Source organism: Artemia sp. Qi Xiang Cuo, chromosome 8 (genome assembly GCF_049724085.1).
Source record: "Artemia sp. Qi Xiang Cuo chromosome 8, ASM4972408v1, whole genome shotgun sequence".
NCBI lineage: Eukaryota > Metazoa > Arthropoda > Branchiopoda > Anostraca > Artemiidae > Artemia > Artemia sp. Qi Xiang Cuo.
In genome coordinates this window covers 26185858-26257946 of record NC_142801.1, presented here as the reverse complement: position 1 = coordinate 26257946, position 72089 = coordinate 26185858, and the positions used below count along the sequence as shown (strand labels likewise).

General features: G+C 34.4%; 1 protein-coding gene across 2 annotated transcripts; it reads right to left on the bottom strand.

Annotated features, from left to right (window-relative positions):
• Window positions 1–13319: 13319 nt before the first annotated feature.
• On the bottom strand, window positions 13320–69564 carry LOC148949282 (PAT complex subunit CCDC47). Of its 2 annotated transcripts, none has more exons than XM_089093317.1 (10): window positions 69527–69564; window positions 42621–42854; window positions 40729–40797; window positions 37525–37699; window positions 34176–34300; window positions 27533–27685; window positions 24662–24852; window positions 23919–24084; window positions 19796–19930; window positions 13320–13623 (listed from the first exon to the last, which is right to left on the bottom strand). In XM_089093317.1, the coding sequence occupies exons 2-10, from the start codon at window positions 42852–42854 to the stop codon at window positions 13522–13524; spliced, it is 1350 nt and encodes a 449-aa protein (XP_088949443.1). In that variant the 5' UTR covers window positions 69527–69564; the 3' UTR covers window positions 13320–13521. The 2 variants fall into 2 exon arrangements, with proteins under 2 accessions (XP_088949443.1, XP_088949444.1); XM_089093318.1 differs by having other exon boundaries at window positions 69523–69546.
• Between the last annotated feature and the right edge of the window lie 2525 nt (window positions 69565–72089).

Below are 72089 nucleotides of genomic sequence, written 5' to 3'. Positions count from 1 at the left end.
CTCGGATCCTGGGCATGGTTGGTAACTTGGGTTCATAGAAATTGGGGACAGTTTGCTTTGATTATTTGATGTTAGCTTATTAACAAAAAGAATTGCAAATAGGTTAGCTTTTTGATTATCATTGTCATAATGGGTATTATTATGTATAAGCTCATACAGGAGTGGGTTGGGGGAAGTCTTTTTCCCACAAATGTGGCTTATGACTTTATGTATAATTGGCTCATGTGTTTCTCTGGAGAGATTATTTGCAAAATTATTCCAGTATTTATATTTAGCATCTATTATAGTCCTTTTTAGATTAGATTCTGCTTGTAATTTTTTTAAATATGTGGTAGGTAATGGTTTTTTTATGAATTCTGTCCTAGCTGCCTTTTTTATTCTCCATTTATTTAGGCACTCATTTGTCCACCATGCTTTAGGAATTTGTTTAGGGAATGTTTTCTTAGGTGTTGTCCTGGGGATAGCATGATTAGCTGTATTTATTAGTAAAGATGTCAAGGCTTCAGCATGTGTGTCAACTGTTGTGTTAGAAATGCATGAAATTTGGGTGAAACTTGTAATTTCATCATTTAGCTTATTTTGGAACATAGACCAATTTGCTTTAGTGTTGATATATTTGGAGGTATGAGATAAAGTTTCAGCAGGTTCATTTAGGGAGCAAACTATAGTAAAGTGGTCAGTACATTGACTATCAATTTTATTTATGTAAATTTTATTAAAAAAATTTAATGACACAATTTGTAGGTCAATTGTGGAGAATCTGCCACTTTTGGGGTTGAAATATGTATTCAGGTTTGGAGGGGTAGCAACAGCTAATTCATTATTATTTGAAGTCATATGCGCAATGAATTTACCAGCTTTATTTGCTGGTTTATTCCCCCACAAAAGGTTGTGGGCATTGAAATCTCCACAAATAATGATATTTTTTAACATATTAGAATTATTTATATAATTAAAGAAATCCTTGGCATCTGTAGTTTGGCCATTAGGGTTATAAAAGCTTATTATGTAGGTTTTTAAATTATTCAGCCAAACACTGATACCAATTACATCAACATCATTTGCAAAATCTGGAAAATTGATACCACAAAATTTTATATTGATTTTAACTAATAAAGCTACCCCACCTCCTTTTCTCTCTGAAGATCTATCCTTTCTGAGGATAGCATATCCCAGAGACTTAATTTGTTGATTTTGGGTTAAATGAGTTTTCTGGAGGCAAGCGATATTAATGGAATTATTATTCATAAAAAATATTAGTTCATTTAGCTTATTTTCTGTGAGTGATCTTACTTTCCATTGGAGTATTGATATATGTTGTGTTGTTGATTTATTCTTCATATGACTGTGTATCAATGTTCAGCTTTGTTAAAAGTAAAGCAAGATCTTTTTTTGTTTGAATGAGCATATCATCTGGGATGTAGATTTTTGCCAATTCTGCAATGATTTTTGTTTTCTCTAGTTGATGTATGTTCATGGCGTGAACTGCATTACAGTTTAGAATGAATAAGCATATATTTGGGGATTGCATTTTTGGTTGTGCATCCTGTTAGTCGGTTAAGGGATTAATTCCTGGTAGTATTTCTGGTTTGTTTCTTCTTGGGAGGGGGGGGCCAGGCTGACCTCATCTCACTGGACAAGGAGGCTTGTTGATTCCTTCTGATAGGGATTTGAGCTAGGGTGCTTAGAAGATGGTGTTTTATATGGGGTGCTTGATGCATTGGGGGCGTTTGACTTGGGGGTTTTGGTTGGTTTCAGTTTCATTACAGGCTTTATTTGGTATTGTTGGGCAGCATTTGCTTCCATTGCTGCAAAGGGGTATGGGATGGCCTTCTCTGTTGATATTTGGAGTGTTATAGCTCTTTTCTTGTATGCAGGGCATAATGATTTATTTGTAGATTCACGTGGGCCTTTGCAATTGATGCATGTAGGCTGAGTTTTGTTGCAAGTTGTCAACTCTTTAGGATGGAAAGATTTACAATTACTACACTCTCGGAGAATTTCATTGCATTTGTTAGTTGTGTGTCCCAGTTTGAGACACTTCTGGCACTGGATAGGCTTAGGTTTGTATTCCTTGTGTAGTTTTATTTGCCCAAATAGGAATAATTTTTCTGGGATATTAATTTTTTCCTTCAGTGTGAATAAGAAGGATCTACTAGTTTTTAGGCCATTAGAGTTAGGTTTGCCAAGTTGGGTAACATCGTCAACTGGGATTTTGGTACCAGCCCTATCTGAGAGCTCTTCTTTTAACTCCTGAGTGGATATCTCTGGGGGAACATAATAAACTACTATTTTTGTTGGTGATTGTTTTGGGTTCCAATTAGATGCAATAATTGGGGTATTCAGAAGGGATTTTAGGTTAATTGTTGGACCTGCTGATTTCTGATCTTCTACAGCTATTAGCAGAGATCCATCACGGTTAATATTAAGAGAGAACATTGATTTTAGCAATTTAAAAATTGCAACTCTTATTGCAGTGATCATTTTTGTTTCAAAGGGGGTAGTAGGAGTAATTTTAAGGTAAATTCCTAAGTTTTTGGAGGGAGGATCTTGGGCAGAGAGAGTGGAAATGCTTTTGATTGGGGAGATTTTTTTCCTTTTTTTAGAGCTTCTAGAGAGGAACTCTTGAAACCCATTATCATCATTTATGGTTACATTAGCCCCTACACTTATCATTGTCCTATTCTCCGAATTGGAGCTATCATTTGAACTTTGAGATAGCGTGCTTGACCAGCCAAGATGGGTATCTTTCACTATGGCACTTTCACTGGAATTTGATTTGGGATCTGGGGGGCTTTTTTATGGAGGACTTCTAAACATTGCCTATTAGAAAAAGCTTTAAACAAAAGAAAAACAAAACTAAAACAAGAAGGGAAAATAGAATGATATCAAACCGTCTGCACTATACTATGGGGAGGAGAAACACCACAGTATAGCCCTGAGGATGAGTTGAGCAGGATTGGTTTGGTACAACTGCTGATTAGAACCGATAATAATTCACAAGAAAATTTATTTTAATTTTCTTATAGAGTTGCTGTTGCTGTTCTTCAAACTTGTGTGCAGTTCTTCAAACTTCTTGTGCAAGTGTTTTTTTATGCTCACTTTCCAACCATAATTCGAGTCAATTTATGGTTGGAAACTCGATAAATCGAGTCGAAAGTTCAACATTGTTGAAACTACAAACAGAAGACATTCAATGAACTATCGACCAATCAAATTGAAACATTTTAAAATGTGGTCCAAAACCTAGTCCATGTTTTAACCCTGCGTCAATGTTTTCACAAAATGAAATACAATAGCGTTTGAAATTTCGCAATCCTCTTCTTCTTCTTGTGCAAGTGTTTTTTTATGCTCACTTTCAAACCATAATTCGAGTCGATTTATGGTTGGAAACTCGATAAATCGAGTTTCAATCGAGTCGAAAGTTCAACATTGTTGAAACTACAAACAGAAGAGATTCAATGAACTATCGACCAATCAGATTGAAACATTTTAAAATGTGGTCCAAACCTAGTCCATGTTTTAACCCTGCGTCAATGTTTTCACAAAATGAAATACAATAACGTTTGAAATTTCGCGATCCTCTTCTTCTTCTTGTGCAAGTGTCTTTTAATGCTCACTTTCCAACCATATAAGATCGTCTTTCTTGCTGAATTGGCTTACCTAGGCTTTCTCAAGTTTTCTAAAAGAAGAAAATTCAAGCCGGACAAACATAACGTTTTAAAGCCAAAAATGGCCGGACTTAGTCAGTAGTGCTTATCAAAAACCAGCATTGGAGCTGGGAATTTTTCCTGAACCCATGCTTTTTTTAGGCAATTTGTCACCGTCCTAACCAAATTTTATGATAATAGTTGCTTCTCCGGGAGATAGCAAAAAATTGCTAGCGGATTACAGGAGGATTAGTTTCTCTCCTACAAACATTGGTACGGAAAATATAGCTGCTAATATTTCTCAGTTAGCAAATTCTTTTGTTGGTTTCCTGCAAATTTTTTCAATTGATATGCTAGCCTATGCTGAATTTCTTTTCAGTTTTTTTTTTTATTTTCCGCCTAATTCATAATATTCTGAAAACTTATTATTGGCAATGTTTTTAAGCAGTACTTCTGCTTCCATGAGCGAATAGAAGATTGTTTGCTAAAATTGTTAATTATCAACCTGATAGCGGAAAAAGTCCTTTGTGCGTTTTTTACCTTGACTTATTTAATTTTAATGGTTGGACTAAATCCAAACTGAACATTTTTATTGCTGAACTTATGAAAATACTTGCTATACATGTTTAAGTTCCTCCTATACAACATACTATGCTTATTGATGATCGGTCTAACAAATTTTTCTTCTTTAAGCGTCCAGTGTTTTATGAATGTAAAAAAAAAGGAAAAAATTCCCCAGATATTACAGCCTTTTCGTGAACTAGTAATTTATTGTTCGCAAACGTACACTCTTTATACGCTTTAAAAAAAAAAACAAAAAAAAACACTACATATATCTAGTTCTTCACATTGAGGTATAGATAGAACAAACAGTCATTTAAGATTGGAACACCCCTAAATTTTTCATTTCCGTAAAACACGTTTTGTAACCATCCTACATTTTAGAGATAGATGTTTATTTTCGATTTTTTTTTTACTGTAGATTTGAAGAATACGTAAAAATAGATGAATTATACATTACGTATAAGCAATTATGAGAAAAATATTGATATTTCAAAGAACGTATCATCCCAAGACCCCTTCTTTTAAGTTGTGAAGCAACTTCTGTGAAATTCTAAAAACAAGTAACACGAAGTTTCCAGTATCACTTTTCGTTTGTTCTTGTCCTACTTGCCAAACAGCGTGAACAACGCTTAATTGCACCAAAGTAATTTTTTCACTTTTTAATAAATGTAACTTCTTTTATTTTCTTCAAAGATTTCCATCTCTTTCTTCAAGAATTCTTCATCTAAGTTGGTCATCGAAAACGCCGAAATCTGTACAACGAAAGAGAGAAATTTCCAAGGCTTAATAGGCTTACAAAATCATCGTTTTCTCACCCTTTTTTGATTTTATTTTTCATTTATTGTTTCCTTTACTCTTTTAGCTTCATATGTCAAGGCTTAATATATAAATGCCAACAAAAATTTTCTGGGTAGTTGACTGCATAGTGAGCTACAGAGAAAGAAGGCCAAGGCAGTTTTTATGGTTACGGTTTGAGCATCTGAGAAACGAACGGTCAACAGTGTCTTCTGCAAAAGATCAGGCTTGGTATTCACTCACCAAATTGGTCCCAAAGCTTGCGTAATACAAACTCGGATATGGTAACTGAAAAAGCGATATATTACACAACATAGCTTTACAAGAAGAAAAAAATAAAATAAAAAGCACAGTTTCTATTTTTGATTTTTATAAAGCACCATTTCTTTGCACAGTTAATGTTTGTCTTGGGAATTCAGGACAAGACAAAAAGTACTTTGTTACTAAAATCATGCGTCCGAAATATTTGTGGGAGTGAGAAAAGAAATAATCCGAGATTCCCTTTCCTCTCTTAGCTTCATGTCAAGGCTTAAAATATAAATACCAAGACAAATTTTCAGGGTAGTTGAATGCATAGTGAACTACGGGGAAATTTGATATTGATTTGCGTGGAGCTACTTGTTTTGAGAAAGCTAGACCAGATTCTCAAGAACGACATTTCTAGGATGTGGTTTAGGAAGTGTTGTGCAGATACACTGTTTTACACCATAACAATTATAGGAAACTTCGACCTCCCTATTTTCATTAAATGCCTTCAGCTGGTCCTTTTGTCGCTTCCCTTTGTTACTGCCTACTATTCAACAAAATATATTCAGAGAAACTGTTAAATCTAGATATTATTGATTATTTTCTTCTATTAATTATGTTACTAACTTTTTAACTTTATATAGCAAAACCTTATACGAGAAATTATTTGAAAAAAACTACGTTTTCTAAAGAGTTAAAGAGGCTGAGTTACAAGGTCGAACCTTAAAACGTACAGGGATTAGGAGGCACAGTTGGGGGGCTGCCGCCCCCCAAACCCCCGCTTTCGCAGCCTTTAAATAAAAAAAGTTTTTTAAACTGAAAGTAAGGAGCGACATTAAATCTTAAAACGAACAGAAATTATTCCGTATATGAAAGAGGCTGTGCCCTCCTCAACGCCTCGCTCTTTACGCTAAAGTTTGACTTTCTCACAACTCTTTTTTTGAACAATAAAAACTTTAGCGTAAAGAGCGAGGCGTTGAGGAGGCACAGCCTCTTTCATATACGGAATAATTTCTGTTCGTTTTAAGATTTAATGTCGCTCTGTACTTTCAGTTTAAAAAACTTTTTTTATTTAAAGGCTGCGAAAGCGGGGTTTGGGGGCGGCAGCCCCCCAACTGTGCCTCCTAATCCCTGTACGTTTTAAGGTTCGACCTTGTAACTCAGCCTCTTTAACTCTTTAGAAAACATATTTTTTTTCAAATAATTTAAAAAAGAAACTGAGTTTTTTTTTTAAAATTTAAATTCAGTATATAAAAAATTTAATCTAACGGTGAATTGAACTCGGGATTTCCGCCTGACAGCCAAGAATCTCACCGCTACACTAAAGAGACATAATTGAAATTGTTTTTTAGTAAGGTGATGAATCTTTTTGACGCAAGCAAAACTTGATATTTGGTTTTTGGAAAACAGGGAAGGAGTGATCAGATTCATGGGCGCCCATAAGCTGAATTCCAGGGGGGGCAAACTGCGTCTAATTGCTACTTTTAATGCTATATAATAGAAATCTCAGAACAAAAATATAAAAATAAGGCAGCATCATTCAGCCAGGGGGGGGGGGGCAAGTGCCCCCCCCCCAAAAGGGCGCCCAAGATCAGATTGAGCTGAAAATTAGAGGATAAGCTCCCAGGCCCCAGGAAAGCTTATCCTCTAAATTTCCGCCCGATCAGACAACGTTAAAGGGGGGTTGTGGTGGGAAAAATTAACATGGGCTATTATTGGAAAACGAGGTTTTTCGTAAATATAAATTCGGGGGATACTTTTTTCGGTCTGAAAATATCAAAAGGCCCTAACAGGTCAAATTCTGCTTCAAATGAGTCCTCATTCAACCGGATCCGGTGCCAACTGTGGCCTGTAGGCCTGGCTAAGAAAAAAAAAGAAATGATGATGATGAATTTTAAGTGGCTATATTTGGTTTTTTGAAAACAGGGAAGGAGTGATCGGATTGAGCTGAAATTTCGAGGATAAGCTTCCGGGGCCTAGGAAAGCATAACATATAAATTTCAGCCCAATCGGACATCGTTAAAGGGGGGCTGTGGTGGGAGGGTCCAAACTTCCGGCCCAGTTTACCCCATGAAGATAAAGTCGGAGGAGGATGAAATTTTGCAAGTTTCTTAGTTTGAGCTTGGGCTACAAAATGCGATTACCACCGTCTCTCTGCGACCTCTAGGACCTGAAATCGCTTAACATTGTGGTGGGTCGCCTCTTTATATAGGCACAAGTGTGCCTCCTTGATTAATTTGAAGCAACTTGTAAAATACTTATAACACTGTAAATACTATAACATTGTACTCCATTATAACTAGTAAAATTTTTTATTTGTTTTAGCGCTACAGTTGAAACGACAACTTCTAATTTAATAATTTCGACTAGACAAATCTAACTAATTTTAGCAATAATAAAAGGGAATGAGCTAAAACCAAATTTTGTTAAAAAAATGATCAGAGATAATCATAACTCTCCCTCTAATTGATATGAGAGAGCTTGGCAAAAGTAAATTCATTACAGTAAATATCAAAATATTTGAGCAACCAACTGTGTAGTAGATATCTACCAAAATAAGCAGGAAATGGACTTGACAAATCGGTAGAAACTACTTAGCTGGAGGAGGAAGCTCGATAAATCTTTATTTTCCAAAAATATAACATAGCACCTCTAGAGCTTCTTCAGCAAACCTGTTCCTCAGCTCAACTCGCCCAGTTAAGCAAGCTCAACCACGAAACAGTCTTGATTGTACAAAAGCTGTGGCTAAATAATGCCAATTTTTTGTTATATTTTAATCGAGTTCATTTACACTAATTAGTCAAATGGTATTTTTCTTACATTTTCTACGCTGAAGATGAGAATTGCTGGTGAAAATATTCATATTTTTTTTTATTAATGGTAATTGTATCAACTTATTAGTAGGGTAATGATGTCGAATGTCTCAGAAATCTCGCTATTCCAATAATTTTTGGAATTTACACTGAAAATGTATCCGAAATACATCAAAATCTAGGTATTAGGCACTGTCCCCATCTCTCCACCTTTATGCAAGTAGTATATGAATATAATAGTTTATTTTACATTCAAAATATTTTCCCAATAAGGGATGAGCTATTACCACATCAATGCTCCTATAGCATACTCCAAATAAATTATTCTATATGAAGGAAGGTTAGACAGTAAACTCATAAAAAAGAAATCATGATCAAAATTGCTTCGAAAGTGTATTTCCATATTAACAAGAAGGATCTTAAACAAAAATAAGGAGATCTAAAACCTGATTTATTCTCAATTCACACTAAAAACGAAACAGAAGGACTATAAATAAGGGCCGTCAAAAGATAACCACTCATGAAAAGAATAGGATTTATCCAAATTTGGAACAGGATTTGACTTTTTTTAGGGGGAGGGGGTCGAATTTTTTTTTTTGGGGGGGGGGGAAGGGAGGGGGGGGGTTACAAAAAACTTTTAAAAACAAAACCGAAAACCAGGTTACAAAAAAAAACTTTTAAAAAACGAAAAATCTCGGGGGACAAACCGGATATTTCCAAAAAATAAGCGAAGAAAAAATAAACTGAATCAACCGCTAGAACTAGCTTAGTCAAAGGGGCGTCCTTTAAATCTAAACTTAACGGAAAATGTAACATAACACATTTTGAATTACCAGTCGAAATACCCCAATCAACAGAGCTAGTAGAGAGCCTGGTGATTGTTATGAAGAATCTTGTCTCAGAGAAAACTCTGGGACGAATTTCAGCAAAAATCCGAAGTCCACTGGTCCACTAGAGTATATTTTTAGATTAAAATACTAATTTCTCGGATAATAATAAATTAGTTTTTTAAATACATAATAAAACTGATGACTTTAATTTTGAAGTAATTAATTTCCCATTCCTCGAAAGTAATATATATTCAAATATCACTTATTCAGCTTTTTATTCCCTACTATTTAGGTATGTAAGAATTTGCAGAATTAAAAGATACATGTCAAACACTTGGCCAAAAATTGATCTTAAGAGGTTTTTCTACCAATAAAATTAGTAGGCAATTTAAAAAATTTAGTTTTCTGTATAATGAAATTTTAGGTAAATATAAAAAAAAATTATCAAGGAATATTGAAGGATATTTTACTATAATTTTCTCTTTCTTTTGGGGTTGTTTTATATATGCAGGGTTTCCGGGCTTGCTTGAAGGGCTATAAATTTATAATTGGTTCCAGAAGCCAATAAAGCACTTTGTTTTATTTTCCACCTCCGGCCCGTAAAGTGTGTAATTGCTGCAGCCTTGTTTTTAGGCTTCATTGACTTGTGGGACTCTAGCATGGAAAGAGCTAATCTTATTTTGTATGTATTTTTTGAATAATTTTACTAGTATGCAAGTATAATTTCACAAGTTTTACCTAGCATAGGGATACCGTAAAAGAGCCGGGTAACCACCTTGCCGGGTAAGGAATTTAATGCGTCAAAACCCATTTAGGTATGTGGCATTTCTCAGAGGAGCCCTAATGTGAGGTAATCACTTGAGAATATTTAATTAGATTTAAGGTGCTTTTGCTTGTAATTTTACAACGGCTTATATTTATTAATGATAACTTTGCATGGATTTGGACATTTCGATTTTGTTCACGGTTTGGTTATACTGTTTGGTCCTAGGTGATTGGATAGATAAGTAAGGTCAAGATCTAGGTGAAGTGCTTGTTTATTACAATTGTTTGAAAAGGAGGGCAGTTCTTTTCTTCTTAGAAAAGAACTGCCCTTAGAAAAGAATAATTAGCTCTAACACATTATTTGTATACAACGTAATTTTTACAAAGGGATAAATTTAAATAAAATCCAACTAGTTTTCATTCAGTTCCTCCGGATTGTCTGATTTTGCGTTCTAATATTAGAATCTTCTTCTCAAAGCACCGACTAAAATGAAATTCCAGTGACCTAGATCAGATCCACGTCGCTTGTGGATTAGCAAAATCAAAATGAGACGATAGCATTTAATTAAGTGACCTTCTCAGAGAATTGATTTAAAATACCACATTTAAACTGCAATAAATTTTACAATACGATCCCTTACTCAAAATACGAAATTTTCTAGGTATTCTTCACCTATTCACCTTTAATATTTAGGATTTTATTTACTTTTCTTAATTCGGCCACATCGCTCTTTACCATGCTATTTTGTCTTTAATACAGCAGGATTGTTGTTCAATTAAAAGGCAGTCTCTGCCTTATTAGATATTCTTTTAGACATTAGGATAGTATGTATTTAACGGTTTCATATATTATGCAATATTTTTATATTTGATTTAAAATTTGTGTTAGACAGAAAGCTAAAATAGGACAGTATCTATTACGGCCTTACAAAAATTCTGGAGGAACGAAATGGCACTCGTGGCACATATGACGGCCCTAGTTCAACCAGCACACAAAACCACTGACAACTATTGAGCACAAAACATTAAACAATACCAAGGGCACTAAAGAATACAAAAGCACACAACAAAAAAACAAACAAACAAATTTCACATAAATAACTAACCAAATATTTCTTTGTTTGAGATGGCGCAGAACAACCTAAGATTTGAGGAATAAAATATGATCTTTGATTTTTCAATACAGAGCCGCGTTTTCAGGCTCAGCGGGTTCGAACACGGGTTGTCCACGTCTAGTTTCAAGTTTCTAGTTTTGTCTAGTTTCAGCGAGCTCGAAGCTTCAACCCCGTGTTTGATACACTAGATGCACTGATGCACAACGCTTAATGCACTAGACGCGAACAACCCGTGTTTAAAGACGGGTTGTTCACGGATCCGCAGGTTCGAACACGGGTTGTTCTCGTCTAGTGCATTAAGCATTGTGCATCAGTGCATCTAGTATATCAAACGCGGGGTTGAAACTTCGAACTCGCTGAAACTAGACAAAACTAGACAAAAAACTAGAAACTTGAAACTAGACGAGGACAACCCGTGTTCAAACCCGCTGAGCCTGAAAACACGGCTCAGAGAATCAAGGCATTTGTTTAAGATAGACAAAACAGCCAAATATTTCAGTCACAGAACATGATAACTGGTAGACTAGGCGAAATTCAGGAATCTGGTCGTTGTTTCAGATGGCGCAGAACAACGTACCGTTTCAGACGAAGGTCACAGTCTCTGATTCTTAATTCTAAGATGGCGCAAAACAACATTATATTTCCGTCTCAGAGCTTGAAAACTAGACTTTAAAAATTATAAACAATGCCAGTTCTGGATATGACTCTTTTATTAGAACACTAATTAGCTGTAAATCGTCTTGTCTCTAGTCACTGGCCTATTCATAATTTTTATCTTAATCTCCCACGACAAGGATCAGCCTTCCCAGGTTGTCTATGTAAAATTTACTTCTCCCGGGTTCTGTGTGAACTATTCTTTGCTTTGCCACTTGTCTAAAAAAAAGAGCGGGATTGCTCAATTCGTCTAATATGGAGTTGATGACAAAATTCTTAAAAGCTTTTCCCAAACTGCTATTTAGTTTAAGAATAAAGGATGACTCCGCTATAATCAAACATTAAAATTTATGACGAATTGAATGTCCCAAAGAGGTTCAGGAAAATGATCTTTTTATTTTTACTAAATTATTATTGCACTTCCCTTCTAAAAAAAAGGAAAAAATTACTCTAGGGTTCAAATTTCTCTAAAAGCAAATGTGCCCATGTAAATTTTTTTTTGTTGAAAACATATGCGGCAAAAGTTGTCGGGAGGTGTGTAATTTTGTTTCTTCCTCAATAAAAAAGAATTAGTAGAAATAATTTTATTGCTGTTTGCGTTTCCCACAGAAAATTATTAAATTTAACAATTGTAAAATTTAACAAATTTAACAGAAAATTGTTAAATTTCGAGCAAGAGATCCAAATAAAATTAAGTGTAAAAATAAAAATTGCATACTTCTTATTTTAAGAAATAACAGCGGACGACGGTTTCTACATTCTAAAGCTGAGATGCATTCCAATTTCTGTTTTGAAATTACATTTCATGTCCACTTAGAAGTTTTTCGCTAATTATTAGTGACATATTTTTGTCAATAAACAATTCTGTTTCAGTGATCTAAAAGACAATGCTAGTTTTCCAATTCGAAAAAAAAAAATGCTATAGTAAAGTGCCCACACTAGAAATTTAGAAAAATCACATTTCTATATGAACAATATTACTATCTAATCGTTAATGACCCAAAGTAGATATTTTCAGTAACCCACCTACCGATAATCTTTAAAATCCCAAAAACAACCAATGACCGATAATTATTTATCGATAATGATAAAAAAGCCAATAATACAAAGCCGATGAGATGGTAGTTCAACGACGTCAGTTACATCACCTGACATGTGCTTTCACTTTGCAACGGCTGTTTAGTTCCCTCGCCACAAGAATTTTTTCACCTTTCCATTCAATCTCGGATGCCAGAAGTATTTTTGAAAAAAAAAAAAAAAATCCCATCAGTAGAACTGAAAGTGTGATTTAGTTGGTTTTTACTTAATGCTAAAGTTTTCTTATAAATTCTACTCCCATTACATACCCAAAATGCACAAAAAAATAAGAGAAATAAAAATATCAACAAAGAATGTTCATGATATATCTTTTCTTTTTCTATCATCAACAAAAAACTTCAAAAAAAGATAAAAAGGTCCTACTTTTACTTTAAATACACTTGAATAGGACACACGCATACAAAAATAAGGTAAAGAAATGTTTTCTTCTTTACTAGTGCTCTGTAAGTAGAACTAGATAGAAAACTGAAGCTTACAAGAAAAAGAATAAGCTTTATTGCTATGATAATGTTGAGACAAGAAAAGTAAATCATTTAAGAGTTACGGTACCCACCACTGATTGTTGTTGTTTTTCCAGTAGAATTATCAAGAAAAACTTATACAACCACATCGGACACTGGCAAATTTCTATGAGAAATAGAAAAGTCGATATACGGTATGTAGTTTTGATAAAATAAAATACTTGACCAGGTGACGATGTTATACATTGTGCCATGCACACACGGGCTTACACAGAATATTAACGTTAGCTTAAAATAAGAGGCCCATAAATACAAAAGTGATGACGAAAACGTTTCAGCCTTTTATCTTTTCTGAATTTTATAAATTCAAACTAACTTTCAGAAATCTACATAGCTGACTATTATACCAAGAAATCTGCATCCAAAAAAAGAAAGCAGAAAATAAACATCAAAACAAAGCAAATAATTTGGAAGTCACTGGAATCTAAAAGGAAGAAAAAAGGGTAAATATACTAAGGCATCACTGTCACTTAAGCACGAACTTTCATCTGCTTCATTTTTGGTGCTTTTCTTTTCGCTTCCTTCTTTGCTTCTTTCTCCTCCCATTTTCTCTGCTTCTCTGGGTCTTCTTCCTACATTTCAAATAACAGTATTAAAAACACACAGTCATACAATTTGACAACTTCTAAGAGACATGAACACTGGCTTATGTGGATAAATATACTGTTATCCGGCTCTCTCTCCCTCTTTATTCACACATATATATATATATATATATATATATATATATATATATATATATATATATATATATATATATATATATATATATATATATATATAATATATATATATATATATATATATATATATATATATATATATATATATATATATATATATATATATATATATATATATATATATATATATATATATATATATATATATATATATATATAAAGATCTCACAGAGTCTGCCATGGCAAATAACAGGCTCAGTGCTTTGGTTCTCACATTAACTCCCACTTATTGTCACCTCATTCCGCTCGCTCAAGTTAGTAACCCAGGCCTTCGGTTTTTGCAAATGTTAATGGCCAAAACATACAAAAGATTTTAGCATGACGTAAACTTTAAACCTTTTATACTAATTTGATAAAGCATTGGTGCAAGATTCCTTTACTGAACTAAACACTATAATAACACAAGAGTAATAATACCATTAAATTCTCCGCCCACCCTTTCCAAATATAATAGGCACCACAATATAGATTACTCACCAGCCCCCCCCCCCCCCTATAAATACCTGGACGTATGTCTCAGCTATATGCTAAAGTTCGATAGTTTTTTTCGTTTGTAAAATTGTGTGCACTTGTTCTCACCAAGTATATACTGCTAACAGTCGCAAAAAAAAAAACAAAACAAAATAAAAAATAACAAAAAAAACAAACAGAATTAACAACCTTTTATATAGCCTGTGACTACATTCAGGCATTATGAGGGAAAATCGGTACCTGTGACACCATCGTACAGCTAGCGCCAATCATATTGGGAAATGTGGATATGAAGCCAAATGGTATTACTCCCATTTTTTATATATCTCTCTTTTATTTATCAATTTTATTGCTCTCTTATTATGTTTTCTTATTCGTATTTAGTTAAGAAAAGAAATTTTGCATAAAGATTACCACCATTTTTAATACTCAGCCAACCACATAATTGACAATGACTTTATAAGTTGTTTAAGGTTTACCAATTCCTTTTTTCATTGATTAGATTTACTATAACATTTGGTGTAAATTTGGTTTAGAAAAATGACTTAATACAGTATGGAAACTGTCAAAATAAAGTACAATCACCTTGGTAATACTAAATTGAATGCGTAAACGAACAGGATAGCCAAACAGTATAAGTTTATTCAACAATGGGGTAAAACAAAACTATTTTGATTATCAATAATACAACGGTATTCTTTCATATCAGAAACTAAAATCATCTGCTGGAGATGAAATTAAATGGATTCACCAATAAACGAATACCCAAAATCATAAACATTTACTAAGATCTAACCGCAGCCAAGAGCATAAAGTGATAATAAAAAAAAGATAATTTAACATTTCCACACAAATACGACAAAAACATTTATTAAAAATTTTGATAGGAAAAAATTTAAACAATGTTGAGATACCAAGTTTCTCTGTGCTGCAAATGCGACTTTTTAAACTGCTTTCGAATATGGAATTCTTATTTAAAGAACAAAATCGCACAACTTATCATGCAAAATTCAAATATAACCAGGTTTCTTATGCAGTTTGGTAAGCTAAATTAAAGAAAAAAATGTTCTAATTAAAAAAAAAAAAAAAAAATGAGCAAAGAATAAAATGTTCATATTTTTTCTTATTTAAAGAAAAAAATCGTACAACTTATCAAGCGAAATTCAAATATAACCAGGTTTCTTTTGTCATACATGGTTTTCTTTTGCAGTTTGGTAAGCTAAATTAAAGAAAAAAATATTCTTATATAAAAAACAAAATGAGCAAAGAACAAAATGTTCTTATTTTTTCTTATTTAAAGAACAAAATCGCACAACTTGTCATGCGAAATTCAAATATAACCAGATTTCTTTTGTCATCCAAGGTTTTCTTTTGCAGTTTGGTAAGCTAAAATAAAAGAAAAAATATTCTTATATAAAAAACAAAATGAGCAAAGAACAAAATGTTCTTATTTTTTCTTATTTAAAGAACAAAATCGCACAACTTGTCATGCGAAATTCAAATATAACCAGATTTCTTTTGTCATCCAAGGTTTTCTTTTGCAGTTTGGTAAGCTAAAATAAAGGAAAAAATATTCTTATATAAAAAACAAAATGAGCAAAGAACAAAATGTTCTTATTTTTTCTTATTTAAAGAACAAAATCGCACAACTTGTCATGCGAAATTCAAATATAGCCAGATTTCTTTTGTCATCCAAGGTTTTCTTTTGCAGTTTGGTAAGCTAAAATAAAGGAAAAAATATTCTTATATAAAAAACAAAATGAGCAAAGAACAAAATGTTCTTATTTTTTCTTATTTAAAGAACAAAATCGCACAACTTGTCATGCGAAATTCAAATATAACCAGATTTCTTTTGTCATCCAAGGTTTTCTTTTGCAGTTTGGTAAGCTAAAATAAAGGAAAAAATATTCTTATATAAAAAACAAAATGAGCAAAGAACAAAATGTTCTTATTTTTTCTTATTTAAAGAACAAAATCGCACAACTTGTCATGCGAAATTCAAATATAACAAGATTTCTTTTGTCATCCAAGGTTTTCTTTTGCAGTTTGGTAAGCTAAAATAAAGGAAAAAATATTCTTATATAAAAAACAAAATGATCAAAGAACAAAATGTTCTTATTTTTTCTTATTTAAAGAACAAAATCGCACAACTTGTCATGCGAAATTCAAATATAACCAGATTTCTTTTGTCATCCAAGGTTTTCTTTTGCAGTTTGGTAAGCTAAAATAAAGGGAAAAATATTCTTATATAAAAAACAAAATGAGCAAAGAACAAAATGTTCTTATTTTTTCTTATTTAAAGAACAAAATCGCACAACTTGTCATGCGAAATTCAAATATAACCAGATTTCTTTTGTCATCCAAGGTTTTCTTTTGCAGTTTGGTAAGCTAAAATAAAGGAAAAAATATTCTTATATAAAAAACAAAATGAGCAAATAACAAAATGTTCTTATTTTTTCTTATTTAAAGAACAAAATCGCAAAACTTGTCATGCGAAATTCAAATATAACCAGATTTCTTTTGTCATCCAAGGTTTTCTTTTGCAGTTTGGTAAGCTAAAATAAAGGAAAAAATATTCTTATATAAAAAACAAAATGAGCAAAGAACAAAATGTTCTTATTTTTTCTTATTTAAAGAACAAAATCGCACAACTTGTCATGCAAAATTCAAATATAACCAGATTTCTTTTGTCATCCAAGGTTTTCTTTTGCAGTTTGGTAAGCTAAAATAAAGGAAAAAATATTCTTATATAAAAAACAAAATGAGCAAAGAACAAAATGTTCTTATTTTTTCTTATTTAAAGAACAAAATCGCACAACTTGTCATGCGAAATTCAAATATAACCAGATTTCTTTTGTCATCCAAGGTTTTCTTTTGCAGTTTGGTAAGCTAAAATAAAGGAAAAAATATTCTTATATAAAAAACAAAATGAGCAAAGAACAAAATGTTCTTATTTTTTCTTATTTAAAGAACAAAATCGCAAAACTTGTCATGCGAAATTCAAATATAACCAGATTTCTTTTGTCATCCAAGGTTTTCTTTTGCAGTTTGTTAAGCTAAAATAAAGGAAAAAATATTCTTATATAAAAAACAAAATGAGCAAAGAACAAAATGTTCTTATTTTTTCTTATTTAAAGAACAAAATCGCACAACTTGTCATGCGAAATTCAAATATAACCAGATTTCTTTTGTCATCCAAGGTTTTCTTTTGCAGTTTGGTAAGCTAAAATAAAGGAAAAAATATTCTTATATAAAAAACAAAATGAGCAAAGAACAAAATGTTCTTATTTTTTCTTATTTAAAGAACAAAATCTCACAACTTGTCATGCGAAATTCAAATATAACCAGATTTCTTTTGTCATCCAAGGTTTTCTTTTGCAGTTTGGTAAGCTAAAATAAAGGAAAAAATATTCTTATATAAAAAACAAAATGAGCAAAGAACAAAATGTTCTTATTTTTTCTTATTTAAAGAACAAAATCGCACAACTTGTCATGCGAAATTCAAATATAACCAGATTTCTTTTGTCATCCAAGGTTTTCTTTTGCAGTTTGGTAAGCTAAAATAAAGGAAAAAATATTCTTATATAAAAAACAAAATGAGCAAAGAACAAAATGTTCTTATTTTTTCTTATTTAAAGAACAAAATCGCACAACTTATCATGCGAAATTCAAATATAACCAAATTTCTTTTGTCATCCACGGTTTTCTTTTGCAGTTTGGTAAGCTAAATTAAAGGAAAAAATATTCTTATTTAAAAAACAAAACGAGCAAACAACAAAATGTTCTTAATTTTTTCTTATTTAAAGAACAAAATCGCACAACTTATCATGCGAAATTCAAATATAACCAGATTTCTTTTGTCATCCAAGGTTTTCTTTTGCAGTTTGGTAAGCTAAATTAAAGGAAAAAATATTCTTATTTAAAAAACAAAACGAGCAAACAACAAAATGTTCTTAATTTTTTTTATTTAAAGAACATAATTTTTTTTATTTAAAGAACAAAATCTTTTTTTATCTTTATTTTTTTTTTATTTAAAGAACAACTTTTCATGCAAAATTCAAATATAACCGAATTTCTTAGGTCGTCCATAGTTTTCTTACGCAGTTTGGTATGCTAAATTCAAAACTGTGACTGTTATTTTTCAGCACTCAGTTATTTAGTGATTTTTATCAACTTAAAAATTTACATAACGATGTTTATGCATCAACACAAGAACAGGAATTCTAATATATCCTCGTAAATATGATCAAAACATATATTGACTTTCTTATTCAATTTCTTTGGCAATTCCTATTCAAAGAATCAAGTCATGCAACTTTGCACACCGAATTCAAATGCATACAAAGCAGCCGAGCCCTTGCATAAAATCGGCAGAGGTTAGGCTACATAGCCTACATAGTTTGTAGCCTAATTTAAAAGGCTACATAGCCTTTTAATTTAAAAGGCTACATAGCCTACATAGTTTGTAGCCTAATTTAAAAGGCTACATAGCCTACATATTTTGTAGCCTAATTTAAAAGGCTACATAGCCTTTTAATTTAAAAGGCTACATAGCCTACATAGTTTGTAGCCTAATTTAAAAGGCTACATAGCCTTTTAATTTAAAAGGCTACATAGCCTTTTACAAAGGTTTGTAGCCTTTTAATTCAAAAGGCTACATAGCCTTTTTAAAATCATAACTAGCAGCAGAGCATGTCAAACGACAGCCATAAGAAAAAGCTGCAGCCTTACTGCGGATCAGAAACCTACTGATGGTGTAATGAGAAATAGTGACTCGGTAGGATGGCTTCATGCATCCATTGTATGTCATCACATGATTATTTTCAGAGCTGAGTTACCGACATAGCCAATATATAGCTTGATTTTTATATAACCTAATTTTTTGCACGATAATTTACAGCACCCATAGTTACGAAATGATTTTCCGAAATTTTTGTGATGAAACTGTCGGTATCATCTTAAAAAAATAAGGGCGACGAGATATTCAGATTGCATTTTAGAACCTATGGCGTAATTTCGTCAAAATCCTGGGGGGGGGGGGGCGCGGGCAAAGTTGGAGCCAACTTTCTCAAATCAAGTGAAAATTACATTAAAGCTGAAAAATGAGCCATTTGGTACCATGAAAGTACTATTTAGTACTATAAAAGTACTATAAGGATACTTTATAGTACTACAAAGGTAAATATATACTAAAGTAAACTGATCCGTTTCTGTTGATGCTTGAATTATGCAGACTTATGTTAGTTTTGACAAGATTTTTGTAGAAACTAAATTTCAGCTGGGGGGCAAACCCAGGTCTGAGGGGAGGAGCGAGAAGCCAAGGTCTGGGATGGGCAGTTGCCCCCCCCCCCGCCCTGCCCCATAGCAAATTAAGTCCCTGTTTAGAACCCAACGTAATAAACTCTATTGAAATCACATATTTTCAATGGTATACAGTATGGTTCTCGACTCAGTCGGATGAAGCCATCCAAAGAAATCCAAAGAAAAACTGTTCCATTAAAAAGAAAAGAAAAAAGAAGTTTCAACTTACAGCCAAAATTCGTTCTTTTTCTAGCCTCCTCTTCTCTTCACGTTTAGCAGCTGCTGCTTCTGCCCTAAGAGCATGAGTGTTTTTCAAGAAAGCCTCTTCTACTTTCTGACGGTTTTTCTCAGCTTTTACTTTAGCCTAGAAAAATACATTTAAATTTTTGAATATTTCTACACAAGAAGAATGGAGTGAACTTTAATTGTTTCTGGTACCACTTGCACACTTTGATTTTTATTTTTTACAAATAAAACGAAATGGAATATATAACAACGGGTATAATATTTAACAGAAGTTTTTTTTCACAAATAATAATAAAAGTGTGAATATCTCGACTTCACGCCCAGAAGCCTTTAACAACAACAACAAAATAAAAGCAAATTATAGATAACATACAAAGAATAGGAAAAAAACTAAACAGAAACACACACGATAAAAAAAAGATATTTTATTCTCCATTGTCTTATTTGAAATACTATACTTGTTTTTCTATATTTTCATATCCTTATATTTTAAATAGAAAGGCAGTGTGGCCTAAGAGATTATTTACCTTTATTTTGAATTATTGCTTTTCTATAGTCTATATTTTTACTTTTTATTTAAATGGTATCCAACTTGCGACCTGCAAGCAAGCCAAAAATGCTATAAATGCAGACTCAGCAGAAAAGTTTAGAATAGATTGAAACAAAAGTCCAATTCAGGCGCGTGCTTAGCCAGCAACAATGTTTTTCAAAAGCTATCACAGTCTTTTTCGATAATCGTAATCTGCTTGCTCTTTCACAATCAATCTTGACTCGACCAAAGTACTGATGTCTAGAAATTGATGTTTGTCAAAAAATTAAGTAAGTGTTTATTTTCAGACGTTAATTAATCATTATTTTTTGCTCCAGACGACACAGACAGAATAGTGCATAAAGCATCACATTTATTCGCTAAGGAATGGCGACCCTTGAGATAAATATAGCCAATAAACTGACACAGCGCCGCTTATTTGGTCTCAGACGTCTTTGTGCTGCTATGAAACGTTAACAGCAGCAGCAGATACTTGTATTTTCAAGTATGTTTATTTAACTATTTTATGATGGCTGATATGTGGCTATATCCATACCATTTTTTTCAAGTATTTGTTGCTTCACAGGGTCAATGATGAAAAACAAAACTACACAACGTTTCCCACAAACGTTATATTTCTGTTGTTTTTTAGCCACACAAAGCCAGTAACCCACCAAGCCCAAAACGTTTGAAAACTTGAGCAAACTTGTTTGCAAAATCAAAAAAAGGAAGCACTGAATTACTCAAACAAGTTATTTATAAAGAAATATACGGATTACAGGATACAAAGAATTTACAAGGCAACAATTTTAGCTACAGAAAAATGGCACGGATTGCGAAGAATTGCTTTTATTCCTACTGTAATGATTTTCAAGGAAGAACTGAGAAACTAAGAGACTTAAATGATTTATCATAGTTCGAACAGTACGATCGGTATGCAACGAGACGATACTACATGGAACAAGCATGTATTAGGTAAATCTGCTCGCAGGTAATGTATTTAGGCATTACACTTAGGTTATAGGTAATGCTCAAGCAACTCAATAAGATCGCTTAGTTTGACAACTAAAATGCCCAGACAACTCAATATTGCTACGAGTGACCACCAGTGTTAATCTAGAATCACTCTCGGAATCTTAGAAGATCTGACTCTTAAATTTTGTATATAATTGAGGCAAAAATATTGAAAATTCACTCTTAGCGTTATCCTTACTTTGGAGGGAAGTAGGCATATTAACTTGTCCCATGACTTATTAGAAACTTGAGGAGAGGCAATCTCTCAGCATGGTATAGGGTAAAGTATATAAAAAGACTACTTCTGTTGTGAAATAACTCCCTTGTTGGGATCCATTGCAGCCGTATGTCAGGTGTTGAATTTGATTGACTCACTTCCCCATGACCTAAATTTATATTGTATCAGACAGAGTCAGGATTCAAATTATCATTATCTCTATCTATTATGGCCAAATCTAATATCTTTTTTTTTGGTATTTCGACTTCCCTTGACCAGTAAATAAAAGCGATGTACGTCGAAATAACTCAAATATCCTAAAACTGGACAAAGTAATTAAACGGGTTCAGCCAAACAAGAATCGAAAGCGTTAGTACGTTTTCTAAGTTTGAGAACTTTTTAATGTAGAGAAAAGGGCTGAATAAATCACTACCAGAATTGTTGATCAGGGCAATCAACGTAACATTTACCACACAAACACCAGATACTACAAACTCCACTACCTAGATTATGACGAGTTTTATTTTCTGCTGAATTTTGCAAATTTGCCAAATGGCTAACGGATTAAAAATAAGTTTCAATACTGGTATTAAAATTGAGTAATTCTTTACTATGAGACCTTGCATTTCGTGCTTGTGTTAAGTCAGCTATAAACTTGACGGGAAAACCATTGCAAAACAGAATGTCCATTAAGCAAATCAGTTCAGAATCAACATACTCTGAAGGACAAATCCCAAGGATTCTATTTACTACACATACTACAACCCCTTTCAATAGAATAAATTGGAGGGAAACCTGCCCTTTCCCGTGCTCTTTTTTTTTCTGAGACAGGGACGTAGGCATTATGTGGAAAATATGGCTTAAGTCCATAAACAAGATCTCAAACTCTGGCGGTATATATATATATATATATATATATATATATATATATATATATATATATATATATATATATATATATATATATATATATATATATATATATATATATATATATATATATATATATATATATATATATATATATATATATATATATATATATATATATATATATATATATATATATATATATATATATATATATATATATGTACATATATACACAAAGGGCTGAATACATCACAAGCAAAATTGTTGATGAGGGCAACCAATGTAAAATTTACCACGGAAACTCCAGATATTACGAACTCCACTGCCTCGATTACCGCGAGCTATAAGTTCCAAGCGTCTGGGAAGTTTTCCAAGCGTCTAATAGATTAGAAACAAGTTTGAATACTATAGGATCTGGCACTTTTTGTGTGTATTTACTTTGTCTTTTCTTTTTTATTAAATCAGTTGCGAACTTGACGAAAAAACCATTGCAGAACAGAATGCCCATTAAACAAATCAGTTCAGAATCAACATCCTCCGAAGGACAAATCCCAAGGATTCTATTTACATAAGATATTACAACCCTTTTTCAATTGATACTGGATAGAATGAGTGGTATCTTTCATGCTGAATTGGTTTTCTGTTAATTAAGAAGAACAACTGATTTTTTCTTCTCATCAGTAATACTTGTATAGTGCCACATTTGCTTGCTCTTTCGCTATTTTAGCCCCATTGCACGTAGAATGACACTGCAAAAATTAGGATGTGCTTTTACAAGCATGCAAAGTACTTTCTTTGGCTGATCTTTGGGCTACTAACACCATAGTGTCGACTTTATATGGGGTTACTAGCCCCCTTGATGTTGTCTGAAGGAAATATAACAATCTATAATATGTTGGAACTTTCTTCCTGAATACCTTTAGTTAGGCTAATCTTGTCGTTGAAGTGCAGATTTAAGTTTGTATGTTTTCTTTACCTTTATTCTGCTCATTCAATTGCATTTTGTATATCATGATGGATAGTACAGCTAACGAAAAAATAATCATATTATATCTTCACTGATGCCCCCCCGCCTCCTAATGGGACAATTATGGCCTAAAAACGCGCAGTCTGGATTTAAGTTTTTATGTTTTCTTTGCCATTTTCTGCTCAGTCAATTACATTTTGTTCATCATAATGAGTAGTACAGCTGCACATACAATTATATTAAATCTTCATTGATGCCCCTCCCCCATCCTTACGGAAAATTTATGGCCTGAAATAAAAGGGCCTGATTTAAGTTTTTATGTTTTCTTTACCTTCATTCTGCCCAGTCAATTGCATTTTTGTTCATCATGACGGATAGTAAAGCTGCACAAAAAAATCCTATTACATCTTCACTGACCGTCCCCTCCTTAAGGAAAAAATATGGCTTAAAAAGCCACTTTATTGTCTTATCCCTCTGTTAAGGAAAAAGGTATAATTGTATCTTACTTCTCTAGTTAAGTGGAGACGACTGGCTTTATCCACTAAATGCAAGACTAGATTAGTGACCAGTTTAGAAGCTTCAATAGATTCCTCTAAATTTTTACCACATAGACTAAGGGTCACAATGACAACTTTTTCAGTTGAGGGCAATCGAGTGAGAGCTGCTCCTTCCCTAGAAGAAAAAAATGTGTAAGGTTAGGCTCAGATAGGAGCAATATTCCGCTTTTGCCCTCGGATTTAGTAAATACCACCTATATGGAGTTTCTAATGTAGTAAATAACATTAAATGAATTTAAATTAAAATCATGTTAATGATTATTTTTTTTTTGCAAAAAGCTATAAATTTGGCGCTAATTTTTTATCACCATTTTTCTCTATTTCTCTCTTTTATCATAATTTTCTGGAAGTATTTTGCTATTTCTAAATATTTTCTATTTTTATATTTTTCTCTATTTGCATTTCTATATGCATTATATTTTTCTATTTATCTAGTCCTATGGAAACAATGTAGAATAAAAAACCCTTTTTTTTTCATGTTCAGACCCCTCTACTCCCCCCACACCAGAGATAATCATCTGATACGATGCACGGAATGTTGAAGGTATGACAAATAGTTTATTGAAATGATTTTAGAGTTGCTGGAATACATTTAGCTTATAAAATGCATATACAGTATAAATTATTATTTCAGAAAAATCCTTTATAATTTTTAAATCCTGGCTTTTTTTTAAATAAAATGGAAATCTTACTCAGGTACTTTGTTTCCAGAATACTGGTCAGAAATATGGATGGATTCAATCACTTCGGGGTACTTGTTTAAAAACGATACAACTCGTTGGTCAATTAAAGCAGTTGACGCTTCACCAATTTCGCTCATCAATAAATAATTACTGGGTACGTTGAACTTTTCAGCCGATTTTCGCTCCGGACAGTAGGTACTCTAAAACAACAAAAAATAGCTTCTATGAGTACGGGACTAACAAACCTAGAGATCTAACATTAACTTATTAATAATTAATTAGCAAAGAAGCGAAACTTTTCTACAAATTTTGTTCAGGACACCAGATACTCTACTACAATAGCTTCTATGAGTTAAGAGCATGGTTATCACACTCACTGATTTATCACAAGTTTATTAATAATTACAAAAAAGTAAGTACCGAGAAAGTCAAACTTTTCAGTAGTTTTTTGCTGAAGATGATAGGTGCTAAAAGAACAAAGCATAAATTCTACAAGTTAGGAACAGGGTAGCCAGACCAATTGATTGATCACTAACTTGTCATTAAGTAATTACCAGAGATTCTGAAATGTATTGCAAATATTTTTTCCGGACGCCATGTATTCTATCAGAATAGCTTTCTATCAGTTAAGGACACGGTTGCCATACACAGTATTCATCTCTGGCCTATCAATAATTATGAATAAGTGAGTACTGGGAGAGTTAGAATTTTCAGCAGATTTTTGCTCAAGATGATAAGTGCTGAAAGAACAAAGCATACGTTCTATGAGTTAAGGACAGGGTTGCCAGACCTCGGGATAAATCACTAACTTATTAATAAGTAATTACTAGAGAATCTTAACTTTTAATGGATTTGAGTTAAAAGTAGGGTCGCCACATCTAGTGACTTAACTCTAGTTATGATCAAAATTTATTACTAATTAGGTATAAAAGAATTTGAGCTTTTCTATATATTTTGATCACGACTGTAGCTACTCTAAATGAACAAAAAATAGTTTCTGTAAGTTAAGGGCAGAGTTGCGACATTTGTATATTTATCAGTAGTTTATTAAAAATTATGCACAATGAAAGTTAAATTTAATTTTCTTAATTACGTGAATTTTCTGCTTGGGGATTTTCCACGGGGAGAATTTTCCGTGGGGAGGGAAGTTTCGGGGGGGGGGGGGGTTCTAGTGCACATTTTATACTGGGGAAAGTAGCCAGAATTCCTATCCAAAATTCTTTTATTTGTCTTACTTTCTCTTTGCTGATTCAACTTTACACGTGGAGATGTTAAAAGAAATCGTCCGCGGGAAATTTTCAGCAAGTTGGAATTGTTTAGAGGACCTCTCTTGGGGGGGGGGGATTGTTTTCCACAGGAGAGATTCTCCATGGGGGAGTTTTCCGTAGGATAAATTCTACAGGGGAAATATCTGTGGAAGCCACTTTCTATTAGGAGGGGGGATTTGGGGGAAGAATTTTCCACGGAGGAGGGGATATACAGCATTATTTGAAAAACAATCGGAAATTAAAATGAAAGTGTGCTAAGAAAAATTTTCAGGCGGTATAATCTGTAAGAAATTTTTCGGGGGAATTTACCCCTCGAAAATTGTCTGGGGGTTCATGGCGGGGTATTTTACGTGGAAGGAACTTTGCATAGAGATTTTTCGTGGGGGGAGGGGATTTTCTATGGAAGGGGAAGGATGATTTAAAAAAAGATCAGAAATTAAATAAAAAAAGCTTTTTAAACTGAAAGTAAGGAGCAACATCAAAACTTATAAAGAATAGAAATTATTACATGTATGAGGGTTATCCCCTTCTCAATACCTCGCTCTTTACGCCAATGTTTGACTTTTTGTCCCAATCCCTAAAGAACGACTCCTGACAAACAAGGGCTATTTAATTAGAACAATAAGAAGTTTTTTTTCGAAAATACTAAAAAACTTTAGCGAGAAGAGCGAGGTATTGAGGAGGAAGCATCTCCTATCCTATATGTAATAATTTCTGTTCGTTTTAAGTTTTGATTTTGCTCCTTACTTTCAATTGAAAAACTGTTGTTTTTTATTTACTTACTAGGAAGATTGAACTTCTTGATGGATATTAACAAGGAGAAAACTACGGTACCTCGCTTGGTTATTGCCCGGCCCCACCAAATAATGCTAATCCTCCAATGAATGTTTCTGATTTTTCAGTTTAACTATTCCCCAGTCACCTTTTCTTGAATTTCTCATTACTTCAAATCATTTTGAAATCCTACTCTAGTTGGTTCTTAAATTAGTTGTTTAGGAACAGTTTTAGCACTGTTTGTGTCTTCAGTCTTTTTAGTATTTTTGCGACTTATTTTCTTTTTTTTAAAGCAAAAGAAAACGAATAGATAAATATTTCATCACAATGTAATAAATGTTTTCTTTTTTTAAAGCAAAAGAAAACGAATAGATAAATATTTCATCACAATGTAATAAAAAAAGAAATAAAAAAGAGCATGTAGATAAAATACGTCTACTGGCAAACAACTAAATGAGTTAAAACCTATTATTTAAGCGAATACTCGATACTGCAGATAAATATTTCAGTGAAAACCAGAATCTCAAATAAAATAAACGCTTAAAATTATGACCGGTAATACCAGTAGCATCTCTGGTAAACATATTACTTCTGCAACTTCTTTGCTAAACATGTTACAGTTGAATAGCTTAAAGGTATTCAGAGTTGAAGCCCTGGTTGTGTCACACAGCAATTTTCTTACTTTTTAAGCCAAAACAGAAATAATTAAATAAAACCAAGAAATCAAAATCTCAAAATAATATAAATAATAATCTAAGAAAAATTTAATGAAAATAGATTTTTAGTTTAAATCTAAAAAAACTATCCAAAATGGAATAAACGTTTCATTGTAACTCACAATATCAGTCATGTCTTTGGCAAAAAGTGAGGCAACTTTCTTCTTTGCTAAACACATTACAAATGAATCCATGTCATCTAATTTAACAGTCATCTGAATTGTATCCTCTTTTGGCTTCAACATGTATTGAATAATTGATACCAAATCTTGACGCTAGAAAAAAGAAGAAGAAGAATTAATTATCATCTGCCATTTAGAATACAACAACAACCTTATAAGAAAATCGAAATATATTTCTTGTGAATTTATCGCTTCTAATCAGCAGTAGTACCAAACCAATCCTGCCCAACTCATCCTCAGGGCTATACTGTGGTGTTTATCCTCCCCATAGTATAGTGCAGACGGTTTGATACCATTCTATTTTCCCTTCTTGTTTTAGTTTTATTTTTGTGTTTAAAGCTTTTTCCAATAGGCAACGTTTAGAAGTCCTCCAAAAAAAAAGTCCCCCCAAATCCCAAATCAAATTTCAGAGAAAGTGTCATAGTGAAAGATACCCATCCTGGCTGGTCAAGCACATTATCTCAAAGTTCTAATGATAGCTCCAATTCGGAGAATAGGACAATGATAACTGTAGGGGCTAATGCAACCATAAATGATGATAATGGATTTCAAGAGGTCCTCTCTAGAAGCTCTAAAAAAGGAAAAAAATCTCCCCAATTAAAAGCATTTCCCCTCTCCCTGCCCAAGATCCTCCCTCCAAAAACTTAGGAATTTACCTTAAAATTACTCCCACTACCCCCTTTGAAATAAAAATGATCACTGCAATAAGAGTTGCAATTTTTAAATTGCTAAAATCAATGTTCTCTCTTAACATTAACCGTGATGAATCTCTGCTAATAGCTGTAGAAGATCAGAAATCAGCAGATACAATAATTAACCTAAAATGCCTTTTGAATACCCCAATTATTGCATCTAATTGGAACCCAAAACAATCACCAACAAAAATAGTAGTATATAATGTTCCCCCAGAGATATCTACTCAGGAGTTAAAAGAAGGCCTCTCAGATAGGGCTGGAAACATAATCCCAGTTGAGGATGTTACTCAACTTGGAAAACCTAATACTAATGGCCTAAAAACTAGTAGATCCTTCTTATTCACAATGAAGGATAAAATTGATATCCCAGAAAAATTATTCCTATTTGGGCAAATCAAACCACACAAGGAATACAAACCTAAGCCTATTCAGTGTCAGAAGTATTTCAAACTGGGACACACGACAAACAAATGCAATGAAATTCTCCAAGAGTGTAGTAAATGTAAATATTTCCATCCTAAAGAACTGACAACATGCAACAACACTCAGCCTACATGCATCAATTGCAAAGGCCCACATGAATCTACAAATAAATCATTATGCCCTGCATACAAGAAAAGAGCTCTAACACTCCAAATATCAACAGAGAAGGCCTTCCCATACTACTTTGCAGCAATGGAAGCAAATGCTGCCCAACAATACCAAATAAAGCCTGTAACGAAACCAACCGAAACCCCCAAGTCAAACACCTCCAATGCATCAAGCACCCCATATAAAACACCATCTTCTAAGCCCCCTAGCTCAAATCCCTATCAGAAGGAATCACCAAGCCAACAAGCCTCCTTGTCCGATGAGATGAGGTCAGCCTGCCCCCCCCCTCCTCCCAAGAAGAAACAAACCAGAAACACTACCAGGAATCAATCCCTTAACCAACAAACAGGATGCATAACCAAAAATGCAATCCCCAAATATATGCTTATTCATTCTAAACTGTAATGCAGTTCAGGTCATGAACATACATCAACTACAGAAAACAAAAATTATTGCAGAATTGGCAAAAACCTACATCCCAGATGATATGTTCATTCAAGCAAAAAAAGATCTTGCTTTACTTTTAACAAAGCTGAACATTGATACACAGTCATATGAAGAATAAATCAACAACACAAAATATATCAATACTCCAATGGAATGTAAGATCACTCACAGAAAATAAGCTAAATGAACTAATATCATTTATGAATAATAATTCCATTAATATTGCTTGCCTCCAGGAAACTCATTTAACCCAAAAACAACAAATTAAGTCTCCGGGATATACTATCCTGAGAAAGGATAGATCTTCAGAGAGAAAAGGAGGTGGGGTACCTTTATTAGTTAATAATAATATAAAATTTTGTGGCATCAATTTTCCAGATTTTGCAAATGATGTTGATGTAATTGGTATCAGTGTTTGGCTGAATAATTTAAAAACCTATATAATAAGCTTTTATAACCCTAATGACCAAACTACAGATCCACGGATTTCTTTAATTATATAAATAAGTCTAATATGTTAAAAAATATCATTATTTGTGGTGATTTCAATGCCCACAGCCTTTTGTGGGGGAATAAACCAGCAAATAAAGCTGGTAAATTCATTGAGCATATGACTTCAAATAATAATGAATTAGCTGTTGCTACCCCTCCAAACCTGAACACATATTTCAACCCCAAAAGAGGCAGATTCTCCACAATTGACCTACAAATTGTGTCATTAAATTTTTTGAACAAAATTTACATAAATAAAATTGATAGTCTATGTACTGACCACTTTGCTATAGTTTGCTCCCTAAATGAACCTGCTGAACCTTTATCTCATACCTCCAAATATATCAACCCTAAAGCAAATTGGTCTATGTTCCAAATTAAGCTAAATGATGAAATTACAAGTTTCACCCAAAGTTCATGCATTTCTAACATAACAGTTGACACACATGCTGAAGCCTTGACATCTTTAATAATAAATACAGCTAATCATGCTATCCCCAAGACAACACCTAAGAAAACATTCCCTAAACAAATTCCTAAAGCATGGTGGACAAATGAGTGCCTAAATAAATGGAGGATAAAAAAGGCAGCTAGGACAGAATTCATAAAAAAAACCATCACCTACTACATATATAAAAAAATTACAAGCAGAAGCTAATCTAAAATGACTATAATATATTCTAAATATAAATACTGTAATAATTTTGCAAATAATCTCTTCAGAGAAACGCATGAGCCAATTATACATAAAGTCATAAGCCACATATGGGGGAAAAAGACTTCCCCCAACCCAATCCTGTATGAGCTTATACTTAATAATACCCATTATGACAATGATAATGGAAAAGCTAACCTATTTGCAACTCTTTTTGTTAATAAGCTAACATCAAAAAATCAAAGCAAACTGTCCACAATTCTCATGAATCCAAGTTACCAACCACGCCCAGGATCCGAGTACATAACCAATCCATTTTCAATCCAGGAATTGAATAATGCAATACATCATATTAGGACCAAAACTAGCAGCAGCTATGACAATATACACCCTACATGGATAAAGAATCTCACACCTTCATACAAACAAGAACTGCTAAATTGTTATAATCACGCTTGGGCATCTTCTAGGTTCCCCAATATATGGAAATTTTCGTCCCTTCTACCAATCCTAAAGAAAAATACACCAAAAGATAACCCTGAGTCTTATAGGCCCATAATGATTACACCTGTGATGGGGAAAATAATGGAGAAAATGATCTATCACAGACTCCTCTGGTTTGTTGAAAAAAAAATATGATCCCACACACTCAAACTGGATTCAGGAAACACCACTCCTCAACAGATGCTGTCATTTTGCTAATAAATGCAATAAATGAATCTTTCTCAAAAAATAATGTCCTATTGGCAGCTTTCCTAGATTTTGAAGGGGCATATGACAATGTGAACCACCAAATCCTTTTAAATAAACTTGCAAACCTTGGTGTACCCCCTAAGCTAGTATCCTTCATTAAATCTTTCATAGAAGTGCGAAGTTTCATTGTTTGTGTTGGTTCAGCCTCTTCACCCCAAAAGACAATATCCAAAGGCCTACCTCCGGGAGCAGTCCTCAGTTGCCTCCTATTTGCCCTATATCTCTGGGACATGAACCTACCCCACGCGAATCTACAATATGCTGATGATCTGGTGCTATGGTCATCTGGCAACACCTTTCAGATAGCACAGTCAAATCTGCAAAAGTCACTTTTCCAGTTTGAAAAATTCTCTTAACATTCAGATTTACCCATTGTACCCACCAAGTCAAAAATAATCCAATTTCACCGGAAGCGAAACCATATTAATGCAAAATTAACTCTAAATAAAACAACTATTCCAGAAGATAATCATATTAATTACCTAGGTCTCATGCTTGAACAAAAACTTAATTTCCACCTCCACATTTCAAACACAATAAAAAAAGGCTATAGAAAAGCAAATATACTAAAAAGACTTCTTTCCACACCCTGGGGCTGTAAGGAGAAAACCTTACTCCATTTTTATAAATCACATATAAGACCCCATATTGACTATGGGCTCATCATCTATGGTGCATGTGCAAAGAACCAGGTGCAAAAAATTGAAACAACACAAAATGATATAATACGTCTCATATTTGGTCTTAGGAAACCCACAAACACCAAGTTTCTGCTTATGAAGAATGGATTAACAACAATAAGGGAGAGACGTAGCTTTCTCTTGATAAAACATCTTACAAAAATTGAATCAAATAGATCACACACATTACATAATTGGTTAAGAAATCCAGCCATGTATAGAGGTATTGCAGATGAGTATGCCAATATTCAAAAGAAGTTCCCTGTACCAGCAAAGTCTATTGCACCTACTTTCCCCCAAACCCCTCCATGGAATTGGTCACTTCCTATAATAAATACTGAATTTTCAAAATGGAATAAAGATTTAACCCCCATTGCTTTTGTCCAGAAAAAATTTGCAGAACTTAATACAATTACCTATAAAAATCACTTCCAAATATTTGTTGATGGGTCAAAAATGAATGAGAAGGTTGGAAGTGGTGTTTTCCTTCCTCACCTGAAAATTGCAATGGGAGAGAGATTATTTAATAATTTATCTATAGTGTCTGCTGAGTTAAATGCCACAATCATGGCATTAGAACACCTTAAGCAAAACCAACCTTTGATTGCAAATTCGAATAATATTATCATCTATTCCGACTCTTTATCAAGCCTTGAGTTGCTGGCCTCAGCTCCTCAATATAAGTTGGACATTGACACTTATCATTGTCTCAGTATTATTGATAATCTTGCTTCAAGTGGAATAAAAACTTATTTTCAGTACATTCCTAGTCACTCTGGCATAAGTAGTAATCATCAGGTTGATGAAATAGCAAAAAATGCTATAAATATTGACCAGCCAAGTGGGAGACCAATCCCAATTAGAGATATTTACCGATGGAGGCTATCAGATATTAATTCTAATAAGATTAATCCTATCCTTTCCCCCTTTCCCAATAAATATCTTTCTAAAATTTATCATAGAATTCGTTCTGGAAGAAATGGACTAAATTTCCTTGCATTCTCATATAAGCTTTCTAATTCAAGTGGTTCAATTCCCCTGTCCCCTCTTTGCAGGCATTGTAATATGAATAATGAAACAATTGACCATTGCCTATTTGATTGTAATATGCTGACGTCTGCACAACATATCTTGCTTTGTAAACTGTTAAAATACTTCAAACACCACAAAATCTCACTATCAGCCAAGAGCCTAGCCAACTATACCTGCACACAGAGCACAGAAATCAATATTTATCATCTTATATTTGAACTCCTTGAGTCAAAAGATTTACTGAAAGATATCTGAGAATATCTAATAAATAAGAGACAACCAAGATAGTAGCTCTGTAGCCCACAGAGTGAAGCAAAAAGAAGAGGGCTAAATAGTACCAACTGAATAGCCCGCCAGCTGTGAATTAGAAGAAGAAGAATAAGCAACCAAATTTGTTTTCTGACAAAGGAATTGGAATTTTTTTTACAGGTTTGCTTCCTTAAATTGCGTATTTGAGCGAATGTCTTGAATTTATTTACCTTTTTCTTATCAACAAATCCTCTCATAATGGATACCCGGCTGACTGACCGTATTTCAAACAATAGGCTATGCGAAAAATGTGGTTCAATACCACTCTCTAGGGCTATAATTGAAGAAAGGTTGAGGTGGCTAGGGCACGTTGTGCGGATGAAGGATGACAGATTGCCGAAGATTGTTCTTTTCAGCCAACCATCTAGGGCTAAATAGAAAACAGGTCGTCCCCGTCTGGGGTGGGAGGACGTCATAAAGAAAGATTTAAAGGAAATGGTAGCTTCGTGGGCGGGTGTAAAAAGGGAGGCTTTGAATAGATTGGGGTGGAGGAGGAGCGTGCGTAGCTGTGTTGGCCTCAGGCGGCTTGATACTGCGGTGCGTTGTTACTAGTAGTAGTAGTAGTATTCCGCCTATATGAATAAAAATACGTCCCCAGTGCAAACAGAAAAAAAAACTGTCAAAAACCAAAGCATATGAACTTCAAAAAGAAGAAAAAAATGCTAAAATTTTTTTTTAAAACCCTTGAACTAAGAACAAAACAAAAAACGAACAAATGCGCATCTGAGTTACTTCTGTCTGATCCAAAACATAACTAAATTCAAATATTAAAAAATATAATTATATAATCTTTTGGTTCGCATTTAAGTCAGTTTTAGTTTTCCATACGTTCTTATGAGATGGTATTTTTGGTTTTTCTTAACGTTCTTTTTATTAAACAGGATTTTATGCGAGTGGCGACAAATTCTATAATAAATAGAGTAGCCTACCTTCAAAAGTTTAAGTTCAACAAGCATTCCTTCACAGCAAACTCTTCCACTACACCAAAGACTATAAAGATGCTCAGCATCCTTGATAAAGCCTGGATTTTCTATGTCTAATTTTCCATCATCCCCTGAAACAAATATTAAATCAGTTAGAGGAAGTCCAATTGAGTTTTAGTACATACCTGATTAACAGCTTTTGTATTAAGATTACCCTATACCTTTTCAATTACCAGTTAATTATTCTGAACAGTGAATGAGCCTAAAAAAGCGCTTTTTTGAGTATATCCATCCTGACTTTACTATCTCGACTTATTACTCCTGATGAAGTTGGTAAAGCGTTGAGTCCTGAGTCCTGAGACTTTCTGTCACCAGGGGACCTGATGTGTGCCAATAAGAAAGCAAGGTCGATAGAAATGTCACCTGCTGGCAGGAAACGGTTAGCACAATTCTTCCATTTGAAACAGGATCTGCTTTAAAGACGTTTCCAAAATGTGTCTGAAGGGACCGGATTCATATACCTCTTTCGCAGGGGTATTTGAAGGGATCCTAAGTAAGTGCCAAAAAGCGCCTATTTCGTGTTTATCCCCCTGGCTTTACTGTCTTGACTTATTACTCCTGGTGAAGTTGGTAAAGCTTTGAGTCCCGAGACTGAGTCGTGAGACTTTCTGTCACTAGGGGACCTGGTGTGTTCCAATGAGAGAGCAAGGTCGATAGAAATGTCACCTGCTGACAGAGAACGGTTAGCACAATTCTTCCATTTGAAACAGGGTCTGCTTTAGAGACGTTTCCAAAATGTGTCTGAAGGTACCAGATTCATATGTCTTTTTCGCAGGGGTATTTGGAGGGATCCTAAGTACATGCCAAGCCATCTTGGAAGGCGTATTTTCATGAATATTGAATGTGTTCGCGACTATGCGTAATTGAGTAGCTGGGTCTTCGAGCCACAAAAAAAAAAAAAAAAAAAAAAAAAAATCTTTAATCCGTCTTGAGTTTCTGGGCTTAACGTATCAACAAGGTTCGTTAAAGGCGATGACGCAGACCAGGTCAGACATACAACAACACTGATGTGAGGTGGGACTTACAGCGAGGTTTATCTTTTTATGTATCATTTCCATCGCACATACAGCTACAATGAAAACTAAGTTATAATGATCAATCTAAATCAGTAAAAAAAAGGAAAAAAAAGAGAGAAGCTAATGTCAAAAAAGGTCGTATTATATTTTATTATATAATTTAATATTTTAATGCCTTCTAAAAATCTGACGAGTTTCCCTTAAAAATTCATCTGAAGTTGAGAATGGAAAAGAAAATTCGCTAATTCAGTCAAGATCACCGTTTTTGTTGTTGTTTTTTTTAATTAAGCCATTTTCGAATTCACCAAAAATACCGTCGTCTTTAGAATCGCTAATGAGAGGTCAAGTCTACTTGCAAGGGCCTATATTACGGACAGTTTTGCTCCATATAATTACATTCCGTAACTTGACGGAATTCAAGTTACGGAAAGTCTTAAATTCTGTTTGTGTGAAAGGTTCTACAACATAGTGTAAAAGCGCCGTTGGAATAGCATCACTTGAAACTTAGGTATATATAGGTAAAAATAAACTTGTCATTTTTTGTTATCCAATAATTTAGCATAAATTAATGATAGGTAAAACAAAATTCAGCCTTAAACTTTTATTTTTATTAAAAAAAAAGTGTTTTCAACTGAAAGTAAGGAGCAGTGTTAAAACTTAAAACGAAGAGAAATTATTACGTATATGAGGGTGATACTCCTCAACACCCTGCTCTTTACGCTAAAGTTTTTTAGTACATTTAAAAAAGCTTCTTATTGTTTTAATTAAAGGAGCAGTGTTTCAGGATTCGTTCTTAGAGAATTGAGATATAATTCAAACTTAGCGCAAAGAGCAAAGCGTTGAGGAGGGGCAACCGCCTCATATATGCAATAATTTTGTTCGTTTTCATTTTTAATGCTGCTCCTTACTTTCAGATGAAAAAACTTGTTTTTTTATTTATCTCGACAAAGATACTACTTGATTTTGGTATTTGGTGTTTCAATGCAATAACATGAATTGAGCCCAGGAATTAATAGGATCGGGGTTATGATTACATTACGAACCTCCGATAACTTACTTTCAGTTGAAAAAAAACTTGTTTTTTTAAATTTAATTTTTGATCGTTTTATAAATAATGCCAGGAAATCTGGCTACACCTCTACGGAAAAATCCCTCCTCCCCACGGATTTATTCTCTAGACAATTCAATCCTGGTGAAAATTTACCCCGGACAATTACCCTTTAAATATCCACGCGTAAAATTGTGTCGGCAATGAGAAAGCAAGACGTAAGAAGAATTTCGGACAGGAATTCTGGAAAATTCCCCTGAAAAAATTCCCTCCTCACGAAAACCACACCTGCAGAAAATTCGCCCCCCCCCCGAAAAATGGATGCATACTTCCCAATAACAAATACTATATGTAAACAATGGGCGAATTTTGTAACTTATAGACCGTTCCCCACGGGCTGAGGGACATCTCCAAAAGAACAGTCATTCCGCCTTTCAACTATGCTGAACAAAATGGCTTACTCAAAATTTTGATCATGCCATTTTGAGAAAAAAGTGGCGTGGGAGGGGGCCTAGTTACCCTCCAATTTTTATGGTCACTTAAAAAGGGCACTAAAACTTTATTTCCGTTCGATTAAGCCCTTTAACGATATTCTAGGACAAATCGTTCGATACGACCACCCCTTAAAAAAAAAACAAAAAAAAAAAAACAAAAAAACACACAAATAAACACGCATCCGTGATCTTTCTTCTGACAAAAATACAAAACTCCCCATTTTTTCAGATAGGAGCTTGAAAAATCTTCAGTAGGGTTCTTTGATACGTTGAATCTGACGGTGTGATTTTCATTAAGATTCTATGAATTTTAGGGGGGGGGGGTCACCTTTTTTCAAAAATAAGGCAAATTTTCTCAGGCTCGGAACCTTTGATGGGTAAGACTTTACTTCATGAAACTTACATATTTGAAATCAGCATAAAAATTCGATTCTTTTGATAGATCTACTGGTATTAAAACTCCGTATTTTAGAGTTTCGGTTACTATTGAGCCGGGTCGCTCCTTACCCACAGTTCATTCCCACGAACTATTTGATTAGTTTATAATATATTTCTTGGGGCTGGGTATGCCTAAATTTGCCAGGTATTTCTAGGTGTACCATGAAATAAGTATCATGAGAACCACTTTCACAGGTCCTTAAAATATACTGAAATAGGCAGAAAAAGGATTTTGTGCTGCTATTTTTTATCATTTTAGCACTGAATTTTCAACACTAAAAAGATACAAATAATCTCACCAACAAGGCTGAAATTTTCATCCAAAACAGTTCTATTCACTTCTAGCCACATGCTTGTAATCCTTTGATTTTTTGATCGCCCAAGGAAGAAATTAATGAAGTAGACAACTAAGCCAGCTAATATCAATAATTCCAAAACAAAGCTGTCCCAATTAGGACGTAAATGATGTGGCACCTAAAAAATGAAAAGAAAGAAAGTTAAATAAAATAACTGGGATTGCGAAAAAAAAAAAACAGCTGTAGCGGGCGAGAGATCACCGCTTTAGTAAGGGGGATCAACAATAGAAAACGCCATTTGTTGGTATTTTTGTCGTTAAATATCCAGAAGACGCATGAAGAAAAGCAACTGTGAAACGATCGCGTGATCTTTTATTCAAACAGAAGAGCAGGGGGGGGGGATTGAGTCAGCCATTAAAAGGAGGGGATTCAACTGTGGGAAAAAAAACATTTTATAAGCCTGTTTTGCCATTAGATATTCCACAGGAGCGTTGTGTACAATTCATTCCAGACAAAACTGTTTTAACTAAACCATAATTGTACTGAGGGTCCATCATGTGACTTTATGCACCGATGCATTTTTTTCTTAAAGGGTCAGGGGGATTAAAGGTGAACCGTGCGAGGAGCTTGCTTTTCCCGCTAAAATTTGACGTATTCACTCATATTAAAATGGTAAAGTACTGTTGTGTCATAAAGTGTACGAATACTGATAGAAAACCTGGCTAGTCATGTTACAGGTTTGATAAATCAATATCTTTGAAGTGTCTGGGGCCAAAGACATCAAATTACATCTAATACAATTTTAAATATTTTTCGGAGCCTCTTATGGCCTAGGACAAGAATACACCTGTGCATTAGCTTCCCTTCAGCGCACTGCTTCACTTCGTAAACCCAAATTATCTATAATTGCATGTCTACTAACATCATTCATTATGAAGAAATATCTTCAACCTTGGAGACTAAATCCAAGTTTGGATTTAGTTTGGAAAAGTTTTTTGATAATGAGAGAATTGGCATAGAAATCCCAAATAAAAAAGGTTCCAACAAAGTGTAACTTTGCTGGTTTAGTGCACACAATTTCTTGTCGTTATATGGGAACTATCCTTTTTCCTCATTCTTCTTTTTGATTTATTTGTTTAGTGAAAGAAGATCGAAATTTTCTAATAATTGCAGAAATAACATTTTAGTAGCTTGGGAGTCACTAATTACAAAAATTCACATTAAAAGTACCTTTAACTAGTACCAATAGAATGTAAGCGCACCGACGAGGGAAACCCTCAATAACTACAGTGTTCGATTTTCTTCTTCTTTTTTTGCGAATTCCACCGAAAGAAATGGGTAAACAGCCGGACAGCATAAATTTCAAGAATCATTTTTTTAGGCACCTCATAGCTTATACAGATAGAAGAAAAAAAGTAGGGCATAGTTTACTTTAATTGAATGTGACTTTACTGAGCATGTTTTGAGCACTTTTGTTGAACTTCTTTTTCTGTCGAAGATAAATTTTATACAAATCTTGTAACCAACATCCGGTTATAGTTAATAGTATGGTAATTAATTATGGTTTCAGAAGTGGATCAACTTCTCATTCTTCCAATTTGAACCAAAAAGAACGGGAAAGTAACCAGGCACCATAATTTTCCCACGCCACTTTTTTTTAGGATATGGTATAGCTTATGGACAAAGATGAAAGAAGCAAGGTATTGGCTTACTTTAATTGCAATTGCGTTGACTAAGGCTTTTCAAAAGGGCTTTAATTAAAGGTGATACGGTACATTAAAACCATTTGGCGAGCTTCAGCGTTAGCCGACCGTCTCAAAGACAAATGACCCTGTAGCTAATTCTCCCAAGGGGCCAGCTATCATCGAAAACTGGCAAGCGGTGAAATGTGACTGAAAAGACGGTGAAATTTACTTCCCTTTTGTCGGTAAGTCAAAGTGGCTGGTACCACAGAGGACTCAAAAATTGGTCAAATTACTCATATCATAATTCCTTTGAACTGTTTCTTGGTGTTTCCTGAGCAGGTATGCAAGAACATATTAACGGAATACTCTTTCTTAATCTTTGAAAAGACAATTCTGTTTATGACCAAATTACTCATATCATAATTTCTTTGAACTGTTTTTTGGCGTTTCCTGAGTAGGTATGCAAGAACATATTAACAGACTACCCTTTCTTAATCTTTGAAAAGACAATTCTGTTCCGTCAAATAATAAAAAAAAAACATACTTTCTGGTGATGTAAGCTTCATTAACACTAAATATCTCTATCTACAGCACAAAAAGCGATAAGTTAAATGACTTTCTAAGATTAACAGGAAAGTAAGTGTCAGATTTTACCTTTCTGTCATTTATTCAGATCTCTCATCCAAGCTTTAAAAAATATGGCAAGACCACCCAATCAATTCTAAATAGTTCGGCCACACAAGCTATAAAAATTTTCTAATGGACGAGATAGGGTTATTCTTTAAGATATGGTAAAAATCTTGAGCAAACCTTGCAAGCAATACCCAGTTACAACTAATAATGTGGCCATTGGTTTTGCTAAAGGACACTGAGGCATGATCTCGTGGTGAATCATTAGAACGTCAAAGCCATAAGTTTTGACTAGTTTATTGTTTTGAAGCCCCTGAAAAAACCTCGCATAAAACTAAAGTGTTCAACCTCACAATTTTTTTTCGACCAAGCATACTTATTTTTTTGTTTGGATTATCTTCTATTGGGGAAAACAACCATGCATCATAACTTTTAGAGTGCTGTTTTTTTAGACACCCAATAGTTTATGGACATTCATTTAAAAAAAAGTAAGGGACCGTCTTACTTTAATTGAGTTTGACTTAGCGTGTTGATTTTGACAAGATACTAACGAAGACTGGGTGACACAAATTACTGTGGGAACAAAGGCGCTAAACATTCTTGTTAAGAATGTACAATAGGGAAAGTGACAATCTTGTTTTATTTTTGTAACAATAGCGACGGAGTGAACATGCCGTCTTTTCTTAGATATGCCACGAGATAAAAAAAAGAAAGAAGAAAAAAGAACAAAACTGTTCCTCCTAGGAAGCTCTATGGACTATTTTCTAGGAATTGTACAAAATGATTTTTCTGACATGCATTCAAAACCTTGTTTTTTTCTCAATAAATATTGTTTTTCTAAACAGACTTGAAAAGTAAAACACCTTGTGGCTTAACACCATAAGTTACAAACCTGTGCAAAAGTTATCTTTGGCTCATCTTTCTTATTTGGACTACCTTCAAATTCATCCCAATCTTCAACCTATAAATAAATTGGAATCCATAAAATGATGAGCAACATAACAACAATAAATACACAATATATATATATATATATATATATATATATATATATATATATATATATATATATATATATATATATATATATATATATATATATATATATATATATATATATATATATATATATATATATATATATATATATATATATATATATATATATATATATAAACACTAAAGGGAACAATATAACAAAATGGGTTGGCGTTTTAAAATTATGCTCTTGTAGGTAGGTCAATTAATTAATAATTTGAAGTGTTGAACCTTGAATAATTTTCCCAATAACCATAATAATGCATAGACTAGATAGTTATTGAATGACATATACATCACTGTTCCATATGGTAACAAGATGATGGGGTTATATTCTTATATGATTTGGCTCATTAAGTCACTATTTTTCATAATCCCCAGTTTACTAAAAATGGGTTTTAAAAGTGCTTATCTTAATTGAAGTCCAGTCCACAAACAGAGATGGACAGTGTCACTCTTTTGATGCAGCAATCAGAAAGGTTACCCAATCTTTGAATAGATTGGATGAAGGAGGAGCGTGCGTAGCTGTGTTGGCCTCAGGCGGCTTGGTGCTGCGGTGAGTTGTTAGTAGTAGTAGTGATAATCAGAAAGGTTACAGTTTTTAGAGTTCCATGATGATATGTTTTCAAACCCCTTTTCTGTAAAATTTTCACGCACGTTCCTCATTTTCAAACTTGTTAGTCAATAGGTATTAAAACTACATAGCGATATATAGAAGCCTTTTTCATTAAAATTGAGTTACCTGGTTTTACTAAATATTTAAAATGTATATAAGTGTGCAAGTTTCATCTTAACCAAGTTAAGCAATCAAATTTCATTTTTACTGTCCTTTGCACTTCAAAAATATGATGTTATTAAGGCTCTTCAATAGTTATAAACGCCTGGACCACTTGATGCTTTCATTCTTAGCCTAAAAACTTTTAACTTTTCTTGGTACCAAGAAACAGAACCTTTACGTACAAATGAAAAAAAAAAACGTGTTTATATATGTTTTGTGCTTTTATGAAGTCCCAACTATTAACGTACATATATTTTCAAGAAAACCTGCTGGCGTTTCTACTTTTTTTATCCACAAGTTAGCTCTGCTTACAACCTGGAAGAATGGTTATGAAGTCAATTCCGTAGCATATATTCAATCTAATCCACAAATACCACGGCTAAAACTTATAAACAAATAAAATATACAAACAAACGGGCTTATCCTTAAAACTATTGTGGGCATCTCGGACACATCGAAGCGAACTTGAAAAGCAGAGCCAAATGCTCTTTGATCACTGCCTTCAGTTTAATTTAAAATTAGTTAAAATTTGCTACCCCTAAATAGAACACAACATTATTAATATGAAACAAAACTGACAATATTTCGCTTAGGTACCACTAGACAGTTGAACTAACATTGGTCCCCCTTCCCTTATTATCATCACTGGTCCCAAAGCTTATGTTATCAACGATGAATTTACAAGGATGGTACAAAAAATCAGGACCTCTTACCAAACACAAACACAATGTTTGTGTTTGTGACAAACACAATCTTTTTCCTGACAATGGTTCAAAAAAACTACCATCCATGAGAAAATTTTTCCCTAGAAACATGTTTTTATTGGTTTCCATCCTGTCTTCTAGGTAATGCATGCTGTGTTCATTGATATTCCTGCCCAGGCCCCTTTATACAAAATTAGTATTTCTAAGTAGAGTGTCCTTGAGGGAGAGGATATATAATTTATCTGAAAAAGATGAAAAATAAACCTCAATTGTTACACCATCATCGAAATCATCCTCCGCAATATTCATATCATCAAAATCTTGCTTTACTTCAGCTTGTGGTGGGCTTATGGGCACTATTTCTTCAAATGCTTCATCTTGGAAATCTTCAAATTCAGCAAAATCATTATCATCAGTATCTAAGTTTGATCCATAAACACCATATAGCAAACAGGAAAGAACCAAAAGATGAAATAAAAAGATTGGTAGAAAATTCATCTAAAAAGTAAATTAAATTCATTTATTTGGGCTAATGTAAGCTGAACAAGTTAAAAAAAAAAGAAATTAGCAAACAGAAAATTCCACTGGACAAGCCATGTAACTGTTAAAAACGAAAAAGTAGGGCAAAATCTAGAAACTGCTGGTTTTATGTTAAGTTACTAATTACCTTGAAGAAGGTATTTTTAGAATTTTTGTATGCAACCAAAAGTTTTTGTAAAGGTCTTTTTAAAAGTTGTAAACGATTGTATTAATCATAAAATAATTACCAGGGTTGTAATGCAGATCATTAGCTATTTGTACAAAATTGCACAAAACACCTACTGAGTCGCTTTGTCAGAAGAAAATCATTACAGTTTTGGCTCAATATGAAGGGAAAAAAAAGGATCATACTCATGTTTCTATTTAAGATTTTGTAATTAAGTTAATGACTTGGCTGAGAAATGCTAGGAGGCATTACTTGTCTTGTTTTTTTAAGAGAAAAATTTGAATTTTTGCCTCTTATCAGTTTCCTATATTCATTGCTTTGAACCCTTGGTTTTCACAAGCATATCACATACAGTAAACCATCATTTCCATTTCTGTACTAATTGTGCTTCAAGAATAGCGATTTCAAGTTTCACACTAGGAGTACCATTTACTTAAGATGTTTCACCATGAGCAATCTCAAAAGAAGCTTCAAAGAAAATTAGCTTATTTTATTGTTCATTTTGGTGAAAAACTTAAAACAATCATTTTTTATACCTAAAAAATTCCACATAATTTTCATTTCCGCCAGTTTGGTTTTCAGTAGTCACAAACATGCAAAGGCTATTTTACAATTATTGGTTAACTGAACAATGCTTAATTTGCTTAAAAGTTCCAAAAGGGAATTTTTCAACATGATTGCAATTGGGACATATAAAGTGGTGTTACCTTTATGCATCCCATAAAGATTTACATATGCTTCAGCACTATAGCCTCGAATGGCCTCTAGAAAATTGAACATGACAACTGGTACATGTCTTTGAGGGGGTATTTGCATCACCACCACACACACACACACAAAAAGAAAAAAAAGGAGAAGTAACAACAGACACAACTTTTGATGATTCTCTTTGTATAGGCTGTTGTTTCCATGGGTACACTCTAGTTATTCATATTCTACACTCTTTTCAAATAAAACCTAAGCCGCGTTTTCAGGCTCAGCGGGTTCGAACACGGATTGTCCTCGTCTAGTTTAAAGTTTTTCGTCTAGTTTTGTCTAGTTTCTTCGAGTTCGAAGCTTCAACCCCGTGTTTGATACACTAGATGCACTGACGCACAACGCTTAATGCAGGAGACGAGAACACCCGGTGTCCCAACCTGCTGATCCGTGAACAACCCGTCTTTAAACACGGGTTGTTCGCGTCTAGCGCATCAAGCGTTGTGCAGCAGTGCATCTAGTGCATCAAACACGGGGTTGAAGCTTCGAACCCGCTGGAACTAGACAAAACAAGAAGAAAAACTAGAAACTTGAAACTAGACGAGGACAACCCGTGTTCGAACCCGCTGAGCCTGAAAACGCGGCTCTAATTTACTGAGACAATTTGACAAAACCCTTCTGTAATAGAGTCAGATATAACCCTAGGCTATCAAGACTTCTAAAGGAAACATTATAATGACACAATTACTATCAGACCTTGTAAATATGTTTAATAGAAATTTCCTGCATTTTTTTTTAATTTGAAGATTAATAAGAAGCAAGGTAAACCTAATAAATTACTAGCTAATAAACACAATTAACATTCTTGGAACTGCGTACTTATAGTTAGTCATAGTCAAGGGTGTCACCACCCCTTTTCTTTTGGGAGTAACCCCAAAAATATGGCGACTAAACTAAAAGCCTTTCAACTTGTATTCACAAAAAAAAAAAACAAGAGAAAAGTGCAGCAGTTTACATTTAAAAATGATATAAGTAAGTCAGGTAAGATACCCAGTGCTCAGACAGTTAAACAATGCTCCAACAGTTCACTTTAAAATATCTATACCCCCAAGAAAGTGGATTGTTTCACAGCTGGAATTGGCTTAATTTTCTTCATGAGAGTAAGATTAGCTGGAATATTTTAGCCATGCACAATACTAAATATTTCAAATGAACTGACTGTCAACAATGGAGCTCATCTTTGACACATGTTTAAAGCTTGAGCCTAATCTTGGAGAATGCAGTTATGTCATGGACATAGGGTCTTAAAAGTTGGATGATGAGTAACTTTCTAATCAGTGGAAGCAAATAAAATACCAAGTTTGAAGTAAGTCATATTTATATGGAAATAGTTTGATTCTTTAACCAAGGTTGTGCTCGATTTGGATTCTGTGATCCCAGGAACAGTAAGAAAACATAGTTTTCAATTCTTCTCATATAGTTTGTGGTGAAGAATAGATTTATTTAACTGGAGTTGCCTTATAACATTATTACTAATTTATGCTCTTTGTTTGGAAGCAAAACAGCGTCATCTATAATAATTTTCAATAGCGGATTCTAGAGTGCATTCATATCATGATATATATATATATATATATATATATATATATATATATATATATATATATATATATATATATATATATATATATATATATATATATATATATATATATATATATATATATATATATATATATATATATATATATATATACAGAGTCTTTGAATAGTGAAATTTACCTACAATTAAAGTGAAGATCTGATGCTAGAGTAAAGAAACGTCTTCAGGACACTGTTCTCTGTTGTTTAAAATTAAAATCCCCACCATTAACCAAAATTTCCAGCATTTCTACAACGCCAAACAAGAACAACTTTAAGCACTTTTCTTCCCCATCGATATCACTCCTGTTTCATTCACCTATGGTACACCTCTCCTAAGAAGGCCTACGTCGGAGCGCCATCTAGCGGTCAAGGCACAAACCAGTGTTTTATTGTATTAGCGGGATTTGAGGCTCTTCTTGGGAGGAAAACGAGCAGAAGAGGGGAGGGCACCTATTGCAATGGCCGTAGAGGTACCTGCCGGGTCCTTTGACTCTTAAACTGCGGGGAATAGGTATCAGGGCTCTACGCTTCCCTCGTTTTCATCGACGTAAAAGCTCCAAAGAACTTCTCCCGTGCGCAGGGTTGCCAGCGACCATTTCTGTGCGTATCTTGTGTGACGCCAAAATGAGACAAAATTAGACGTAGCAACAACGTAGTGTTGCTACGCTGGTTTTTACAAAGTTATCACAATATAGCCAAATCGGACTGAAAAATTTTTTTTCGCCCAAAAATGAGTGCTGCTTCGAAGAGACTTCGTCAGTCGCCCCAAAAAGGAGTCGGTCTTTGTTCAGCTTGTGACGCTAGCCTGCAAGATGAAAGCTACGCACTTCTATGTGACGGTTGCGAAAGGTGGGTTTGCACTGAATGTTTGAATATGTCAGACCCTGAATACGAACTGTTTACGAAAATGAGTCGTCGCTTAGGATCAACCTGGTGTTGTCCTTTATGTAAGCAAAAAGGATTTTCAGGCGCTTCTTAAACCTCTAAGTGAAAGAATTCAGGTCTTGGAAACTTAACTACAGCAAAAGTGTTCTTGGTCAGATCAGAAGAACGAGGTTATCCCTAAAGCAAAAACTGACCTATTCAACGAACTTTCTAGTCAGATTGGTTGGTTTCAGACCAGCAGATTTCCGTAGCTGCGAGTCAAGTAACTCAGCGTGGACTTGGTGACTTAGTACAAAAAGAGAAAAACCTCATTTTGTTTGGCTTGGAGGAGATGAGTGCAATAAGCCAGAAAGCTCAGAACGAAAGTGATCTTAAAAGTATGCCAATGAAGTTCTGCTGAATGAGTGTCCAGCTAAGTGTGCATTCTCTTTACGCCTGGGACGAAAACAAGGGAGTAGAAGTACACCAGCAAAGGTGATTTTGAAGTCCCCCCTTGATCGTGATATAGCGGCTGTTTCCTTGTGAGCAGGATTGAGAATATTAAGGTTAACATACCAAACTTCCATGTCACACATGACAGAAGCAATACAGAGTTGGCTGAGAAGAAGAAGTATGATGAACTTAAAAAGGAGCTTACTGGGAAAGTAGCTGCAGGTGAAACCAGTTAGAAAATCAAAATGCAGAAAAATGGGCCAGAACTAGTGCTCAAAGAGAGGCTTTTTCATCCCCAAAACGAATGAGAGATGTCATAGTGAACAGTTAGTTGTGGCATATACAAATGCAGATTGTTTATCGTCAAAGTGGGATGAATTTGTTGCACTTGTTCAAAGCCGGAAACCCCATGTAATTGTTGTGACCGAAGTTTTACCCAAGAATTGTGGTGACCCCTTTGTCCATTTTAGGCAACTATGTGGATACGATTATGTGCATAATATTAACTATGAACGTGGAGTTTGTGTTTATGTTTGTTCTTCCCTGAGTTTAAAATATAAAGAAGTTGATTCTGAGTTTACAAGTCAAGGACATGAGGTAGTTAGTTTTGAGCTGAAACATCCAAGTTAGTCCCAAAGTGTGCATATAGTAGCGGTTTACTGGAGCCCGTCTAAGAGTATTGATAGTACTTTAAAAGACGAGGGCCTACTCAGCTACCTTACTTACCTTTTGTCAGCTTCGTCTAAAATTGTGATTGTTGGTGACTTTAATACTCCTGGTATAGATTGGTTATCACACAGTACAACGTTATCTGATTTGAGTTTCGGCATAAACTAGTACAGACACTCAGTGATAGCTTTCTCCATCAGCATGTTACTGAGCCCACTATGTTTCGAACTGGAATGAATCCATCTACCTTAGACCTTATTATAACTAAGCCCCAAGCTGACCTAGAGAATTGAAAATTTCTGCCTCCTCTAGGTAAAAGTGACCACATGGTATTGCCTTTCTATGTTAAGTGAGCATTCCGTTAAATCCTAAGTCAAAATTGTTATATGATTATTCTAGAGGTAGTTATGACGAATTTAGAGATTTTGTACGTTATGTTGATATTGTTAGTGACCTTCAGCGTTGTTCTGTTGATGTAGATATTGCTTTTGAGTTTATCCGTGAAGTAGTAGTAGAAGGATGTGAGAGGTTTATTCCAATGTATACTATTAGAGAGGGTATGAAAAAACGTAATAATCTGCCAAAATTTGTCCTTGAAGCAATATAGGCGAAAAATAGACACTGGAGAGCTTATTTATCATCTGGGGATGATGAATCTTGGTGTGCTTACAGGAGGGTGAGAAATAGGGCAAGGATAATCCTTCGGTCACACACTGAGTCAGTGGACTCGTCAATAATTAGTTGTGCACAAAGTTGTCAAAAAAGGTATGGGAAATATGTGAATAGGGGCAAAAAAGAGAAGTCGCCATTATCCACGGTCTTCAATGACCCAGTCACTCGTAAAACTGTTGATGATGATAAAAGAAAAGCAGCTATTTTTAACAAAACCTTTTCATCTGATTTTGTTAATCCTGCTACCATAAGATATCTAATTTATCACTGGTACCAGAAGCTTCTGTGTTACAGAATGAGTCACAATATGATGACTCTGATGTAGCGCCTGAGCTTGTCCAAAAAATTATCTGCAAGCTTTCTGTTGATAAAGCCCCTGATATAGATGGTGTCTCAAATGTTATTATGCAAGAGCTGGCTTCTTCTTTAGCAGCCCCATTCGCATTTCTTTTTAATCTTTGTTTGGAGTCTGGTAAGTGCCCTGCTGCATGGAAAAAGGCAATCGGAAAACCCCTTCATAAGGGTTAACCAAGGTTGGATTTTACAAATTATTGCCCTATCTCGAACACATCGATTTTTTCGAAAATCATGGAAAAAGTAATTGTGTATTGAATCCAAAATTATTTTGAAAAAAATAAATTGTGGAGCACAGCACAGCATGGTTTTCGAAAAAATCAATTGTGTAACACGCAGTTAATGGAAGTAATCAATGATTTTCAAAAAATGGTTGATTCAGGTCTAAAGTTTGATTGTATTTATATTGATTTTTGCAAGGCATTTGACAAGGTTCCGATATCCTTGCTGATGGAAAAGTGTTGAAAGTATGGGATTGGATGTAGAAGCATGACTTGGATTAAGGATTACCTAACTAATTGGACACAGAAAGTGAAGGTTGGTGAGGCACTATCTGAAGGGTGTGGAGTTCTAAGCGGGGTCCCTCAGGGTAGCTGCCTGGGACCAGTTTTATTCTGTTTATTTATAAATGATTTACTGCAGGTAATCCGACACAGCACCATTGAAAAGTTTGCAGACAATGTAAAGCTATACAGAGGTGTCACCTCCCCAGTTGATGTGACACTTCTACAGGGAGATTTGGAACTATGGTTTAAATGGTGTAATTTAAATTCCATGTTTGTTAACCAGAAGAAATGTCATGTGATGCATTATTTTGCAAAAGATGTGGCATACTGGAACTTCATTGGTGATGTGTCAGTGTGCTCTGTTAACTCTATTAGGGATCTAAGTATTATTTTTGATGATCAGCTGAGGTTTGATAAGCAAGCATCAGCTGTTTCACGTAAAGCAAACTATGGTTTGCTTTGTGTCAAGAGAGCTTTCAGAAGCTTTAACCTGAGAAGTTATACCACATTGTATAAGACAATGGTGCGCCCTGTTGTTGAATACTGCTCATCTGTGTGGTATCTGACTAGAAAATCTGATTCACTATTGATTGAAAAGGTGCAAAGACGAGCATCCAAATTTGTCCCCTATCTGAAATACCTACCTTATGAGCAGAGATTGAGTAGCCTGAGCTTACCCTCTCTGCAATTCAGAAGGGACAGAATGGACCTTGTCAACACTTTCCACATCATAAAGGGTATTGACCATGTGTCTGGTGAAGATTTCTTTGAGTACGGTCATTATCCATCTACGCGGCAGAACTCTTTAAAATTGTACCAGCCAAGGGTATCAAGGAAAGTTGGACAGAGTTCCTTTTTGTAAATCGTTCAGTATAATCATGGAACACGTTGCCTGACCGAGTAGTTCTGGTGAATAATGTTGCGGCTTTCAAAACAGCAGAGAACTCTTTTTATGAAAGGCAGTACCTAGGCTAGGACCGTGAAGTGTATATTTGTTGTAGGGTATCTTTGTTGTTTTTTTTTTTTTCAGGATGTTTATAGTTTTTGCTTTCGTTGTTTATAAGTGTTGCTCATGGTATGTACTTTGTGCTGTATAAGACAAGCCTATGGCTTATTCCATTTCTGATTAATAAAAAAGTTGGAACAAAATATCAAAGTCAAAAAGAGACTCAATCGTAGACAGATTTGATCTAAAATAAGTCTTGTAAACCTGAATAATTGTATTTGAAAAGGCTGGATGGGTAACATTTGTCTTAGATTAAATCCTGAAAAACAAAGTTTTCAAAGATTGTAATTAGGAAATACCAACTAGCCTAGTCCTAATTATAAGCCAATCCTAACAATCTAATCTTATATACATCATGTCCACAGCAAATCATATATTGTCCCCCCAGGAAACTGGCTGAGAACGCTCCAAAACTGACCCCAGTCCACTTTAACACCATGTGCTACAGTAAAAACTTTGTGCCAAGCTTTATGAAATATTACAATGAGCTCTAGTGTTTTTATTCTTTAGTTTACTTTATCCTGACAAAGTTGTATCAGACAATTTTATTCTCAATCTCAAGTGTCTTTATCCTTTAGTTTATTTATCCTGACGAAGTTTTATCAGACAACTTTATTTGGCTAATTATGACTAAGAGACATCATATTTGATGTTGATATAGCTTTTGAGTTTATCCGTGAAGTAGTAGTAGAAGGATGTGAGAAGTTTATTCCAAGGTATACTATTAGAGAGGGTATGAAAAAATGTAATAATCTGCCAAAATTTATCCTGGAAGCAATATCTACAAAAAATAAACACTGGAGAGCTTATTTATCAGCTGGGGATGATGAATCTTGGCGTGCTTACAAGAGGGTGAGAAATAGGGCGAGGATGATCCTTCAGTCACACACTGAGTCAGTGGAATCGTCAATGATTAGTTGCGCGCAAAGTTGTCCAAAAAGGTATTGGAAGCATGTGAGTAGGGGCAAAAAAGAGCAGTTGCCATCGTCCACGGTCTTCAATGACCCAGTCACTCGTAAAACTGTTGATGATGATAAAAGAAAAGCAGCTATTTTTAACGAAACCTTTTCATCTGTTTTCGTTAATCCTGCTACCCATAAGATATCTAATTTATCACTGGCACCAGAAGCTTCTGGGTTACAGAATGAATCACAATATGATGACTCCGATGTAGCGCCTGAGCTTGTCCAAAAATTATCTGCAAGCTTTCTGTTCATAAAGCTCCTGATATAGATGGTGTCTCAAATGTTATTATGCAAGAACTGGCTTCTTCTTTAGCGGCCCCATTCGCATTTCTTTTTAATCTTTGTTTGGAGTCTGGTAAGTGCCCTGCTGCATGGAAAAAGGCAATTGGAAAACCCCTTCATAAGGGTTAACCAAGGTTGGATTTTACAAATTATTACCCTATCTCGAACACATCGATTTTTTCAAAAATCATGGAAAAAGTAATTGTGTATTGGATCCAAAATTATTTTGAAAAAAATAAATTGTGGAGCACAGCACAGCATGGTTTTCGAAAAAATCAATTGTGTAACACGCAGTTAATGGAAGTAATCAATGATTTTCAAAAAATGGTTGATTCAGGTCTAAAGTTTTATTGTATTTATATTGATTTTTGGCATTCGACAAGGTTTCGATATCTTTTCTGGTGGAAAAATGTTGAAAGTATGGGATTGGATGTAGAAGCATGACTTGGATTATGGATTATCTAACTAATCGGTCACAGAAAGTGAAGGTTGGTGAGGCACTATCTGAAGGGTGTGGAGTTCTAAGTGGGGTCCCTCAGGGTAGCTGCCTGGGACCAGTTTTATTCTGTTTATTTATAAATGATTTGCCGCAGGTAATCCAACACAGCACCATTAAAATGTTTGCAGACAATGTAAAGCTATACAGAGGTGTCACCTCCCCAGTTGATGTGACGCTTCTACAGGGAGATTTGAAACTATTGTTTAAATGGTGTAATTTCAATTCCATGTTTGTTAACCAGAAGAAATGTCATGTGATGCATTACTTTGCAAAAGATGTGGCATACTCGAACTTCATTGGGGATGTGTCAGTGTGCCCTGTTAACTCTATTAGGGATCTCAGTATTATTTTTGATGATCAGCTGAGGTTTGATAAGCAAGCATCAGCTGTTTCAGGTAAAGCAAACTATGGTTTGCTTTGTGTCAAGAGAGCTTTCAGAAGCTTTAACCTGAGAAGTTTTACCACATTGTATAAGACAATGGTGCGCCCTGTTGTTGAATACTGCTCATCTGTGTGGTATCTGATTAGAAAATCTGATTCACTATTGATTGAAAAGGTGCAAAGACGAGCATCCAAATTTGTCCCCTATCTGAAATACTTACCTTATAAGCAGAGATTGAGTAGCCTGAGCTTACCATCTCTGCAATTCAGAAGGGACAGAATGGACCTTGTCAACACTTTCCACATCATAAAGGGTATTGACCATGTGTCTTGGGAAGATTTCTTTGAGTTTGGTCATTATCCATCTAGGCGGCAGAACTCTTTAAAATTGTTCCAGCCAAGGGTATCAAGGAAAGTTGGACAGAGTTCCTTTGTAAATCATTCAGTATAATCATGGAACACGTTGCCCGAGCGAGTAGTTCTGGTGAATAATGTTGCGGCTTTCAAAACAGCAGTAGTCGAGACCTCTTTTTATGAAAGGCAGTACCTAGGCTAGGACCGTGAAGTGTATATTTGTTGTAGGGTATCTTTGTTGTTTTTTTTTTTTTCAGGATGTTTATAGTTTTTGCTTTCGTTGTTTATAAGTGTTGCTCATGGTATGTACTTTGTGCTGTATAAGACAAGCATATGGCTTATTCCATTTCTGATTAATAAAAAAGTTGGAACAAAATATCAAAGTCAAAAAGAGACTCAATCGTAGACAGATTTGATCTAAAACAAGTCTTGTAAACCTGAATAGTTGTATTTGAAAAGGCTGCATGGGTAACATTTGTCTTAGATTAAATCCTGAAAAACAAAGTTTTCAAAGATTGTAATTAGGAAATACCAACTAGCCTAGTCCTAATTATAAGCCAATCCTAACAATCTAATCTTATATACATCATGTCCACAGCAAATCATATATTGTCCCCCCAGGGAAGTGGCTGAGAAGGTTCCAAAACTAACCCCAATCCACTGTAACACCATGTGCTACAGTAAAAACTTTGTGCCAAGCTTTGTGAAATATTACAATGATCTCTAGTGTTTTTGTTCTTTAGTTTATTTTATCCTGACAAAGTTTTATCAGACAATTTTATTCTCAATCCCAAGTGTTTTTATCCTTTAGTTTATTTATCCTGACGAAGTTTTATCAGACAACTTTATTTGGCTAATTATGACTAAGAGACATCATATTTGATGTTGATATAGCTTTTGAGTTTATCCGTGAAGTAGTAATAGAAGGATGTGAGAAGTTTATTCCAAGGTATACTATTAGAGAGGGTATGAAAAAACGTAATAATCTGCCAAAATTTGTCCTTGAAGCAATATCTGCAAAAAATAAACACTGGAGAGCTTATTTACCAGCTGGGGATGATGAATCTTGGCGTGCCTACAAGAGGATGAGAAATAGGGCGAGGATGATCCTGCAGTCACAAACTGAGTCAGTGGAATCGTCAATGATTAGTTGCGCGCAAAGTTGTCCAAAAAGGTATTGGAAATATGTGAATAGGGAAAAAAAAGAGCAGTTGCCATCGTCCACGGTCTTCAATGACCCAGTCACTGGTGAAACTGTTGATGATGATAAAAGAAAAACAGATATTTTTAACAAAACCTTTTCATCTGTTTTTGTTAATCCTGCTACCCATAAGATATCTAATTTATCACTGGCACCAGAAGCTTCTGTGTTACAGAATGAGTCACAATATGATGACTCTGATGTAGCGCCTGAGCTTGTTCAAAAAATTATCTGCAAGCTTTCTGTTGATAAAGCCCCTGATATAGATGATGTCTCAAATGTCATTATGCAAGAACTGGCTTCTTCTTTAGCAGCCCCATTCGCATTTCTTTTTAATCTCTGTTTGGAGTCTGGTAAGTGCCCTGCTGCATGGAAAAAGGCAGTCGGAAAACCCCTTCATAAGGGTGGACCAAGGTTGGATTTTACAAATTATTGCCCTATCTCGAACACATCGACTTTTTCGAAAATCATGGAAAAAGTAATTGTGTATTGGATCCAAAATTATTTTGAAAAAAATAAATTGTGGAGCACAGCACAGCATGGTTTTCGAAAAAATCGATTCTGTAACACGCAGTTAATGGAAGTAATCAATGATTTTCAAAAAAAGGCTGATTCAGGTCTAAAGTTTGATTGTATTTATATTGATTTTTGCAAGGCATTTGACAAGGTTTTGATATCCTTGCTGATGGAAAAGTGTTGAAAGTATGGGATTGGATGTAGAAGCATGACTTGAATTAAGGATTACCTAACTAATTGGACACAGAGAGTGAAGGTTGGTGAGGCACTATCTGAAGGATGTGGAGTTCTAAGCGGGGTCCCTTAGGGTAGCTGCTTGGGACCAGTTTTTTTCTGTTTATTTATAAGTGATTTACTGCAGGTAATCTAACACAGCACTATTAAAATGTTTGCAGACAATGTAAAGTTATACAGAGGTGTCACCTCCCTAGTTGATGTTACACTTATACAGGGAGATATGGAAGTATTGTTCGAATGGTGTAATTTAAATTCTATGTTTGTTAACCAGAAGAAATGTCATGTGATGCATTACTTTGCAAAGGATGTGGCATACTGGAACTTCATTGGTGATGTGTCAGTGTGCCCTGTTAACTTTATTAGGGATCTCAGTATTATATTTCATGATCAGCTGAGGTTTGATAAGCAAGCATCAGCTGTTTCACGTTTGCTTTGTGTCAAAAGAGCTTTCAGAAGGTTTAACCTGAGAAGTTTTACCCCATTATATAAGACAATGTTGCGGCCTTTTGTTGAATACAGCTCATCTGTGTGGTATCTGACTAGAAAATCTGATTCACTGTTGATTGAAAAGGTGCAAAGACAAGCATCCAAATTTGTCCCCTATCTGAAATACCTACCTTATGAGCAGAGATTGAGTAGCCTGAGCTTACCCTCTCTGCAATTCAGAAGGGACAGAATGGACCTTGTTAACCCTTTCCGCATCATAAAGGGTATTGGCCATGAGTCTTGGGAAGATTTCTTTGAGTTTGGTCATTATCCATCTAGGCGGCAGAACTCTTTAAAATTGTACCAGCCAAGGGTATCAAGGAAAGTTGGACAGAGTTCCTTTTTGTAAATCATTCAGTAAATGCAGTACCTAGGACCGTGAAGTGTATATTTGTTGTAGGGTATCTTTGTTTTTTTTTTGTTTTTTTTACAGGATGTTTATAGTTTTTGCTTTCGTTGTTTATAAGTGTTGCTCATGGTATGTACTTTGTGCTGTATAAGACAAGCCTATGGCTTATTCCATTTCTGATTAATAAAAAAGTTGGAACAAAATATCAAAGTCAAAAAGAGACTCAATCGTAGACAGATTTGATCTAAAACAAGTCTTGTAAACCTGAATAGTTGTATTTGAAAAGGCTGCATGGATAACATTTGTCTTGGATTACATCCTGAAATACAAAGTTTTCAAAGATTGTAATTAGGAAATACCAACTAGCCAAGTCCTAATTATAAGCCAATCCTAACAATCTAATCTTATATACATAATGTCCACAGCAAATCATATATTGTCCCCCCAGGGAAGTGGCTGAGAAGGTTCCAAAACTAACCACAATCCACTGTAACACCATGTGCTACAGTAAAAACTTTGTGCCAAGCTTTGTGAAATATTACAATGATCTCTAGTGTTTTTATTCTTTAGTTTATTTTATCCTGACAAAGTTTTATCAGACAATTTTATTCTCAATCTCAAGGGTCTTTATCCTTTAGTTTATTTATCCTGACGAAGTTTTATCAGACAACTTTATTTGGCTAATTACGACTAAGAGACATCATATTTGGGCTTTGCCCACAAGAGCTATGCCTTGTTTTTGAATTAAATGAATTTGAATTTATATATCCAAACAAGCATCACCTACAAACAATGTTAGGCCTATATTGCTACATGGCAAAATTGACTATATAAAAAATCCAAACACAACACACTCTTCTTATTCACTTTTCAAAAAATAAAATAAAATGATTGTCCAAATAAAAAAAATACAAATAAATAAAAATAGCTTTAAAATTAAAAGGAAGTGAACCAAACCAGTAGTATAAACAAATCTAATAGAAAATTTGAATTTAATTTTCTAGCCTAATGTTACAAAATGATGCACAATAAACCAGGACAGTCTGCATTATGATTTCTTTATAAATTAAATAAAAAAAACAAGTTTTTGTAACTGAAAGTAAGGAACGACATTAAAACTTAAAACGAACAGAAATTATCCCGTATATGAAAGGGGCTGTCCCCTCCTCAACGCCTCGCTCTTTACGCTAAAGTTTTTTTATTGTTTAAAAAAAATAGAGTTGTGAGAAAGTCAAACTTTAGCGTAAAGAGCGAGGCGTTGAGGAGGGGACAGCCCCTTCATATACAGAATAATTTCTGTTCGTTTTAAGTTTTAACGTCGCTCCTTACTTTTAGTTAAAAAAACTTGTTTTTTTATTTGATTTTTGAACGTTTTTGAATTAATGCGGGTTTTGATTTTGGCTCACCGTACATTAATAATTAAAACAAAATTTGCATATTATATTTGGTTAAATGGCTTTCTCGAAACTTGTTTAATTTTATTTACGAACGTTATTATTAGTGATAAATATACGTAACTTAGAATTAACTTACGTAACGAACTTCTATATTCATAAATTTTTAACACGTATATTAGGGGGTTCGCCCCCTAGTCAATACCCTGCTCTTTACACTATAGTTCGAATTTTTTTTCCAGTTCTTTAAAAATGACCTCTTAATCACAATCAATTGATCAGTTGGAAAAACTTGTTTTTTTTTATTTAATTCCTGATCTTTTTCTTTAATAATGCTGGGAAATCCGACGCCCCCTTCATAGCAATGCCCCTTCCCCCATGAAAACTTCCTTCATGGAAAGATCCTTCCATATAGCCCCCGACCCTCTCCTTTCCCCCACCTACCAGAAAAAATCTCCTCAGAAAAAGTCTGTATACTTCCCAATAACCAATACAATATGTTAACATTGAGTAAAGTTCATAACTTTCAGCCCTCCCCCTGGGGACTTTGGGGGATCAAGTCATCCTAAAAGACATTTTTATCATATTTTCGACCATGCTGAACAAAATGGCTATCTCAAAATTTTGATCGGGTGACTTTGGGGAAAAAATGAGCGTGGGAGGGGGCCTAGTTGCCCTCCATTTTTTTTTGTCACTTAAAAAGGGCACTATAACTTTTAATTTCCGTTCCAATGAGCCCTCCCACGATATTCTAGGACCACTGGGTCGATACGATCACCCCTGGGAAAAAAAAAACAAACAAACAAACAAATAAATAAACACATCTGTGATCTTTCTTCTGGCAAAAAATGGAAAATTCCACATTTTTGTAGATAGGAGCTTGAAACCTCTACAGTAGGGTTCTCTGATACGCTGAATATGATGGTGTGATTTTCATTACGGTTATATAACTTTTAGGGGGTCTTTCCCCCTTTTTTCGAAAATAAGCCAAATTTTCTCAGGCACGTAACTTTTGATAGGTAAGATTAAACTTGATGAAACTTATATATTTGAAATCACAATTAAAATCTGATACTTTTGATGTATCTATTGGTATCAAAATCCCCTTTTTTAGAGTTTCGGTTACCATTGCCGGGTCGCTCCTTACTTACAGTTCGTTACCACGAACTGTTTGAAATGATTTCTTGCAGCATTTCCTTAATGCCTCTCTCTTCTTATCACACTTTCTGCAGCTGAAAAAGAGTTGGGATATGTCTTCAGATGCTCTACAAGTTTCACAATTGGGAAAGGAGGCCATTTTCCATTGGACAAATGGTAGATTCTATTTTTGTATGGCAACATCTGATGCAAAATAGGCATGTTTCACAATCATATGAGTATGTGATGAACAGAGCCAAGTCTTGTCTTCTTCAGAGATTTTTGAACTCATTAAAGACAGTAATTCCAGACCAATAATATGAGTAAAAGTAAGCAGATATAGTTGGGATGCTCCTTTCACTACCAAGTCTACTAATTCATTACCTGCTATCCCATAGTGTGAAGGTACTCAAAAAAGTAAAACTTATGTGGCTTTCCTTTATAATTGTGTAACCATTTTTTCAATCTGGAGGGCAACATTTCTTGGTAGACTTTGCTGATGTGAATGGTAATCCAGAACAAACAGTGAATCAGTGCAGACTATGCATTTCTAATGTTGGGGATTTGTTTGTCTTGATAAGGCTTGAAGAGCGGACTTGATTGCTAAAAGCTCTGTTGAAAAAATTGTGAGGTTAGGGTGTTAATGGTAAGAAAAAGATAGACTTTGGGAGGGTATAAGAAAAAACGACTGCACATTTTCTCCATCTTTAAGCCATCTGTCTGTACTTGAGTGTAGGCCTTATACTACTACTACTAACAACTCACTGCAGCACCAAGCCACCTGAGGCCAACAAAGCAATGCATGCTCCTCCTCCATCCCCGTCTATTCAAAGCCTCCCTTTTTACACCCTCCCATGAAGTTCCTATTTCCTTTAAATCTTTCTTTATGATGTCCTCTCACCCTATACAAGGATGACCTGCTTTCTGTTTATCCCTAGACAGTTGGTCAAAAAGAACAATCTTTGGCAATCTGTCATCCTTCATCTGCACAATGTGCCCTAGCCATCTCAGCCTTTCTTTCATTATAGCCCTAGAGAGTGGTACGGAACCACATTTTTCATACAGCCCATTGTTTGAAATACAGTCAGTCATCTGGGTACCCAGAACAATCCTTAAGCAATTTCTCTGGAATAAATCTAACAAATCTTCATCTGCTTTTCAAAGCACCTATGCTTCAGAGCCTTATTTGACTACTGTCATCACTGTAGCTTCTAATATTCTAATCTTGGTTTGCAGACTTAACTTCCTATTCTTCCAAACTGTTTTTAATTGTGAAAAACGCCATGAGCCTTGGCTATTCTACTTTTGACATCTTCACTGCTCCCACCATCTTTACTAATAATACTACCGAGGTAAGTGACGCTGCCCACTTGATCAATCTTTTCATCACGCAACATTACCTTTTCATCATCACTTATTCCTAGCCTTAGTGACTTAGTCTTCTTAACATTAATTTTCAAACCTGTTCTAGCACCCTGAACTCACAACACCTCTAAAAATTCATTCATTTTGCTCAAACTTTCCTCTAGGATGCTTAAATCATCAACATAATCTAAGTCCAGGAGACTTTTTCCTCCCCATTTGACAGCGGTCTTTCATTGCCTTCCTGTGCTCCTTAATACAAAAGCCATCAAAATGATCCATATAAAGGGAGATAGAACACAGTCCTGCTTAACTCCTGATTTAATACAAAACCAGCTGCTAACCTCATTTCCAACCTAAACTGCAGCCATGTTATTCTTATACATAGCACTAATCACTTTAATGTATTTGTCTGGTATACCATACAAGGATAAAACCTTTGCTACAGCTCTTCTATCAACAGAATTGAATGTTTGCTCATAATCTATAAAACAAAGGACCAAAGGTGTTTGACAACTCAGGCACTTATTCTGCCATTTTTTCCTAGGAAGACAACTTTCAGACAACATCAGTACACTGGGGAGTAATTCTCTTTTTGTGATGCTGATCTTAAGGATAATCATTTCATGGCACTTGTGTCTTAGCCTATAGCCACCATATTCAAGTTCTGTCAAGAAGTGAAGTTTGGTTAATGCTAATGAAATAAAACAAAATATGACAAAAATGCTGATCTTAAGGCAAAGACCAAGTGCAGCACACTTAGTATTTGCAACAAAATATGCTTGAACTCAACCAGTCAACAAGAACCAGAGGACACACCAAGAAGCTGTAATGCAAACAAGCCAACACCAGACTATAGAACAACATCTTCTTAAATAGTCAGGGGGCTCTGGAACTCCCTAGGCAAAGTAACAGTCCCAGCCCTTAGTGTGGACACCTTCAAGGGAGCTGTGGACAAATATTTGTTGTCCAAACCATGTCTTCAAGAATGGGATGGAGCCAACATGTTGACTCAACATCCTGACCAACCAGCACCTACAGGATAATTCCTTATTTGCTGGACAATGCAATTTAAGGTAAAATATAATACTTTACCAACAAAATTATGAAAACTACAACAAATAATTATGAGAGGGGGTGGGGGGGGGGCACCCACACCACATTATATTAAATACATAACCTAAACAAAATACCAACTAAACATTTAATAAAAATATAGCTACAGTGTAGTTTCTCAACAAGCCAAAGCTAATATTGTCTGGTATAAAGACCATGAAAACCAGTTATGGTCTCATGTTTGCAATAAATGATCTTGAGTGTGGTAGCTGTAAGACAAAAATACCCAATTCATCAATTCCTCTGGAGGCTCTAGAAGAGTCAGTTTCAACTGTCAGTTTACCATTTTTCATAAATTTTCTATAACCAGAAAGGCAAAGAAATCTCTGAAAAGAAGGCATCTCATTTGGCTTGAAAAATATATCAAGATTATGACAACTAACAGTTTCTTCATTTTTCTGCAAATTTTATTTCTGATGTAAATGGGAGGTAAGTTTAAACTTTACCCCTACCCCCCTATTGTGCAAATGTATACCCTGAACTGGTATATAGGGGTGGGGTAAAATTCATTCCCGACAAAAATGATTATTATATTTGGAAAGAGCATAAAAATTGGTAAAATTCTACTTTAGTTACTTTTGGCTATCTTGGAAAGGGGTTGGGTTAGGAAAATGAAACTTTCAGGGATGGATCTACATGCTAAGGTATGTCCCGGGAAGGTACTTTGAACTACCTACCTCCACTCCTCCCCCCTTTATATAATACTAAATTACTGCACATTACTAGTTGTTTTAGCTCACATTTCATCCTATATTACTATCATAATTATAAATCACTGCTTACCTTACACAACTTCAGCTTTTAACCTTGTTCATTAAAATATACTCCAAAAGCCTATTTTCATTTAACAGTCCATCCCTTTAACTTACTTACTATCAAGCTGACATTGTTTATGGAACCTGTTAGTGATGTTACAAGTATCATAACCCCTCTTAATAGTAGCATGCAGGTGCCATGGGATAGAAGACAACTCTGTGTTGATAAGCCATTTAAACTTTATTAATTAGGGAAAGGATTTGACAAGAGACAGACCAGCAAAAAAATCCAAATTGTTTTTAAAGGGCAAATTATGTTATGAGAAGATGTTTTTATTTTTATAGGTCCATGCACTCATGAAGCTTTTTAAATATTTCTAAAGCACTAATTGATAGAGCGCTACAAACATCAGAATTGACTTTAGAAGACAGGTTATGTCATGGGAAGGTGTTTTTGAAATCCCCCCTTCCCAAAACTCAAAATTTTCTAAAATTCTACTTTAGAAGCTTTTTAAATATTTTTAAAGCACTAATAGATAGAGTGCTACAAATATCAGAATCGACTTCAGAGGACAAATTATGTTATGGGAAAATGTGTTTGAAATCCCCCTTCCCCCCAAACTAAAAATTTTCCAAAATTTTACCTTAGAAGCTTTTTTAAATATTTCTAAAGCGCTAAGACATAGAGCGCTGCAAACATCAGAATCAACTTTAGAGGAAGCATTATGTTATGGGAAGATGTTCTTGAAATCCCTCTTCCCCCAAAACTCAAAATTTTCCAAAATTCTACTTTAGAAGCTTTTTCAAATATTTCTAAGGCACTAAGACATAGAGCGCTACAAACATCAGAATCCACTTTAGAGGACAATTTATGTTATGGGACGATGTTTTTGAAATCCCCCTTCCCTCCAAACTCAAAATTTTCTAAAATTCTACTCTAGAAGCTTTTTCAATATTTCCAAAGCACTAACAGATAGCGCGCTAAAAACATCAGAATTGACTTTAGAAGACAGGTTATGTCATGGGAAGGTGTTTTTGAAATCCCCCCTTCCCAAAACTCAAAAATTTATAAAATTATACTTCAGAAGCTTTTTAAATATTTCCAAAGCACTAATAGATAGAGTGCTACAAATATCAGAATCGACTTCAGAGGACAAATTATGTTATGGGAAGATGTTTTTGAAATCCCCCTTCCCCCCAAACTAAAAATTTTCCAAAATTTTACTTTAGAAGCTTTTTCTGAAGTGCTAAGACATAGAGCGCTACAAACATCAGAATCAACTTTAGAGGAAGCATTATGTTATGGGAAGATGTTCTTGAAATCCCCCTTCCCCCCAAACTCAAAATTTGCCAAAATTTTACTTTAGAAGCTTTTTCAAATACTTCTAAAGCGCTAAGACATAGAGCGCTACAAACATAAGAATCGACTTAAGAGGACAATTTATGTTATGGGAAGATGTTTTTGAAATCCCCCTTCCCCCCAAACTCAGAATTTTCCAAAATTCTACTTTAGAAGCTTTTTTAAATATTTCTAAAGTGCTAAGACATAGAGCGCTACAAACATCAGAATAAACTTTACAGGAAGCATTATGTTATGGGAAGATGTTCTTGAAATCCCCCTTCCCCCCAAACTCAAAATTTGCCAAAATTCTACTTTAGAAGCTTTTTTAAATATTTCTAAAGCTCTAAGACATAGAGCGCTACAAACATCAGAATCGACTTTAGAGGACAATTTATGTTATGGGAAGATGTTTTTGAAATCTCCCTTCCCCCCAAACTAAAAATTTTCCAAAATTTTACTTTAGAAGCTTTTTTAAATATTTCTAAAGTGCTAAGACATAGAGCGCTACAAACATCAGAATCAACTTTAGAGGAAGCATTATGTTATGGGAAGATATTCTTGAAATCCCCCTTCCCCCCAAACTCAAAATTTTCTAAAATTCTACTCTAGAAGCTTTTTCAATATTTCCAAAGCACTAACAGATAGCGCGCTGAAAACATCAGAATCGACTTTAGAGGCCAAATTAATTCTACAATAATTCGCCCTTCCCCCCAAACTCAAATTTTTTTTTAAATCCCCCTTTGCCCGGAACTCAAAATTTTCCAAAATTCTACTTTAGAATCTATCTTTTTTAAATATTTCTAAAGCGGTAAGACATAGAGTGCTACAAACATCAGAATCGACTTTAGAGGACAAGTTATGTCATGGAAAGATGTTTTTGAAATCCCCCTTCCCCCCATACTCAAAATTTTCTAAAATTCTGCTCTAGAAGCTTTTAAAATATTTCCAAAGCACTAATAGATAACGCGCTAAAAACATCAGAATCAACTTTAGAGGCCAAATTAATTCTACAATAATTCCCCCTTCCCCCAAAACTCAATTTTTTTTTGAAATCCCCCTTCACCCCAAACTGAAAATTTTCCAAAATTGCTACAAACATCAGAATCGACTTTGGAGGACAAGTTATATCATGGGAAGATGTTTTTGAAATTCCCCTTCCCCCCAAACTCAAAATTTTCAAAAATTCTACTTTAAAAGCTTTTAAAATGTTTCTAAAGCACTAATAGATAGAGTGCTAAAAGTATCAGAATGAACTTCAGAGGACACGTTACCTCCCGGGAAGATGTTTTGAAAATCCCCCTTCCCCCCAAAACCAAAATTTTCTAAAATTCTACTTTAGAAGCTTTCTAAATATTTCTAAAGCACTAAGACATAGAGCGCTACAAACATCAGAATCGACTTTAGAGGACAAGTTATGTCATTGGAAGATGTTTTGAAATCCCCCTTCACCCCAAACTCAAAATTTTCCAAAATTTTACTTACGAAGCTTTTTTAAATATTTCTAAAGCGCTAAAACATAGAGCGCTACAAAACATCAGAATCAACTTTAGAGGACAAATTATGTTATGGGAAGATGTTCTTAGAACCCCCCTTCCCCCCAAACTCAAAATTTTCCAAAATTCTACTTTAGAAGCTTTTTTTAAATATTTTTAAAGTGCTAAGACATAGGGTGTTACAAACATCAGAATCGACTTTAGAGGACAATTTATGTCATGGGAAGATGTTTTTGAAATCCCCCTTTGCCCCAAACTCAAAAATTTTCAAAAATCTACTTTAGAAGCTTTTTAAATATTTCTAAAGCACTAAGACATAGAGCACTACAAACATCAGAATCGGCTTTAGAGGACAAGTTATATCATGGGAAGTTGTCTTTGAAATCCCCCTTCCCCCCAAACTCAAAATTTTCAAAAATTCCACTTTAGAAGCTTTTTTAAATATTTCTAAAGCACTAAGACATAGAGTGCTACAAACATCAGAATCAGCTTAACATCAGAATCAATTTTAGAGGACAAGTTATGTCATGGGAAGATGATTTTGAAATACCCATTACCCATTGAAATTTTGACAAAACAACATTTTACCTTAATTTTCAGTTATCAGTTTCTTTTTCTCTGGCTTTAGTTCTGAAAACGTACTTTCAATTATTCGAGGAGAATTTTAAGCCATATCAATGTAATAAATTATGTCATGGGAAGATGTTTTTGAAATACCCATTACCCATTGAAATTTTGACAAACAAAAATTTTGCCTTAATTTTCAGTTATCAGTTTCTTTTTCTCTGGCTTTAGTTCTGAAAATCATTTGAGCAGAATTTTAAGCCATATCAATGTTTTATTTCCAAAATTTAGGAAATGTATTTGCATATATTTAAAACCTTATAAGTTGGGATTGAGCAAAGTTTTGAAGCTGAAATAATTTTGTTGTACATGATGTACAAGGTCATTCAAAGTTTTTGAAATCCTCCTTACCATTCATCCCATTCCCCCTTCATACTCTAAAATCTGGCTGATAATTTGAAATTTGAAAAGCCTTATTTTCCACGTTTTTTTTTTTTTTGGGGGGGGGGGGTAGGGGGGATTTTCCGTGAGGGTATTTCCCGGGGGGGGGGTATTTTCCGCGGGGAGGTATTTCCGGCGGGTATTTGCCAAGAACCACAAATTTGATGGTATGAGTTTTATTAAAATCTTTGACTTTTAGGGGTTGTTTCCCCCTTTTACGAAACTCATACAAATTTTTTAGACAGGCAAATTATCAACCAGATTTTAGAGTATGATTCCGGTGCAACACGTTGCAATGAAATGGTCAGCTTAGATTAGTATAAGCAGGGGCACCGCGAGCAGGTTGCTGACCACCGCCCCACTCTCCCCCTGTTATCAAATCCCCTTGCAGCTAACCTTTCCACCCTCAAAAGAAAATTTTTATATAAGTTCCAGCATTTTTAACATATTTTAAATCATGGATGTAAAAAAGAAAAGCAAACTTTTTCAACATCATAGAATATTTGAATATGTTTTATGTCTTTGTCTAACAAATACCCGTTTGTCTAGTTTATTTGTCTAACAAATACTTGTTTGTCTGGTTTCCTTGTACAGTCTAAAGTGGTGGGTTATTTATAATGCACAAGTACCAAATAATCTATATTCATTTTGATTATTTTTTTGGAAACCCCTTAACATTTTGAGTTTTCAAAAACTTTGAATGACCTTTAAAAATCTGTTAGTTGTAGCAATGGAACCTTGCAAAATAGATCTTCTGTTTAAATGAAGTAAAACAAAATTATTTCAGCTTCAAAACTTTGCTCAATCCCAACTTATAAGGTTTTAAGTATATGCAAATACATTCCCTAAATTTTGGAAATAAAGCATTGATATGGCTTAAAATTCTGCTGAAATGATTTTCAGAACTAAAGCCAGAGAAAAAGAAACTGATAACTGAAAATTAAGGTAAAATGTTGTTTTGTCAAAATTTCAATGGGTAATGGGTATTTCAAAAACATCTTCCCATGACAGAACTTGTAACATTGATATGGCTTAAAATTCTGCTCAAATAACTGAAATTGCGTTTTCAGAACTAAAGCCAGAGAAAAAGAAACTGATAAATGAAAATTAAGGTAAAATGTTGTTTCGTCAAAATTTCAATGGGTAATGGGTATTTCAAAAACATCTTTCCATGACACAACTTGTCCTCCAAAGTCAATTCTGATGTTTGTAGTGCTTTATGTCTTGGTGCTTTAGAAATATTTAAAAAGCTTCTAAAGTAGAATTTTGGATTTTTTTGAGTTTGGGGAAAAGGGGGATTTCAAAAACATCTTCCCATTACATAAATTGTCCTCTAAAGTTGATTCTGATATTTGTAGCGCTCTATGTCTTAGCACTTTAGAAATATTTAAAAAAGCTTCTACAATAAAATTTTGGAAAATTTTGAGTTTGGGGGGAAGGGGGATTCCAAAAACATCTTCCCATGACATAACTTGTCCTCTAAAGTCGATTCTGATGTTTCTAACGCTCTATGTCTTAGTGCTTTAGAAATATTCAAAAAGCTTCTAAAGCAGAATTTTAGAAAATTTTGAGTTTGGGGGAAGGGGGATTTTAAAAACCTCTTCCCATGATATAATGTGTCCTCTGAAGTCTATTGTGATGTTTTTAGCACTCTATCTATTAGTGCTTTAGAAATATTTTAAAAGCTTCTAAAGTAAAATTTTTGAAAATTTCAAGTTTGGGGGGAAGGGGCATTTCAAAAACATCTTCCCATGACATAACTTGTCCTCTAAAGTTGATTCTGATGTTTTTAGTGATATATGTCTTAGTGCTTTAGAAATATTTAAAAAGCTTCTAAAGTAGAATTTTAGAAAATTTTGAGTTTGGGGGGAAGGGGGATTTTAAAAACCTCTTCCCGTAATATAACGTGTCCTCTGAAGTCGATTTTGATGTTTTTAGAACTCTATCTATTAGTGCTTTAGAAATATTTTAAAAGCTTCTAAAGTAGAATTTTCGAAAATTTTTAGTTTGGGGGGAAGGGGGATTTCAAAAACATCCTCCCATGACATAACTTGTCCTCCAAAGTTGATACTGATGTTTGTAGCTCTCTATGTCTTAGTGCTTTAGAAATATTTAAAAAGCTTCCAAAGTAGAATTTTGGAAATTTTTTTGGGGGCAAAGGGGGATTTCAAAAACATCTTCCCATGACATGACTTGTCCTCTAAAGTCGATTCTGATTTTTGTAACGCTCTACGTCCTAGCGCTTCAGAAATATTTAAAAAAGCTTGTAAAGTAAAATTTTGAGCTTGGGGGGAAGGGGATTTCAAAAACTTTTTGCAATGAAATAAATTGTACTCCAAAGTCGATTTTGATGTTTATAGTACTCTATGTCTTAGCGCTTTAGAAATATTTAAAAAAGCTTCTAAAGTAGATTTTTGGAAATTTTTGAGTTTGGGGCAAAGGGGGATTTCAAAAAAATTTTGAGTTTGGGGGGAAGGGGGAATTATTGCAGAATTAATTTGGCCTCTAAAGTTTATTCTGATGTTTTTAGCGTGCTATCTATTAGTGCTTTGGAAATAATTAAAAAGCTTCTAGAGGTGAATTTTAGAAAATTTTGAGTTTGGGGGAAGGGGATTTCAAAAACATCTTCCCATGACATAACTTGTCCTCTAAAGGTGATTCTGATGTTTGTAGCGCTCTATGTCTTAGTGCTTTAGAAATATTTAAAAAAGCTTCTAAAGTAGATTTTTGGAAAATTTTGAGTTTGGGGCAAAGGGGGATTTCAAAAAAATTTTGAGTTTGGGGGGAAGGGGGATTTCAAAAACATCTTTCCATGACATAAATTGTCCTCTAAAGTCGATTCTGATGTTTGTAGCACTCAATGTCTTAGCACTTTAGAAATATTTAAAAAAGCTTCTTAAGTAAAATTTTGAGTTTGGGGGGAAGGGGGATTTCAAAAACATCTTCCCATGACACAACTTGTCCTCTAAAGTCGATTTTGATGTTTGTAGTGCTCTATGTCTTAGTGCTTTAGAAATATTTAAAAAAGCTTCTAAAGTAGAATTTTGGAAATTTTTTAGTTAGGGGCAAAGGGGGATTTCAAAAAAATTTTGAGTTTGGGGGAAGGGGGATTTCAAAAACATCTTCCCATGACATAAATTGTACTCTAAAGTTGATTCTGATGTTTTTAGCATGCTATCTGTTAGTGCTTTGGAAATATTGAAAAAGCTTCTAGAGTAAAATTTTAGAAAATTTTGAGTTTGGGGGGATGGGGGATTTCAAAAACCTATTCACATGACAACTTGTCCTGTTAAGTTGATTCTGATATTTGTAGCACTCTATGTCTTAGCAATTTGCAAATATTTAAAAATGCTTCTGAAGTAGAATTTTAGAAAATTTTGAGTTTGGGGAGAAGGGGGATTTCAAAAACATCCTCCTATAGGCTAACATAATTCTTCCTCGAAAGTTGATTCTGATGTTTGTGGCACTGTATGTCTTAGTGCTTTAGAAATATTTTAAAAAAACTTCTAGGCTAAAGTAAAATTTTGGATTTGGGGGGAAGGGGGATTTCAAAAACATCTTCCCACAGAATAATTTTTCCTCTGAAGTTGAATCTGATATTTGTAGAACTCTATCTATTAGTGCTTTAGAAATATTTAAAAAGCTTCTTAAGTAGAATTTTAGAAATTTTTGAGTTTTGGGGAGGGGGTTTCAAAAACACCATCCCATGACATAACTTGTCTCCTAAAGTCAATTCTGATGTTTGTAGCACTCTATCAATTAGTGCTTCAGAAATATTTAAAAAGCTTCATGAGTGCATGGACCTATAAAAATAAAAACATCTTCTCATAACATAATTTGTCCTCTAAAAACAATTTGGATTTTTTACTGGTCTATCTCTTGTCAAATCCTTTCCCTAATTAATAAAGTTTAAATGGCTCATCAACACAGAGTTGTCTTCTATCCCATGGCACCTGCATGCTACTGTTAAAAGGGGTTATGATAAGCAAATTTGTGACATCACAAACTGGCTCCATAATTAATGTCAACTAGATAGTAAATAAGTTAAAGGGATGGATGGTTAAATGAAAATAGGATTTTGGAATATGCTTAATGAGCAAGGTTAAAAGCTGAAGTTGTGTAAGGTAAGCAGTGATTTATAATTATGATAGTAATAGGCCTATAGGATGAAATGTGAGCTAAAACAGCTAGCCTAGCAATGTGCAGTAATTTACCATTATATATTTTGTTGGACTTCATTTTAAGCAGAAAATCTATTTTGCAAAGTTTCACTTTTATAACACACAGATTTTCAAAGGTCATCAAAGGTCAGGAGCCTCTAAAAAGAGAAGGAGTAGAGGTAGCTGTTTCAAAATTCCTTCCTGGGACATAATTTAGCTTGTAAATCTATCCCTGAAAGTTTAAGTTTCCGGACCAAACTCCTTTCCAAGATAGCCAACAGCAGCTCAAGCAAAATTTTACCGGTAAAAGTAACTAAAGTAGAATTTTACCGCCTAGTCTACAGATTGTTTTGGGTATCCAATTAACTAACCATATTTCACACAATAGGCCTATGCTGTATTAAAAGTGTGGTTCAATTTCAGTTGCTCGCCTAGTAGGGGCATTATTGGGGGGGGGGGCAGTTGCCCTTCCCCCAATAATGAGGAGTAAAAATTATTTATATCACATGCACTTTGAATATCTGAATAAGGACCCCTCCCAATAAAAATGCAGAAACACAACCTACTTTTTTATTTCTAATTTGAAGATTTCTTCAACTTCTTTCATAATTTCACTATGTCTAGTGAGATGCCCCATCTATTATTTCAGAAAATTCTGATAAAAACAGTTTTTATTATTTTAAACTGAAAAAGTCTTGATCATGGAAAAACGTTTTGCATGGAGATTATGATCTGACGTCTTCAGATAATTAAACGAAAGGGAGAAGGATCATAGAAATAATTTGCTGTGGAAATAAGGTGTTGACAGTCATACCTCAAAATCGTCGTTGCAGCAACAGCTTCAACCTAGTAAAGAGCAATCTTCAGGCATAATAACCACAAGTTCAATAATTCGTGTAAAAAATTGATTAATCTTGCTAGGGATCAAATCAAAATGAAAAGTATGCCATTAAAATTGCTGTTGTCGAAGGCCTTGTATTTTTATGCCTTGTATTTTTAGGCCTTGTATTAATGGAGTATTCATATAGCTAAGAAACAAACTTACCTCTTGAATCAGAATTTCATCCTGAATCCAAGTATGACATTTATTTCCGTCACAAATTACTTTTTAACCTAACTTAATCTAGCCTATCGATTCTAATCTTACCCAAATATTTAGCCCATATTATGTGTTTCTCATGTATTTATTGATTCTCGATTTTGTCACCGTCGATTCGATTTACGGTTAAACCCGTTTTACCAAGATTGACGCTAACACAGGTAGACCGCGAAGCCGCGCCTAAAATCGGCGGCGCGCCACCGAAAAAAAACGGTGGCGCGCCGCCGAGCGTGCATCAGCGCGCTGACGCCGCCGCTGATCCTATAGGCGTCGGTGTCACTAATACGCCGCCGTTTTTTTCTCTTTTTTTGTTATCGATATCGACCTCCAGGCTTCAACCGTCATCCCGGCTAATCTGTTTCTTAAAAATAAATTTCTACCTTCCACTTTAAAATTCTGTTCATTTTTCTCTCTGATTTTTCGGATGAAAAGAGGTAGGTAAAAGAACATTAGGCAATTCAGGATGTTGTCATAGGCAGCGCAATCGAGATATCTAAGTAAAGAACAATGTTGGCACAATGTATTATTTTATTTATTTATTTTTTTCCATACCAGGGCAATTCGTATCGAAGGAGTTGTCGTAGAAACTTCAAAAAGGGCTCATTCGATTGGAAATTGGAATTACTAGTGCCATTTTTAATAGTCAAAAGTGATTGGAAGGCAGCTAACACCCCTTCCACGCCCATCCTTTCCCCAAACACATCCAATCCAAATTTTAAGATAGCCATTTTGTTCAGAGTAACTGATTTCCAGAGAGTAAATATATTTTTTGAGGAGGTTACTCCCCCACAACCCTTAGGGCAAGAGTTTTGTAGTTATGCCCTGGAGGTATATAAGAACGATGTTGGCACAATGTATTATTTATTATTTTTTCCTTTAGACCAGGGCACTTCATATCGAAGAAGTTGTCGTAAAAACTTCGAAAAGGGCTCATTCAATTAGAGATTGGAGTGGCTTGTGCCCTCTTTAATAGTCGAAAATGATTGGAAGGCAACTAACACCCCTTCCAAGCCCACCATTGCCCGAAACACATCCAATCAAAAGATTAAGATAGCCATTGTGTTTAACATAGTTGAAATCTCTGGAAATTAGGTCTTAGAGAATGACAACCACCCTCACAGCCCCTAGGGTAAGGATTGTAATTTATGCCCTGGGGAAATATAAGGTGTTTATAGAAAGTGTTGCCATAGAAACTCAAAAAGGGATCATTAGTTTGGAAATCGAAAATCTTAGTGCCCTTTTTAATAATCGAAAGTGATTGGAAGGCTTGACATTTTTATAGTAGAGATCGATGTGGGTATAATGTATGACTTTTTTTGTTGTTTTTGTTTAGACCAGGGCACTTCGTATCGAAGGAGTTGTCGCAAGAACTTCGAAAAGGGCTCATTCAATTGAAAATAGAAAGGGCCGATGTCCTTTTTAATAGTCGGAAGTGATTGGAGGGAAACTAATCCCACGTCCACCCTCCCATTTGCCTTTATGTTTAAAAAGTAAATGTTGCCTTAAGATTCAATCAAAATGCATTGTGTTTATGCTAATTCCCAATAAGGCATCTCAGCAGTATCCCAAGAACGACTGAGGGTATTATGTTCAAACTTTCAGGGCTTCTTCTGCTTTTAATTTGACCAAATCAAAATAGCGTAAGTGTATCCAAGCTATCAAAGAAAGTAAACAAATTTTTTTGCGAATGTTATCAAGTTTTCCATTTCAGGTCAACTAGAGGAGGTATGAAACTAAATTAAACACTATTATTTGTGTCCAGATTTTTATAAGGGTCTATGTTGTTAAATTTTGCTGAAAATTGTTTTCCAGCATATAAATAGCAGGCCAAACTATAAATTCTTAAAAAAACGAAAAGAATTAAAGTATGATTTTCTTTTTTCCTGAAGAGACTATGCCAATCTAAAACGAACAGAAATTAATTAAAAAAACTGTTTCCAAAAAATAAGTTTTTTCAAAGAAAAGTAAAAAACTCCATTAAACCAAAAATGAGCAAAATTAAAGTCAAATAATCTACCAAGTTTGAAACT

What these genes read in the sequence shown, in the direction of transcription:
- LOC148949282 (XM_089093317.1), bottom strand. Translation starts at nt 42,854, where the DNA reads ATGAATTTTCTACCAATCTTTTTATTTCATCTTTTGGTTCTTTCCTGT. An exon ending in TGAAAATTTCAGCCTTGTTG is followed by an intron (nt 34,301 to 37,524) that starts GTGAGATTATTT and finishes TATTTGTTTCAG; the next exon opens with GGGATGATGGAAAATTAGAC. An exon ending in AAAAAGAACGAATTTTGGCT is followed by an intron (nt 13,624 to 19,795) that starts GTAAGTTGAAAC and finishes TTTGAAATGTAG; the next exon opens with GAAGAAGACCCAGAGAAGCA.